The sequence below is a fragment of the Myodes glareolus genome, chromosome 6 (genome assembly GCF_982192425.1).
Source record: "Myodes glareolus chromosome 6, mMyoGla1.1, whole genome shotgun sequence".
NCBI classification, from domain to species: domain Eukaryota; kingdom Metazoa; phylum Chordata; class Mammalia; order Rodentia; family Cricetidae; genus Myodes; species Myodes glareolus.
The window spans coordinates 21,835,733-21,907,821 of NC_142031.1; the positions used below are offsets into that span (position 1 = coordinate 21,835,733).

Below are 72,089 nucleotides of genomic sequence, written 5' to 3' on the forward strand. Positions count from 1 at the left end.
CAGTCCTGAGGGCACAGGGGAATTGAAAAGAAACAGTCCTTGATGTCCAAGGACATTACTGGCCAATTCTTTGGTATAGCCGAAAGCAATGGGAGGCCCTGTTGGGCTGGGGCCATGACTTGCATCTGTGCATTGACCACCCTAAGGTCATGCAGCAACCTCCAACCTCCAGAAGTCTTTTTGATTACAAAAATAGGCATATTCCAACGTGATACAGAATGTTCTAAATGTCCTAGTTTTAACTGTTCTTGTACTAATTGTTTTGCAGCTTCCAGCTTCTTTAAGGAAAGGGGCCACTGAGGGACCCACACCAGCTTATCTATTAGCCAAGGGATGGGCATTATCTTTTGTCTGGAAGCTACGACTTCAGTGGCCCCTATGAAAAACCAAAGCCTTTTCTATCTAGTTTGGAGACAGTCTCAACAGGATTCTGTCTACCTTGGAGACATTTACCAAGTCCCTTATTGGGAACATAGCCCTGACGTGCCATCATTTGTTTACTGGCATCAGAGTAATCATTTGTAAGTCTCAGTCTCATTTGAGACTGCACATCCCGGCCCCACAGGTTGATGGGCAAATCAACTACAAAAGGCTGAAAAGTCCCTTTCTGATCCTCTGTTCTCCAGACTAACTCCTTAGCACTTATATGCGGAGTTTGTGCATATCCCAGACCTTGAAGGGACTGGAAGGCTTGTTGCAAAGGCCAGCGTTTTGGCCATGCCTGGGATCTGATAATACTGCGATCAGCTCCAGTATCCACCAGGCCTGAAAAAACCTTTCCTTCTATTTCCAAATTTAAAATTGGCCGCTGATCAAGCTCCAAGGATAAACAAGCCAAATCCATTCCTGCGGAACCAAGGCTTTTATCCTTTAGGACAAGCCCTTCCGCTGGAAGTTTATTATGCCCTGAAGGCAGAACCAAGAGTTGAGCCACTCTGTCTCCAAGGGCGATGGAAATTACCCCATACAGAGAATGGCAAAGAATCTTAATGCAGCCTTCATAAGCAGGGTCTATGACTCCAGGATGGACTATCAGGCCCTTCATAAGTGAGGATGAATGTCCCAGGACTATGCCAACAGTGTCTTCTTCTAATGATCCGAATACGTCTGTTTCTATGACCTGAACTCCCATATCCTGAGTTAATACCAGTTCGGAGGTGGCACGGAGGTCCAGCCCTGCGGAGCCCTTGGTTGCCCTTCCTGTTGGGATGATGGAGTCATAGCGGGGACTGCCATTGAGCTCTGAATTGCCCCAAATATTTTTGGGCCCTGGGAGCATGGGCCCCTCAATCCGTTTTTTGACAATGACTGAACAGCCTGAGGAATAAGTTGTCCATTTATATCTTTAACTGATCTGCACTCATTAGCCCAGTGCTTCCCTTTCTTGCACCTGAGGCAAGTGCCTGGCTGCCTCTGTGATGTTACAGCTGAGGGCCCTGAAGAATCTGAGGCATTATTACTATTGGGACATTGTTTTTTAAAATGTCCCAACTGCCCGCATTTAAAGCATGCCTTTCCCTTGTCTCCCCTGGCATCTCTAGCGGCAGCAAGCACAGCAGCTGCCAGTCCTGCATTGGTCAAAGGCCCCCCAACTTCACGGCAGGCTTTGATCCAGGCTTCTAATCCTTTCCCCTTTACTGGAACTATTGCTCTTTGACATTCCTTGGTGCTTTGTTCGAAAATTATCTGCTGGACAAAAGGCATGGACGTGTCTAAATTCCCAAACATTCTTTCAGCTGCCTCTGTCATTCTAGCCACATAATCAGAGAATGGCTCTGCAGCACCTTGAATAATCTTGGTTAAGTTACCAGCTGTTTCACCTTTATTAGGGCGTGATTTCCATGCTCTATAATGAACATCATTAACCTGCTGATAAACCTCAAAAGGATAATTAACCTGATTTCCAGCAAACGGTTCTTGTCCAAGAAGCATGTCGGCTGTCCACTCTGGGTGGCCACTTTGCATGTTTATGCATGCTTGGACTTGAACTCTGTCCTGGATGATAGATTTAAAATCCAGGAACTGCCCCGATGGAAGGGCTGCCCTTGCAATCGCCTGCCAATCTGTGGGAGTCAGCACTACTGCAGCAATCCTTCTCAATAGGGTGATGGTGTAATTGGCAGTTACTCCATAACTTTTAGCAGCCTCAACCAAATCCTTAAGCTGTTTATAAGGTACTGGTTCATACCACATATTATGATTCTGTGGCTCTCCAAACACAGGGAAAGCAGTCGCCAGACGCGACCAAGTTTGCTTCCCTATGAAACTATAGCCCTCTGTAGCCACCGGCGAGTACATGGGTGGAGGGGCAAATGGGGAAGGAGCAGAAGCTATGGGCACCTCGAATCTTCCATCCTCCTTCATAAACACATTATCATTGGCCTGCCTCCGACTACCTCACTCTTTCTCAGACCTAGCAGCTGCATCTTCAAGCTCCTCCTCCTCTGATAAATCTAAATCTATAAACTCCTTCACCACTAAACTTATGGGGCTTCTCTTTCCCTTTTCTCTTGTTGCTATTTCTGGATCCTGTTCTTTTATTTTTTCCTTTTTCCTTTTAGGCCTATCTTTTTCTTCCTCCTTCTGATCTGATTCTGAAAAGCTGTCTTGATGTTTCTGTAATGCCTTGCGACCCTGCTTTAATATATCGGTATTATGTCCTTCCTTCAAGCAGTCCCGCACCATCCTCCAAAGAGGAAGTGTGCCTCTTCCAATCCTTCCTTCTCTTTCAGCTTGTTCCAAATCCCTGCCTAATTTGTTCCATAATGGCAAAGTTAAGTCACCTGAAGCTGCAAACCAGGGTGAGATCTTATCAATGTCTTTAACAATGGTAGAGACCATCCCGGAAGAGATCTTTAAACCACGCTGCCTCAAAAGCGCTTGGATTGAGCCATAGATCTCACTCGGGCTTGAGGTGGCTCCATAAGAATTGTCCATGGTACACACTTACCCCCTGGGCTAAAGAACCCCCCTTTTTACTTACAAGGGAGTTTACGTTCTTTTTAGAAAAATGCCGCTTGATCTACTGCGGACTTACTTTTACTTTTGACTAGACGCAGTCACAGCAGCAAAGACATTCACAACCTGGTTAATAGCAGCACAGCCCAAAACAGCAGAGAAGAACGAATACAAACATTACCACTCTGGACCAGCCTCAGCAATCAGCTCTTCACCTGGAGGATTTTCTTTCACCGCTCAGTGTGTCGGGTTCTGAATTCTCTGCTCTCTCGCTGAAGACCGATGTTGTCCTTGTCCGGCTTCCCGGGTTCCACAGCACCAGATGTGGCCCGCTGCTTGACCAGCAAGCAAGAATGACCATGAAATTGAGGATTCTTCCCAAATCACACTTTATTGGAGCCTCTCGGTTGAAGGGATAGCGTGAAGTGAGAGAGAGCGAAAAACCCAAAGGAGGCTGCTTTTCTAGGGTGGAGAGGCTCGGAAACTGTCCTGATTGGTGAATACCATTCCGCTGAAGTTTGGGGCTTTGGGCTAGGGAACAAGGCTCAGTTACGCAAATGAGACCAAGGGTGAGCGGCAACTTCAAAAGGATTTGTTTACCTCCATGCTGAAGTACTGCCAGCGCCATAATGGTGATGTCCTGACGGCTCCTTACAGAGAGAGACACAGAGCAGGGGAAAAAAGGAGTGTATTGTGATTGGCTGCCCCTTAGTGGCATGAGCAAAAATTCTAGAATTCCAGACTTGGAAGTGGCTGCCCTCTGATGAGGTAAAGAGGATTTCCAGGCCTGAGGGGAATTTCCAACTGCCAGTGACAAACTGAGGCTCTTATTGGTACATTTTCCATGTTCAGGGACTGGCTGATTTCAATTTAGGAAGAGAAATGGCATTGTTTCCTGGGGCAAAATGTGTTTCCTCTTCTGGTTCTTTATATCTTTTTAACCATAATCATGGGGCCCAGGACAATATCTAGAATGGAGAGCCTTTTTGATAGAGTTTGCAAACAAGGAAGTGGCTGCCAATCAAGCAACAGGAAACCATGCTTGGGACAGGGACATGCTACTTGGCCAGGGTCGCTTTGCCAATCAGCAGACCGGTTACCCAGCTCAAGTCTTTAAACAGATTAATAAAATTTGCATTAAAGCCTGGAAGGCCCTGTCCAAACAGGGAGAAGTGAATGACAATCTTACTAAGATCCTGCAGGGCTCCACTGAGCCATTCTCAAACTTTGCCGCTCGCATCGTTGAGGCAGCAGGCAGGCTTTTCGGGGATTCAGATCAGGCTATGTCACTGATAAAACAGCTGGTGTATAAACAATGCACAAAAATATGCAAAAATGCTATAACCCCTTACAAAAGTCGAGGCCTTGAGGCATGGCTAAAGGTTTGTAGAGAATTGGGGGGCCGCTTACAAATGCAGGCTTAGTGACAACAATGGTTCAGCTGACACAAGGCTGCTAAAGGCAAACAGATGCTGGACCAGGCCTATATGGAGTTAATTAAATTGCTTAAAAAGAAGGGACTATCTATAGTCCCTAAAAAGGTACAAAAAGATAAGATTGTCAATTATCTAGGAGCACAAATTTGTAAAAAGCAAATTATTCCACAAAAGGTAGAATTGAGAAAAGATAATTTAAGGACCTTAAATGATTTCCAAAAATTGTTAGGTGATATAAATTGGCTTAGATTTTATTTGAAGTTGCCAAATTATGAGTTAAAACCCTTATATAATGTTTTAAATGGAGATTCCACTTTGGATTCTCCAAGGCAACTGACTAATGAGGCACAAGAGGCATTGAAAAAGGTGGAGAGTAGATTACAAAATGCCTTTTTACAAAGGGTTCAAGAGGGTCAAGATATCGTTTTGTGCATTCTTCCTTCATATCACCAACCTACAGGGTTGTTATGGCAAAACGGGCCATTGCTTTGGATTTATCCCAAAATATCTCCAGCCAGAGAATCCGGCCACATTCAGAGAATCTGGTTAGATCACGTGCTCATTCAGTTCCAGTCCAGCTGGCCTTGGTGAACTCTCATTAGATCAGTCTCCTTGTATCAGTGGGTGATGGCGCCCGTCGCAGTCCTGATTTCTTTTTTCATTTTCTTCATCCTTCTGCTCCTCATTTGGACCGTGGAGGGTTCCGTCCGGTGCTCCAATATGGGTCTCCGTCTGTATCGCCATCCAAAGTCGGATGAAGGTTGGCCCGGAGTCTTTCTGAAAAGCCATTGACAATGACACTGGGACTTGTTTCCTCTACATATACTGGATTCTTGGGATCCAGTCTGTTTGGATACTCACCTTCCTGGACCTGGAGGGAGGGGGGAGGAACTTGAACTTCCCACAGGGCAGGAAACCCTGACTGCTCTTAGGGATGGAGAGGGAGGAGGAGAGGGAGTGGGGGAAGTGGGAGGGTGTTGGGAGGAGGGGCGGAAATGGAAACATTTATAATTTAATAAACTTAAAAAGAAAAAAAATCTCCAGCCAAATCTCTTGAGCATTAGCCTACTGCTATGGCAACTTTAGCCCTGACTGGGATTCAACAATGTTTACAATATTTTGGAACTGCCCCCACCACCATTATAGTGCCTTATTCCAGCCATCAAGTTAAGATCTTGTGTGCTACGATAGATGATTGGGCTATTTTGCAATATAGTTTTGATGACAACATAGATAATTATTATCGCAAACATCTGTTGTTGGGATTTTTTAAGGAACATCCTATGATATTTCCTAAAATAACATCATCACAGCCTATTTCAATGGCCCCAAATGTATTTACAATCGGATCTAAGACAGACTATGGGATATATATGATAGATAAACAAAAACCTGTAATACATCAGTTTCAACCTGGCTCCCCTCAGATTGTAGAGTTACAAATTATGGTTAAAGTCTTTAAAGTTTGCCCTTATGCATTTAATCTAATATCAGATTCCATGTATGGTGTTAACGCCCATAAAATTTTAAAAAATAGTTGGACCTATTAAAAGTTCCAGTCCAATGTGCCTTTTTTTTATTAAATTATAAAAGTTTCCATTTCAGCCCCTCCTCCCAACACCCTCCCACTCCCCCCACTCCCTCTCCTCCTCCCTCTCCATCCCCTAGAGCAGTCAGGGTTTCCCGCCCTGTGGGAAGTTCAAGTTCCTCCCCCCTCCCTCCAGGTCCAGGGAAGGTGAGAGTCCAAACAGACTGGATCGCCAAAATCCAGTATACGCAGAGGAAGCAAGTCCCAGTGTCATTGTCAATGGCTTTTCAGAAAGGCTACGGGCCAGCCACATTCAGAGAATCTGGTTGGATCACGTCCTCGTTCAGTCCCAGTCCAACAGGCCTTGGTGAACTCTCATTATATCAGTCCCCTGGTATCAATGGGTGCTCGCATCCCTCGCAGTCCTGATGACTTTTTTTATTTTCTTCATCCTTCTGCTCCTCATTTGGACCGTGGAGTGCTCAGTCCGGTGCTCCAATATGGGTCTCCGTCTGTATCGCCATCCAACGTCGGATGAAGGTTTCCTCTGCCCTTGCCTTCTTTGCTCACGTTCTCTTTCCTTCTGCCTCTCATTTGGATCTAGGGAGCTAGGTCCAGTGTTCCAACGTGGGTCTCCGCCTCCATCTCCATCCATCGCCAGATGAGGGTTCTATGGTGATATGCAAAATATTCATCAGTATGGTTGTAGGCCAAGGCCGGTTCAGGCACCCTCTCCTCTGTCCAGAGAAACATCTGGGGATCTCTCCTTGGACCTGGGATCCCCTTTATAATCAAGTCTCTTGTAAACCCTAAAATGATTCCCTTAGTTGAGGTATATACTTGCCTGATCCCATATCTATTCTTCTCCCTCCCCCCATCCCAGTCCCACGATCTTTCCCCATTTCTCCCCTACTCCCTTCTCTCTAACCCTCTCCCCTTCCAACAACCCTCCCACCCACCCCAATGCACCCGAGGTTACCTGGGACTCTTGTCTATTTCCTACCTCCTGGTGGATAGCTAAATAATCTTCATCAGGTTCATCTTCTTATTTAGCTTCTCTAGGATCATGAATAATAGGCTCAAAGACCTTTAATTATGGTTAGAATCCACTTATGAGTGAATACATACCATGTTCCTCTTTTTGGGTCTGGCTTACCTCACTCAGTAAAGCGTTTTCTATTTCCATCCATTTGCATGCAAAATTCAAGACGTCATTGTTTTTTACCGCTGAGTAAAACTCTAATGTGTATATGTTCCACACCTTTTTTAACCATTCTTCTATTGAGGGGCACCTAGGCTGTTTCCAGGTTCTGGCTATTACAAATAGTGCTGCTATGAACATAGTAGAACAAATGCTTTTGTAGTATGTTAGGGAATCTCTAGGGTATATTCCCAAGAGTGGAATTGCTGGGTCCTGAGGGAGGTTGACTCCCAGTTTCCTGAGAAACCGCCACACTGATTTCCACAGTGGCTGCACAAGTTTGCATTCCCACCAACAATGGATGAGTGTTCCCCTCATTCCACATCCTCTCCAGCATAGGCTATCATTGGTGTTTTTGAGTTTAGCTATTCTGACAGGTGTAAGATGATATCTCAAAGTTGTTTTGATTTGCATTTCCCTGATCGCTAAGGAGATTGAGTATGACCTTAAGTGCTTTTTAGCCATTCGAAGTTCATCTGTTGTGAATTCTCTGTTCAGTTCAGTACCCCATTTTTTAATTGGGTTAATTAGAGTTTTAGTGTCTAGTTTCTTGAGTTCTTTATATATTTTTGAGATCAGACCTTTGTCTGTTGAAGGGTTTGTGAAGATCTTTTCCCAGTCAGAAGGTAGTCTTTTCGTCTTACTGACAGTGTCCTTTGCTTTACAGAAGCTTCTCAGTTTCAGTAGGTCCCATTTATTTATTGTTTCTCTTATTGTCTGCACTCCTGGGGTTCTGCTTAGGAAGTGGTCTCCTGTGCCTATATCTTGTAGACTACTTCCCACTTTCTCTTCTATCAGGTTCAAAGTGGTCGGATTAATGTTGATGTCTTTAATCCATTTGGACCTGAGTTTTGTGCATGGTGATAGATATGGATCTATTTTCATTCTTCTATGGGTTGACATCCAGTTATGCCAGCACCATTTGTTAAAGATGCTATCCTTCTTCCATTGTATAGCTTTAGCTCCCTTGTCAAAAATCAGGTGTTCCTAAGTTTGTGGATTAATACCCGGGTCTTCTATTCGATTCCATAGGTCGACTTCTCTGTTGTTATGCCAATACCAAGCTGTTTTCAATACTGTTGCTCTGTAATAGAGTTTGAAGTCAGGGATGGTAATGCCTCCAGAAGTTCATTTATTGTATACGATTGTTTTGCCTATCCTGGGTTTTTTGTTTTGCCGTATAAACTTGATTATTGTTCTCTCAAGGTCTGTGAAGAAGTTTGATGGGATTTTGATGGGAATTGCATTGAATCTATAGATTGCTTTTGGTTGAATTGCCATTTTTACTATGTTGATTCTCCCAATCCAAGAGCAGGGAAGGTCTTTACATTTTCTGGTATCCTCCTCAATTTTTTTCTTCAAAGACTTAAAGTTCTTGTCAAATAGGTCTTTCACTTCCTTGGTTAGAGTTACCCCAAGATATTTTATGCTATTTGTGGCTATCATGAAAGGTGATGTTTCTCTGATTTCCCTCTCTGCTTCTTTATCCTTTGTGTATAGGAGGGCAACCGATTTTTTGGAGTTGATCTTGTATCCTGCCACATTACTAAAGGTGTTTATCAGCTGTAGGAGTTCTTTGGTAGAGTTTTTAGGGTCGCTTATGTACACTATCATATCGTCTGCAAATAACGAGAGTTTAACTTCTTCTTTTCCAATTTGAATCCCCTTGATCCCCTTATGTTGTCTTATTGCTATTGCTAGAACTTCAAGCACTATATTGAAGAGGAATGGTGAGAGTGGACAGCCTTGTCGTGTTCCTGATTTTAGTGGAAAGGATTTGAGTTTCTCTCCATTCAATTTGATGTTAGCTGATGGCTTACTATATATTGCTTTTATTATATTTAGGTATGATCCTTGTATCCCCAGTCTCTCTAACACCTTTATCATAAAGGGGTATTGAATTTTGTCAAATGCTTTTTCCGCATCCAATGAAATGATCATATGATTTTTTTCTTTCAGTTTATTTATATGATGGATTATATTGATAGATTTGCGTATGTTGAACCAACCCTGCATCTCTGGGATGAAGCCCACTTGATCATAATGGATAATTTTTCTAATGTATTCTTGGATTCGGGTTGCCAGTATTTTATTGAGTATTTTTGCAGCAATGTTCATGAGTGATATTGGTCTCTAATTCTCTTTCCTGGTTGTGTCTTTCTGTGGTTTTGGTATCAGGGTAACTGTAGCTTCATAAAAAGAGTTTGGCAATGATTCTTCTGTTTCTATATTGTGAAATACATTAAGGAGTATAGGTATTAGCTTTTCCTGGAAGTTCCGGTAGAATTCTGCATTGAAACCATCTGGTCCTGGGCTTTTTTTGGTAGGGAGATTTTTAATAACAGCTTCTAATTCTTCACGAATGACCGGTCTATTTAGATTGTTCACCTGGTCTTGGTTCAACTTTGGTATATGGTACTTATCTAAAAAAATGTCCACTTCTTTTACATTTTCCAACTTTGTGGCATATAAATTTTCGTAGTAAGATCTAATGATTCTCTGAATTTCCTTGTGTCTGTGGTTATGCCCCCTTTTCATTTCTGATCTTATTAATTTGCATGTTCTCTCTCTTCCGTTTGATTAATTTGGATAGGGGCTTGTGGATCTTGTTGATTTTCTCCAAGAACCAGCTTTTTGATTCATTGATTCTTTGGATTGTTTTCTGTGTTTCTATTTTGTTGATTTCAGCCCTCAGTTTTATTATTTCCAGTCTTCTACTCCTCCTGGGTGAATCAGCTTCTTTTTTTTCGAGAGCTTTCAAGTGTGCTATTAAGTCTCCAATGTGTGCTTTCTCCGTTTTCTTTAATTGGGCACTTAGTGCTATGAACTTTCCTCTTAGCACTGCTTTCATAGTGTCCCATAGGTTTGAGTATGTTGTGTCTTTATTTTCATTAAATTCAAGGAAGACTTTAATTTCTTTCTTTATTTCTTCCTTGACCCAGGGGTGATATAACAGTTGATAGTTCAACTTCCATGAGTGTGTTCGCTTCCTGGGGGTAGCATTGTTGTTGAATTCTAACTTTAATCCATGGTGGTCTGACAAGACACAGGTGGTTACTAATATTTTTTTGTATCTGTGGAAGTTTGCTTTGTTACCAAGTATTTGGTCAATTTTCGAGAAGGTTCCATGAGCTGCAGAGAAGAAGGTATATTCTTTCCTATTTGGGTGGAATGTTCTATAGATGTCTGTTAAGTCCATTTGATTCAATACCTCCAATAATTCTCTTATTTCTCTGTTAAGTTTCTGTCTGATTGACCTGTCCATTGGTGAGAGAGGAGTGTTGAAGTCTCCTACTATTAGTGTGTGTGGTTTGATGACTGCCTTGAGTTCTAGAAGTGTTTCTTTTACATAAGTAGGAGGCTTTATATTAGGGGCGTAGATATTCAGGATTGAGACTTCCTCCTGATGAATTGTTCCTGTTATGAGCATAAAATATCCATCTCCATCTCTTCTGATTGATTTTAGTTTGAAGTCAATTTTGTTGGAGATTAGAATGGCCATACCTGCTTGTTTCTTAGGTCCGTTTGCTTGAAAAACCTTTTCCCAACCCTTCACTCTGAGTAGATGTCTGTCTTTGTGGTTGAGGTGTGTTTCTTGTAAACAGCAGAATGTTGGATCCTGTTTCCGTATCCAGTCTCTTAGTCTGTGCCTTTTCATAGGTGAATTGAGTCCATTAATATTAAGTGATATTAATAACCAGTGGTTGTTGACTCCGGTTATTATTATTTTTTGTTTGTTTGATTAATAGAGTTTGTATGTGTCCCTTCCTTGAGTTAAGCTTGTGAAGGGTCGCTAGATGTCTGAGTTATTGTAAGCAGTGCTGGCAATGTTGGATTCCTTGGGTTGCAATTTTCCCTCTATTACTTTCTGTAAGGCTGGGTTTGTGGCTGCGAATTGTTTAAATTTGTTTTTATCCTGGAATATTTTGTTTTCTCCATTGATAGTGAATGATAGCTTGGCTGGGTATAGTAGTCTGGGCTTGCATCCATGGTCTCTTAGTTTCTGCAGTACCTCTATCCAGGACCTTCTGGCTTTCATCATTTCCATAGAGAAGTCCAGTGTAAGTCTGATAGGTTTACCTTTATAAGTTACTTGACCTTTTTCCTTTGCAGCTCTTAATATTCTTTCTTTAATCTGTATGTTTTGTGTTTTGATTATTATATGGTGAGGGGATTTTTTTTGATCAAGCCTATTTGGTGTTCTGTATGCTTCTTGAACCTTCATAGGAATATCATTCTTTAGATTGGGAAAGTTTTCTTCTATAATTTTGTTGAATATATTTTCTGGTCCTTTGATCTGCAGTTCTTCTCCTTCTTCAATCCCTATTAATCTTAGATTTGGTTTTTTTTTATTGTGTCCCAGATTTCTTGAATGTTTTGTGATGAGAATTTGTTGAATTTGCTGTTTTCTTTTATCAGAGCATTTATTTTCTCTATGGTATCTTCAAACTCTGAGATTCATTCTTCCATCTCTTGTATCCTATTGGTTATGCTTGATTCTGTAGTCTCTGTTCGTTTACCTAGATTTTCCATATCCAGCCGGTTCTCGTTTTGTGTTTTCTTCATTGCCTCCATTTCAGTTTTCAATTCTTGAACTGTTTCCATTACCTGTTTGATTGTTTTTTCTTGGTTTCCCAGTGTATCATTCATGAATTTACTCATTTCTTTGATCTTTTTGTTATATTTTTCATCCATTTCTTTACTCATTTCTTCAATCTTTTTGTTATATTTCTCATCCAGTTCTTTAAGGGAGTTATTCATATCCTGTTTAAGGGACTCTATTGCTTTCATAATGGCATTTTTTCCTGCTTCTTCTGAATTAAGAGGTTCAAGTCCTTCTATTGTAGGGTCATTGGGTTCTGGTGTTTTCATGTTGTTTTTTAGATTGTTGGAGGAGTTTTTGCCTTGGCGTTTGCCCATCTCTTCCTTCAAATGCTCTCTACTGAATCTTCTAGTAGCAGGTCAGGTTCCCTTGTTTGGCAGGGACTTCACTGACAGAAGGCCTTCTTTTCCTCAGGCAGTCTATTGAAACACGGGCACTCCCAACTAGCGGGTTGCACTCACAACCCAGGTCCAGCGAGCAAGGGAGTTGCTCTGGGGAGATCTTGTGGCCCCAGAGGGAAGGGGGGAAGAGAGGAAGGTGTGCCTGAATAAAGGCTGGGACAGGAGAGCTCTGCAGGGAGGAGCTGCCACTGCAGGGTGACCAGAAAGTCAAGGGAGGCGGGGAAAGACTGAATTCCTCCTAGCCGAAGCCCTCGGGCCAGGAGAAAACTCACCCCTCCTCCAATGGAAGTCTGCTAGAAGTTCACTCTCTCTTGCTGGCCAGGAATGTGATTGAGCTGAGACAGGGCTTGCCTGTCCTCAGGCAGGCTCTCAAAGCACCGGAACTGCCCCTGCCAGACTGAGCCCACAGCCCAGGCCCAGCGTGCAAGGGAGCAGCTCTGGGGAGATCTTGTGGCTCCAGAGGGGAGGGGGGGAAGAGAAGAAGGTGTCCCAATGTGCCTTTTATTTCAACAATTACATTTAATTTGGCAAAAAAGAATTTGCTTTTACATCCAGCTTGTTAGAGCCCATACAGATCTGCCAGAACCCTTAAATAAAAAAAAAGATATAGTTGATCAATGGACTAGAATGGAATGTATATTCATGAGTTCTACCTTGGATAAGGCAAGAGCTTTGTATAAAGCGTTTCATGTTAATGCTAAAGCATTACAGCAAAAATTTCACCTCTCTCGAGCAGATGCTCAACAAATGAGTTTAGATTGCTCTCAATATATGACTCATCAACATCCACCCAGTATTGGAGTAAATCCACAGGGTCTACTTCCTCTAAAAATTTGACAAATGGATATGACACATATATCTAAGTTTAAAAATATAAAATATATACATATGTCTATGGACACCTGTTCAGGCATAATACACACCAGGCCTCTGACTGAAAAAAGGCACACAATGTCATTGCTCATTGCCTAAAAGCTTGGGCTGCTTGGGACAAGCCTCAACAATTAAAGACTGATAATGGACCAGCTTACACAGGTCAAATGTTTGCCTCCTTTTGTCTACAAATAGAGATATAGCTTATTCATGGATTGCCATACAATCCTCAAGGACAAGGAATTATGGAGTATGCACACCACACACTAAAAAAATATCTACAAAAACAAAAAGGGGGAATAGGCCACAGTCGGACCCCGAAAGAGAGACTTTCCCTTGCTTTATTTACTATAAATTTTTTAAATTTGGATGCTCAAGGTTGTTCTGCAGCTGATAGACATTAGGACCCCCATGGCCCTGCTAAAGGGATGGTCAAGTGAAAGGATATCCTGACAGGGCTCTGGCGCGACCCGATCCCATGCTGACATGGGCACGAGACTCTGTTTGTATTTTCCCACAGTACCAACAAGATCCGGTGTGGGTGCCAGAGTGTTTGACTACAAGAGTAAATATGCTGGACTCTGTGTGACTAGCATACAATATGAAAAAGTTACCCATGCTGCAAATTTGTCTAAACTGTTGTCTAGTTATCTCTTAGGTAATGGGACTGGAGAATCTGATACCATGATGGAGCAGCTGAGGATGGTCAGTGTTACCATGAATTCTACTCAAGTGGATGCTGGAATGGCCGAAGAACTCTCATCCTGGATCTCCACAGCCATGAATCATCTGAAGGAATGGACGGGCTTGGGAGCGTTAGCTGGCTTTCTGGTGTTGGTCTCTCTAGCCTGTCTATGGTGTATCTGTCGGATTAAAGACTCCCAGACTCACAATGCAGCCATGATAATACAAGCCTTTACAGCCATAGAGGCTGGCCAATACCTCCAAGCATGGTTAGCCACCATGAAAAGGTAATTTGACACATTCAGGGTGCAAGGCAAGACAATGCACTCAAGAACGGCTTTTTGCTGACTTTGAGAACAGCACACCTGACTGCATATGGGTTGATGCCCAAGATCCCACCTCTGAAAAATGGCATCGAGCCAGTCTGGCACTCTTTGCATGGAAGACACCTAACGAGGATCAATACAGGGCTCTTGTTTCACGGAGAGCAGGCCTCTACTCTTACCTGTGGCGTCTAAAACAAAAAGGGGGAACTGTAGAGAGCTGCTTTGTGCCGCACCTTAAAGATGGCGCTGGCTTCTGCCTTCCACCCCCCGAATGGTGTGTGCTCTCGGCTGTAAATAACACCATTTATGGCCAAAATTTATAATCAGGCTTACTTTTGTGTACCTGGGCCTATCCGCATTTCCCACATGTCTTGCTGGGGTTGGCTACCCAGAGGCTATTCTAGCTTCAACCGGGCTTCCCCCTGGGTCAGAAGATTGTTCAAGTTCCTGACTTAGTATGTAAGAACCTTCCTTCTCTCAGGACTCACTTAAAGACTCATTGTTATGTATATATACATTCATATATAGAGAAAGATAGATAGATAAAAAACAATGTTATATATCATGTATCTTACATGTATGATAAAAGATATAAGTCTTATCACATCTCCAAGAGCACATGGTTTAATTTCCTGTTACATATTTGCCATCACATAGCTTTAAGTAAATAATTCTAATAGAAAAATCACAATTTCATACTTTCGTGTACACCAAATCATGTAGACACTATGCCATGACTGACAGCTCTAATGTTATCACATTAGCTCTTCTTAAAGGAACTTGCAAACATTGAATATTCAGACATATGTCAGCCTCTCACACAGGGACATCAAAAAAGATATATGTGTTTTTCAGTGCTCATAAACACCAAAGGACTGACAGTGGCATAGCTATGGACTACAAAGGGTTGGATGCAGTAAAACGTTCGATCATCCAGGAACATAGTTTTTGACCACTAGTCAATGCTGTCCAGGATGGACATCAGCACAAAGATGCTCAAGAGCAGCAGGATGGTCTGGGTGTCCCTTATCTCTGGAGATGATTTTGGACATAGTCTGGTGCTGTGAAGATGCTGGGACAGCTTCTTGTGCCTGCACAGGAGAATTAGCATGCACCCACTGGAGAAGGCCATGAGACTAATAAGAAAGGTTTCTCTGAGTGCCAGCACTGTGGAAAATGTACTTCGCATGACATAACTCACGGGTAAAAGATACTAGGATTGGGTATCATACATATAGTTACCCAAGGTCAAAATGTGTGTGGTCATAAATGACCCGAAGGAGTGATGGCCAATGGACCTATAGGAGAAACTCATGGGTAGAAGAGCAATGAGAGTTGATAGGGAAATTTGTGCTTGACTTTGCTTAACAGGAGCTTCTGGAACCAAGGATGATAGCCTGGAGGACTCTAAGCAGGCTGGTGGTACACAGGGAGAGGCCCCATAAATTCCGTACAAGTAGAGAAGGAATTTACATATAATGTTCCTGTCCCCACCAGTAAATAAAAATGTCTGTAGCTATGACTGCAGGGATCAGAAGCTATAATATGTGGATTAGGGCCAAGAGATCAATGGGCAGCTCATCAATTACTTGTATGACATATAAGTTGATTCAAGTATAAATACTTTGCGAAGAATTTTGAATATGCTTGACTCTGTCATAAACTCTGTGGTTTGGTGAAGACAGAGGCAGTCTGGAGATGCAGTCTGAGGGAAGGATCACCCTTTCAGTTTCAGTATTGCTAAAGGGAAAAGATCTCCCTAATGACTGGCACCCTGCTTCTCTGGTCTTCAGCATTAACCCCTATATATGCCTCTGGGTTTTTATTATTAATAACAATTAGATTCATACTGCAGGTGTTCTTCTCTTTTCCTGTATTCCTTTCCATCTAGACAAAGACTCTCACTAACACCACATCCTGTCTATTGAGTACCAGAACCCGAAGATCCTCCTATCTCTATATCCTGTTATTATAGGTGCTTATGCATGGCGAAAACCCACTTCTTTGTGTAAGCTGTGATATTACAGTCTGCTCACTTTCTTCTCACACATGGACCTTAAAATGCCAATTATATCCTTTTCAGTGCTGATGAACACAAATGGACTGACGGAGGCATAGCTATGGCCCACAAGAATCAGGATAAGGTAGAATATTGGATCATCTTTGAACATATGCCTTGAGAATGTCATAAAGCTATCCAAGATACACATGACCACAAAGAAGCACAAGAGCAGCAGGATGGTCCGGGAGGCCCTTTGCTCTAGTGATGCTTTTGGAGAAAAGCTGGTGCTGTGAAGATGCTGGACCTGTTTCTTGTGCCTGCACAGGAGAATCAGCATATACCCGCTGGAGAGGATCATGATACCCATAACAAAAACGTCCCTGAAGATAAACAATGTGGACATTACGTATTTCATTGGGAAACTGAAATGTACGAGAGCGCAGGATTCAGTCATATACAGTAGGTGGTCTGAGGTCACATTAGGGGACTTAACCATGGAAATGAAAAGGTAAGTGGCAATGGATGAATAGACAGAACAAAGGGCAAACAAGGACCACAAGTTGTGACATGGGGATAATTTTCTTTTGCACTTTACTAAGCAGGAGTTTCTGGGGCTGAGAGTGATGGCCTGGAGCACACTCAGCCAGCAGGTGGCACAAACAGAGAGACCCCTCAAAAATCTGTATAAGAAGAAAAGGGATTTACATGTGATGTCGTCCCATCCTTGATGAAACATGAAAATATCAGTAGCTATGATGCTTGCAACCAGCAGCATCAGTAGGTGGATTACAGCCAAGAAGTCAATGGGCAAGTCAGTGAGTCTGGGCTTGTGCTCACTACTGAGTGTGAGGACATGGAAGAGGAGAAGGACACTGTTGCCTGAGATCCCAATGCTTATCTCAGAGAAGAAGATGTTTCTAATGTTAGTGTAAGTGTACAGCTTCCTCTTCCGATTCATCTTATGCGGTCAAGAAGCACAGAGTAAACCTTGTGGGAAAAAGCAAGAGATCCCTCATTCCATACAGCCTTTACTGTGAATCTTAAACAATGCTATCACCTTGGGAATGCATAACCAGTTGAGCTCAGTTTATGTTTCTCCATTGGAATCCTCTACGTCAGCTCACCCCAACCTCAGAAGACACCCTTTGTCCCCATTGTCCTAGTGCTTTCCCAGTGTCATGGTTCTCTGTCCTTTGTGAGCTCCCTTGCCCATGGGCATTCATGTAAACCAACAACTGTGCATCACAGAGCTCACTGCCGTCCCCACTGCTGTGTGAGAGCTTCCCTATGAACTGTCCTGTTCTCCTGTGCAGAGTTCTCATCCTCAGGGACGCAAGCAGCTCTTCTGTGTTGAACTTGAATTATGAAGACTGCATAAAGTAGAAATGCCACCTTAACAGGACAGAGCACCCAATGTGCTTGACAACGACAAGGTCATTAATTTCGGTGCCCTCTTGGTTCTTTTCCTTTACTACCAAATATTCTTAATAAAGATTTATTGTAAATGTTGAGAATTGTGATCCCAAATAGACTACTTCAAATTCTCCCAGTGACTTGGTATTGTCTCAGAGCATAGCTTTGTGGACTCTGAGGCTGAGTACCCGTCACCTCCTGTTGATCATGTGGACAGCCATTTTCCTGTATCTGGAATACATCATGAGTGACATGCAAGGAAGTCTACCACACCAGTCATGAAGTGTGTCCAGCACATGATGGTCTCTGTGAAGTGTTGGCTGATGCCCTTCTCATGTATGCCTTATGTGTTTAGTAATCTAGAGTCAATACTGCTCTGTTAATGACTGTTCAGCTCCGTCTCTGCCTGAAATGAAAAATACAGAAGTAAGGGAAGAAAGTGAGGGCAATGTAACATCTTTACAAACCTCTACAGAGCTTCATTGTGCTTTTTTTGACTCCTGCTGTTTCTCTGTTCAACTTGACCATGTTTCAGTACAAGCAAACTATTGGTCACTATCAATTATTAGCCAAACACAGGTTCTAATGTTTTTCTCATTTAGTATGAGAATTCAGATTGACTCTATGTGAATTCAAACAGAAGTACCATTGTAGTAGCTTCAGGGATATTCTATCATGTGGTTCCAGAGAAAGGAAAAGCACCCAAGACAACATGAAAGCTGAACTCCTTAGGATCCTGATGCCATTTCTTCTGCAAGCAAGTGCTGTTATTTCTCCAGACTCAAAGGTCATGAGTCTAAAATTTCTACCAGGAAGTTTGTAAAATGGTCTGTTGGCGGAATGTTTCTAATAGAATACATGTGTTTAAATTCATGTAGCATCATCCATACAAAGCAGGTGATGCAACCAACAAAGACATGTGTGGTGGTGCATGCAGGTGGGCTAGTCCTAAGAGGTGGAGACAGGAGGATCACAACTTTAGACAGTGGATATGAAAGCTTGATCCTGAGTCAGTCCTCAGCACCCATGGGAAGGTAGGAGAGAACCAACTCTACAATGTTTTTCTAGCACACAAAAGAGTACTAACATATTATAGTTTGTCCAGTGAGATGGCATTAAAAGAAATATTATTTTAAAAGTTAAGGTTATAAAATGAAGCTATTGTATAATAATTTAGACCATGTGACTGGAGCTTCTGGTATTAAGGAGAAGAAAACATATTAAAATCCATAAACATACATGTTCATTTAAAAATTCAGAATTGTGATTGGCAAAAATATTTTGTAAAGACAATATCCAAATCCAAAAATTCTATAGTATCACAAGAAGAGTTAATTAATTTGCCAGATAAATATACTGGGTATTTTGTATAGCAATAGCATCTTGGCTGAATAGTTTTATTAAATTATTTCCATTTAATTGTGATTGTTCCAATAACATATAAAGGTATTTCTCAGGTCCCATTCAATGGAGGAGAAGGGAAGGAATGAAATGATCAATTTTCCCAAGTAAAGAGGAGGAAAATAATTTTCTGCATACATGTATGAACACACACACCCATTCTCAATTAAAATAAGCTAAAATTCTGGGCAGTAGAGATTGCTCAGCTATTTAGAGAACTGGCTGCTCTACCAGAGGTCGCAAGTTCAATTTCCAGTAGCCACATAGTGGCTCACAACTGTCTTTATCTTTAGCCCGATGGGATCTGACACCTGGTTTTGATGTGCAGATGTACATGGAGACTAAACATTCATTTATTTACAATACATATATAAACAAAAACAACTAAACAAATAAAATAAAAATCTAAAGCCAAGCTAATCTGAAACATACATTTTAGCCTTGGTATGTAGCATGGTATTACTGAAGAATACCCAGTTCTTACTGAGCTCTTTTTAGTTCATAAAAGAATAAAGAACAAAGAGAAGAGCGAGAAAGAGAAGAAGGGAGAGAGAAAACCTTTATTCTTATACAGACAACTCATTGTCAAACTCCTGTGTGCTGTGTCTCATTACCTATAAAACCTCATGTTCATTGTCACTTCAGAAACCACTGTCCTGAAACCTTAAGTTCTTCAGAAAGCAAAGCAGGTGGAGAGGCCTTGATCCTTCTGTGATATTCTCAACATCTTGACTTCAGAGAACCCTGGTTTGAAACAACTGAAAGAGCTTTTCTGTAGGTGGAATTTCACAGCAGCAGGAGAAAGTTCTCTTCCTTTCTACAAAGCACAGGGGACATAATTTCCTATAATGATGGGTACCAGTTTGCCAGGAGACACACAACTCCCTCTAGTTACACACTACATCCACATTTTGCAGGACACCCTATTGCGTCCATTCAATTTCTACATCAAATCATGCATAGTGTCAAATTCTTTACATATTACAAAGTAAGCCCTGTAAAGAAAGATGCTGCCATCTTGGCTAATGTGTCACTGTCATAGAGAGAATTCTCTGAATTGTGCACCCTTGAGGAAACAAACTCTCATAGCCTGTTCTACCCTCCCAGATCATGCACTTCAGTTCACATCTGCCCAGCTCAGCATGGTCTTTGTGATCAGCAGACACAACAGATATTCTATGACCTCAGCAAGGTGATTTAAGAGGCACTTCTCAAACATGGAACTTGGGAGGGAATATTCTGGGATGGCGATGTAATGGCTATTGTATCATGCAAAGAGAGAAGGTTGGTATTCTGAATAGAAGGGCTTAAGAAAACCGATGATGGGCCTTTGTGAAATAGGTACCATGTGAAAGGCCCTATTAGGGAAGAGGACAGAGGCTTAAGAGAAGAAGAGAAGAAAAAGAAAACACACTGAGATGAAGAAATTTCCAGAAGGATCCTGGGCATTTTCTGCTAGAAATGGCTGTGAAAGCTTCACTGCCCAGGGCAACAGAGCTAGAACTCCCCCCCTCCCCCGTAGTGAACATAGCCAGGAAGCCATGACTGTAGATACTGCATCATTCTGTCTTTACCCAAATCATGTCAACCTGAGGTCAATGACATCATCAAAGAGGCCTCAAAACGGTGACCAGAGGTCAGGACAATGACCTGAACTTGTGTTCTGAAGGGACGTGGAGAGTGGAAGGAAAGGAAGAAACCTTTGCATTCCCTAGTCCCTAGTGCATGATGGGTGGCTACGCCCCAGTGGGTGCACTGCAAAGAAAGGCAGGAGTAAAGGCTGCTTTGTCCTCTGTAGTATGTGTTCACCCACCCATCATCTGGTGTTGAAAGCAAACAGAGCATGGTTTATGTCAGGGCTGAGGGATAAAGTCCACCCTTAATTTTATAAAACTGTACCCTTGTTTTTGCCTTCTGAATACAGCTCACCTTTCCTGCTTTTATCTAAATTTAAATCTTCTGATTTTACAAATGCCCTCTCTCTTTACCCTCTATGGTTAATCCCTGTCAATTAGCAACTGGTTCCACCTCCTGACTTCAGGTTTTTATTTAATTAACACAATCTCAAGTTTACACTATGTTCAAAATCCAGCAACACACCTTTAGAATGAATGTGGTTGTCATTCTCAGCCCTGCTGGGAGACAATAAACAATGCATTGGGTGGTCTGGAAAAGGAAACTGCTCCTGCCTCATGAATGTGGGCTTAGGAGGAGGGAAGAACAGTATCCTCTGTGTGTTGCACAGTTCGACCTGCAAAGCTGGAACTACACTAGAGAGAGGTTGGTGTATCAGGAAAGGCAAACCACCACCAAGCAGATGCCAGCTCTGTGTTCAGAGAGGCCATGAAGTAAATCAGCATCAGTAATAGGATGAGCAAAATCACAAGAAATATTTGGGCTAAGAAATGACAACTATTTCTGCAAAACTGCCGAAATTAGACCTCACATTTATTTTTGTAATTGAAATGCTTATAGGCCATTCCAGGGCTCAAACCTGCAGCCAGAATGCTCACTAAGTGTTTGAATACTCCTCCAGAAACTGAAGTAGAGCAGCTTTCCTTTAATATGAGAGAGAAATCTGCCAAGCTTGGCCACAGACGCCACTTTCAGCTCTGGGAAACTCACATGGGCTGCAAAGAACCTGTCCTGACCCTCCCCACAGTCACAGCTGAAACTGGCTTTCTCCCTAAGTGGCTTTGCCCTCCTTGTCTCATGCACTGTGAGTAACAATAAAAGTATGGAGTTATGGCTTTGTCTCTCTAGAGAAAGGTTCAGTTTGGAAAAATATGAAAGCTATGCACAGAGCAAAGGAAATGGATGAGACAGTCTGTCCCGTCGGCTTCTCTGAAGAGAGGAAGGGGCATGAATTTCCCCTGGCAGAGGAATTGCAAGTGATTTTTATTTCAGCTATTAGAACATAAAGATTGCTTTCCCAAAGCTCTGCACTTACCAATTCCTGGTTCCTCAAGGTCCAGAGAGATCATCATATTCTCTGTGTGCTCAGTGTTTCGTTGTCAGCAGCCTCATCTCCATGATCCCTCGCTGACATTTCTTAACTTCTAAAGTCTGGGCAGGCCCGAGCACCACCAGTTGGTAACTTCTGAAGATGAACTGAGAGACACAAATATAACAAGAAAACATGGATATAAGCTTTGTAGCAATAAGAGAGTATTCTCTAAGATATGAAAATTGGGTGGGACTCACTTCAAAGGATCCCCAAATTATTTTAATTACCCAATCTTCAAATGTCACTTATAATACTCGTATTTGGGATATGACAATCACAGAGGCTAAGAGGATTTATAATTAAAATGTGAAAAAGAAATGTCAATTCTCTGATGATATGCTTGTAAAAGCACACACAAATAATATGAATGCTGACACAGTCAACATGAATCTTCACATTAAAAATACAGGCTTAAAGTTAATGCAATATAAGCAACAGGAGATTCTAAATTACAGGAACACATATCCTACAGTGTGAACCCTCACTCATGCAGTACACTGTCCCCTGTGCAGAGGGGCTGTCAGAGCTCAGTGTCTCCTCTGAAGATGCTGAAAACCTCCCTGAGCCCCACTTCTACTCCTCCCACAGCCTGCCTGGACCCGACCACCTTCTGAGTCTGCACCTGTGTGCAGAGCACTTACCCAGATGGATGTGGCAGGGAAGGATTCTGCCTGAGGAGATTCTGAACAAACTTAGATAGTGGGGGTTTTAATGTATCTCATCCATTTGTAATCTTAGTGTGTGTCGATGTTGACAAGGTCCCAGTGTGGAGCACGGAAATGTGGCATCTCAGTGGAGCACCATGCCTGCCTGTCACAGTACTTACGCTGTGCTGGATAATAGGCATCTGGGGAGGGCTGTGCACAAGCTATTGAGCTGCTTTGCCACACTTTAAGGATGGATCAGAAAATAGGCACCAAATCAACAACCCTAAGTTTTCTCACTTATTCCTTAGACTAAATTTGGACCAATTGCATCACCATGATGTGTTTTGGGATGTTGCCCTACTGGGCCTCCTATAAGTTGATGGTCATAGGAGAATTCTGTCTTTAAATAAATGACAGGCAGCCTCCCCATGGGTCAATTTTCCCATGGAGTAGAAAGTTTTCACCGACATGATGCGGCGCACGGCCTGCCAATATGGCGGTGTGCATCGCGGTGATCGCCAAGGAGAATTACCCTCTGTACATCCGCAGCACTCCCACAGAGGATGAGCTCAAGTTCCACTACATGGTGCACACGTCCCTGGATGTGGTAGATGAGAAGATCTCAGCCATGGGGAAGGCACTGGTGGACCAGAGGGAGCTGTACCTGGGCCTGCTCTATCCAACTGAGGACTACAAGGTATATGATTACGTGACCAATTCCAAGGTGAAATTTGTCATGGTGGTGGATTCCTCCAATACAGCCCTCCGAGACAATGAGATCCGCAGTATGTTCCGGAAGCTGCATAACTCTTACACAGATGTGATGTGCAACCCCTTCTACAACCCCGGAGACCGCATCCAGTCAAGGGCCTTTGATAACATGGTAACTTCGATGATGATCCAGGTCTGCTGAGCTGGACCTCCGCCCCAGTCGTCAGGAAAAGAAGCCTGTGTTCACCCCGTCTGATGATTATTTATTCCCCTCCCCCTCCCTGACTGTAACCCACGGGCAGGACTGTGTGCCTTGTACCTTCCCACTAAATGCCTCCCATGAAAAAAAAAAGAAAGTTTTCACCAAAAAGACAACCCTAACTTTGCTCATTTTACTCCTTAGATTTAATTCATACCAATTTGATTCCCTGTGTTGCGTCTCTGGCTTGTGGAGATATGGGTGTCACATGACATCCCCTGGCTTTGAGGGTCCTCTTCCATCATGTAGACTAAGAGCCTGTTCCTGTGCCAGTCCTCCCATGGAGTACCTGGTTTCCAAGTATTGTTGACTTCTCTGTTCTCTGATTTCTGAAATCTATTTCAGAATTCAAGAAGTGAGTAAAGTTTGGAAATCAGTCCTCTGCCAGATGATGGTTTGCGGAAGTCTTTCCCCATTCTTTGGCTGCCGTTTTGCCCTATTGAAGGTGTCCTTTACATTTCAGAAACTTTTCAAGTTCATGAGGTTCCATTTACTAATTTTCCATCTTAGTGCCTGTGGCATCGGTATTCTCATGAGGAAGTTGCTTCCTGTGCAAATGAGTTTGAGATTAATTCTATGATGTTCATTGGGCTGATTTCCAAAATGTATAAAGAACTCAAGAAACTAGATATCAACAATCCAAGTAACCATATAAACAAATGGAGTATACATCTAAACAGAGAATCTAAACAGAAGAATCTCAAATGGCCAAGAAACACTTATGGAGACTTCAACATCCTTAGCCATCAGGGAAACACAAATCAAAATGACTCTAAGATTCCACCTTATACCTGTCAGAATGGCCAAGATCATAATCACAAGCAACAACTCAAACTAGAGAAGATGTGTGGTGTAGGAGGGTCTTCTTTCTATGTGGTGCTTTCTTTGATTGAATAAAGAAAACTGCCTTGGACTTTTGATAGGACAAAACTTAGATTGACGAAGTAAATAGAACAGAATGCTGAGGGAAAGAGGGCAGAGTAAAATAGAGTTTTCATGGAGCCAGCCGACAGGTCAGACATGGTAAATCTTTCCCGGTAAGCCATGACCCCGTGGTGATACACAAGTTACTAGATATGGGTAAAATGAATATGTAAGAGTTAGCTAATAAGAAGTTAGAACTAATGGACAGGCAGTGTTTAAATTAATACAATTTCCATGTGGTTATTTCAGGGGTTAAGATAGCTGGGTGGCTGGGAGCCAGGCAGGAAGCAGTTTGCTGCTCCTCAATACTATAGAGGTGGAGCAGGGGAACCCTCCTCCATTGCTGGTGGGAATACATAGTTGTACAGCCACTTGAAAAGTCATGGGTGGTTCCTCAGGAGAATGAGAATCACCTACCACAAAACCCAGCTCTACTGCCCTTGGGCATATAACCAAAGGATGCTCATTGTACCACAAGAACACTTGCTCAACTATATTCATGGCAGCTTTATATCTTATAGCCATTACTTGGAAACAACCTAGATGTCCCTTGTTTACTTAGTTGTTTAAAACGAGAACACCAGGAAATTTAAAGGCAAGTATATGGATCTAGATAAAATCATCCTGAATGAGGCAGCCCAGATGAAAAAAGAAAAACTTGGTTTGTACTCATTCTTAAGTGAACATTAGCTCTAAAACAAAGGATAACTGTGCTACAATTCACAGACCCAGAGAGAGACTAAGTAACAAAGAGGATTCATGGGATGACATCCAGATGTCCCTGGAAAGGGGAAATAGAAGAGATTTCATGAGTGAATTGGGGGCAAGTGGGGGAAGGGAACATGAGCAGTCAGGATGGGGTATGGTAAGAGAGAGTGCTGATGGAGATCACTGTGGGGCATTTTTGGGGTTGGGAGAATCCTGGTGCAGGGAATCTCCCAGGAGTTTATGAGAAAGACCCCAAGTTAGACCACTAGCAATAGTGGATAAGTAGCCTAAACTGGCTGAAGCCTGTGACCACAATGGTGCCTAGCCCATTTGTCATCCAAGAGACATCATCCCACAACTGAAGGAGGCAGATGAAGAGACCCACAGCCAAATATTAGGTATTGCTCAGAAGTCCTGCGGAGGAGGAAAAAAAAGTGCAGGACCCAAAGATGTCAAGGACACCAAGGAAAGGCTCACAGGATCAACTAAGCAGGGCTCATAGGGACTCATGGACTGAACTGATAACCAGGGAGCCTGCATAAGACTGACCTAGGCGTTCTGCATATATGTTATAGTTGTAACGCTTGGACCTCTCATGAGATCCTAACTAAAGAACAAGGGACTGTCTCTGAGTCTTGAATTAGTTTTCGGGACTCCACTCCTCATACTGGGTCACCTTGCTATTTTAATAAACAGTGTGGGGGTAGGTGCTTAGTCTTACTGCAACTTGATATGGCATAATATGTTGGTACTCCTAGGAGCCCTGCCCTTTCCTGGATGGGGACAGAAGAGGAGGGAATTGAGGGTGTGAAAGGGGAGTGGGAGAGACAGACCAGGGGGAAAGGATAGGGGAGGAAGGCTGCCACTAGGATGTAAAATAAACAGGTTTATAAAAAACTAAAGATGAGAGTAAATTTTAAATGTGCATCTAAACACAGTGAAATGAAAAACAGAGAAGCAGAGGCATAGCTCAGGGCTGAGGTGCTCACAGGAAGATGGAGCCTAGCTGAGGCTGAGGCCATACCTGAGCTGGACTCCAGTCCCTGAGGAGCAGGAACCGCCAGCCTCATTCACGCGAATGATGACAGGAAGAGGCTGAGCTTTGTCTGAGTGAAGCGATATGTGCTGTGCTTTCATTTCCTGTGCAGACCTGGTGCACCTTCCTGCACCGTGGACTCAAGAGAGGGAGGCAGGAGCTTACTTAGTTCAAGAACAGCCTGAGACACAGAGACCTTGTCAAGAAAAGCAGCCATTTGGGGAGACCCTCAAGTAGTCAGGTATTAGAATGAGAAAACAGCACATTATTGTCTGATAGCAAATGCACTTAGTGCTGTTTCCATTCCACGACACCAGAAGGATCGGCTGACCTTTTCTCTTGCCTGCATCAGACCAGCTGCTTTCATAACGTGTCTACCTGCATCGCCCCAGCCTCTCAAGCGGTACTGCATCCTGTCTCCTGGACAATAGAAGATGGTGCAGGTTCCACCCATCTGCAGTGCACTGTTTCCATGTGGGCTCATTCCTGTTCTGCCTCACAGCCTTTGGCTCCTTCATCTCAGTTTTAGTCTTTGTTGAAAGTACTTTAACTGGTTTATAGGATGATGCCATCTCAGCTTCAAGTTATAATCCTGACCAGAATTCAGTTTTATTAAAGGAGATAATGCCTCTTCTGAAAACTCCACATTTACATCAATCTTTTTTTTGTAATTTTATTAAATTATAAAAAGTTTCCATTTATGCCCCTCCTCCCAACGCCCTCCCACTCCCCCCTCCCTCTCCTCCTCCCTCTTTGTCCCCTAGGGAAGTCAGGGTCTCCTGCCCTGTGGGAAGTCCAAGTTCCTCCCCCCTCACTCCAGGTCCAGGAAGGTGAGCATCCAAACAGACTGGATCCCAAAAATCCAGTATATGCAGAGGAAACCAGTCCCAGTGTCATTGTCAATGGCTTCTCGGAAAGACTGCAGGTCAGCCACATTCAGAAAATCCGGCCACATTCAGAGAATCTGGTTGGATCACATGCTCGTTCAGTCACGGTCCATCTGGCCTTGGTAAACTCTCATTAGATCCGACCCCTTGTATCAGTGGGTGATAGTATCCCTCGCAGTCCTTCGTCATTTTCTTCCTCCTTTTGCTCCTCGTTTGGATCTTGGGGGGCTCAGTTCGGTGCTCCAACGCGGGCCTCCATCTGTATCGTCATCCAACGCCAGATGAGGGATCTATGGTGATAAGCAAAATATTCATCAGTATGGTCACGGGCCAAGGCCGGTTCAGGCACCCCCTCCTCTGTCCAGAGAACAATCTGGGGATCTCTCCTTGGACCTGGGATCCCATATATAATCAAGTTTCCTGTAAACTCTAATATGACTCCCTTAGTTGAAATATATTCTTCCCTGATCCCACATTCATCCTTCCTCCCTTCCCCCCATCTCGGTCAACCGAGCTTTCTCCATTCCTCCCCTACTCCCTTCTCTCTAACCCTCTCCCCTTCCATCAACCCTCCCACTCCCCCCATGCACCCAAGGTTACCTGGGACTCTTGACTATTTCCTACCTCCTGGCGGATAGGTAAATAATCTTCATCAGGTTCGTCTTCTTATTTAGCTTCTCTAGGATCACGAATAATAGGCTCAAAGACCTTTAATTATGGTTAGAATCCACTTATGAGTGAATACATACCGTGTTCCTCTTTTTGGGTCTGGCTTACCTCACTCAGTAAAGCATTTTCTATGTCCATCCATTTGCATGCAAAATTCAAGATGTCATTATTTTTTACCGCTGAGTAAAACTCTAATGTGTATATGTTCCACACCTTTTTTAACCATTCTTCTATTGAGGGGCACCTAGGCTGTTTCCAGGTTCTGGCTATTACAAATAGTGCTGCTATGAACATAGTTGAACAAACGCTTTTGTAGTATGTTTGGGCATCTCTAGGGTATATTCCCAAGAGTGGAATTGCTGGGTCCTGAGGGAGGTTGACTCCCAGTTTCCTGAGAAACCTCCACACTGATTTCCAAAGTGGCTGCACAAGTTTGCATTCCCACCAACAATGGATGATTGTTCCCCTCATTCCACATCCCCTCCAGCATAGGTTATCATTGGTGTTTTTAACTTTAGCTATTCTGACAGGTGTAAGATGGTATCTCAAAGTGGTTTTGATTTGCATTTCCCTGATCGCTAAGGAGATTGAGTATGACCTTAAGTGCTTTTTAGCCATTCGAAGTTCATCTGTTGTGAATTTTTAGCCATTCGAAGTTCATCTGTTGTGAATTCTCTGTTCAGTTCAGTACCCCATTTTTTAATTGGGTTAATTAGAGTTTTAGTGTCTAGTTTCTTGAGTTCTTTGGATAGCCAAAACAATCTTATACAATAAAGGAACTTCTGGAGGCATTACTATCCCTGACTTCAAACTCTATTACAGAGCTACAGTATTGAAAACAGCTTGGTATTGGCATAAGAATAGAGAAGTCGACCTATGGAATCGAATAGAAGACCCAGATACTAACCCTCAAACCTACGAACACCTAATTTTTGACAAGGGAGCTAAAGGTATACAATGGAAGAAGGAAAGCGTCTTTAACAAATGGTGCTGGCATAACTGGATGTCAACCTGTAGAAGAATGAAAATAGATCCATATCTATCACCTGGCACAAAACTCAAGTCCAAATGGATTAAAGACATCAACATCAATCTGTCCACTTTGAACGTGATAGAAGAGAAAGTGGGAAGTAGTCTACAAGATATAGGCACAGGAGGCCACTTCCTAAGTAGGACCCCAGCAGCACAGACAATAAGAGAAACAATGAATAAATGGGACCTGCTGAAACTGAGAAGCTTCTGTAAAGCAAAGGACACTGTCAGTAAGACAAAAAGGCTGCCTTCTGACTGGGAGAAGATCTTCACCAACCCCTCATCAGACAAAGGTCTGATCTCCAGAATATACAAAGAACTCAAGAAACTAGACACTAAAACTCTAATTAACCCAATTAAAAAATGGGTACTGATCTGAACAGAGAATTCACAACAGATGAACTTCGAATGGCCAGAAGACACTTAAGGTCATGCTCAACCTCCTTAGTGATCAGGGAAATGCAAATCTTTTTTGTTTTTATATAGAATTTTCAATATAGTCTCTTCTCATTTTACATAGGCATCTATATTTCAAATTTTGTAGAGGTCAGAGTTTAACCTGTTATGCTGGTCCAGATTTTCCACTTGGTTTAAGGTTGGGTCTCTTGTCATCTCCACGGTGTAAGCCAGGCTACTTACAGTGGAGAGTCTAGGAATGTCCCCCTCCCTTATGTCAGAGCCTGGTTTTCATCATGGAATGAATTACCATTGAGAAGCTAAAGGTCCTATAGTATCAGTACATTCCATCAGAGCCTCAGCACAGATCAATGCTTGGGTACCCTAGAGGGACTACCAGAAGGGGAACGAGAGGCCCAGGCCCCCACTGATTCAGTGATCCCATAGCCATAGCACACCCCCGAGCACCCTGGCTCTGTGTACAGAGCCAGGGAAAGAAACACAATCTGAAAATGGGGCTGGAGTCTGGGGAAAATCAATATTGGACCCAGCTGAGATTCCAGGCCAGGCTGTTCCTAAAAACTTCTTACAGGATCTTCTGGGTTGACCTGTTCAGAGACCTGCTTCTTCCAATCTATGACCCCCACATCTAGGCAGAGGTGGTTCAGATTAGAGCTCAAACGGCCTTTAGAGGCACCCAGAGTTCATGAGCGTCTGACTGTGACCAGCAGATTGACACCTGCCCATATGAGGCGATATATGACATCCAGTCCCAAGCTCTATCTGTAACAGAAAACAGTACCTTTGAGAAGGGAAACTGGCCACAGCCCACATCAGCACGGGCCCTGAGGAATGAGCATGATGGGTACCATGTGCCTAAGCTGCCTGTTCTGCCTGTACTAGCTCGTCAGACTCGGTCTGACATCTCTAATGCCAGCTCCTCCTTTGGCTGGTTGTCTCTGGATGGTGATCCTACACCAAACTTAAATGAGGGTTCCCAAGTTCCTGAGCATCCCTAAACCATTCCCTTGGAGCATCAACTCGGAATGAAAAGCAAGTAGCTATGTACAAGGTGGAGGTGCCCCTAACTCTGCTGCCACTGAACCCTCTCCACAGCTCTCCAGGGATTAGCTTCCTTACATTCTCTAACCATTATCCATAGAGATATCAAAGCAGCAAGTATCTTTCAGACAGAACCAGGCCATGTGAAGCTTGCTGACCATGAGTCGATTTCCATGGATTCCAACGCCAAATCGTCTATGGCAACACCATGATGGATGGCCCCAGAAATAATTTTAGCCATGGATGAAAGGCAGTATGATGGCCAGTGTAGTAGTAGGCCACGAGGATACTTGTACATTCATACTTTGGAAATCAAAGTTGATGTATGATCTCTGAAAACAGTATGTATTGCATTAACAGAGAGGAAGTCTCATTTATTTAATGAAATTAGTGCCTTATAGTTCAAGCATCTGGACCAAGCATCTGGGTCAGGACTCCTTTTACCACTTTCTTTAAGCAGAATAGCTTGATGGTATTGTGGAGGCTTCACACTAGAGCTGGCAATAGGTCTACTTTAATTCTGGAGACGCCCACTCCTATTTGCTTTCTATGGGAATTTGGCCATACCAGCAAGGCCTGAATCCAGAGGTGTCAGGAGTAAGTCAGTCCTGGAACTTCCTGTCCTGCTTCCTGGGGTTTGGGAAAGGGACAGTATCATCATTAGACTACTTCCTAAACCAGGGCCCTGAAGTTCTTTTGATAAACTTGATCTTTAATGTCAAGACTTAAGCTTTTATATTCTAATGCTGTCTTGGATTCCTCTTGTTACTGGAACTCTTTACAGCAGTGCAGGATTTTCCTGTCACATAGTGCCAATGTATAGTCAAAGGGCCAACTGGAGCAGGAAACCAACCACTCACTGAGCACCCGAACTCTGAACCCTGAACCAGTAAAAGAAACATATGCAGGATCTGAGACCCAAGCCAGGGAAATTAAAACACTTATCCCTGAACCCAGTAGCCAGAGAAATATACCCTGACTCTGAAACCAGTGCAAAAGAAACACACTTTGTCCCTAGAATCAGAGCCAGTGAAAGAAATATGCCCTGGTCTTAAGATTAGAGCGAAAAGGCTAAAAAAAAAAGAAAAAAAAGAAAAAAAGACCAGTGAAAGAAACACAGTTTCGTTCTGAGATCCAAGCCATCACTGTCTCAGACCAACTGATGAACTCACCAACTGAACTGGCCAATCCCTGGGCAGGAAACCAAGCAATCACTGAGAACCCTGACTCTGAAGTCAGAGCCAGTGAAAGAAACAGAACATGGATGTGAGACCTGAGTAAGGGAAAGACACAGCTTTATCCTTGAACCTAGAACCAAAGAAACATGCCTTATCTCTGAAACCAGCACCAAAGGAAAACACTTTGTCCCTAGAATCATATCCAGGCTAAAAAGCACCAGGGAGAGAAGTACTGTTTGGCCCTGAAATCAAAGCCATCTATGCCCCTGACCAACTCAACTCTCCAATCCCTGAGCAGAGAAAACTAACCAATCTCTCTTTTCCCTGGGAAAATTCAATACAAGTGATGATCTTCATTCACTGGTGCAGAATAGAAGAACCTTGTGGGACATTCATTAGGGTAATAAGCTGAAAAACCTTACTGAGACACTCCCTTAGGGGTGCTGAGCAAGGCTATGCAGAACAGAAGAACAGACAAACCTTTCTGGAATGTTCCCTAAAGTGGACTGCACATGGTTGATCAGAAAAAGTAACAGTTGTTCCCTGAAGTCAGAGGAGACTGCTACATTTCTACAGAGGCTTCTCCTTTAGCAGAGTGTTAGTACAAGAAGTAACTCCTATGCATAGGAAGAAGCTGAGAGATCTGTTAGGAAGTTCCCTTAGGGGGACAGAGCAAAGTTCAACTGTAGTGGCTCTCCAGGAGAGGAATCAAATTGCCACATCCTGTGGGAAGTCCAACCCCCATGACACCCCAGATTCAGAAAGTCTGGCTTCCTGATAAAGTCAGGACACCATTCTTTCAGGGATCATCTGTCCTACTGGGGCTCCAGCCTCCAGAGCTGTCCTATTGCAGCTCTATACTCCAGGGTTGAACTGCATTATTGTAACTCCAGTCTCCAGACCATCCGATTGTTGCTCTAGGTAGCATGGATTCCAGATATGTCTGGATCGTTTTCCTCCAGGTTTGAGCTGTCCTACTGTGGCTCCAGCCTCCAGAGCTGTCCTATTGTAGCTCCATACTCCAGGGTTGAACTGCCCTATTGTAACTCCAATCTCCAGTGCCATCCTATTGCTGCTCTAAGGAGCATGGATTCCAGATATGTCTAGATTGTTTTCTCCAGGGTTGAGCTGTCCTACTGTGACTCCAACCTCCAGAACAGTCCTATTATGGCTATACCCTTCCAGAGTTGTCCTACTGTCGCTCTAAGTAGAGCCTGGCTTCCTGATATCTTTGCAGCTCATAGCTATAACACTCACACATCCCTACCTTTTGGTGCTGAAACCCGCGATATACTCCCTTGGTGAATCAGCTCTCACCTTGGGGTTTGAGCCGCACTGGGACCCTCTCCCCTCTCACCAGTCCATCTACAATAGATTCACCTTCTGGCTCACGAATCATTCAGCATTTCATTAAACAGCAAGAATTCAGTGAGTTCCCTCTTTGGTTGGTACAAACATTTCCATGGCTCTGAGAAGAGACTGTTGAGTTTCTTGCATCCCTCTAGTACTCTTGAAAGTGGAGGTACCCCAGACACAGCCTTTGAAGCTACAGTTGGTCCTCTTCCCCTGCCCATACTCCCAAACCTTGAAGCTGCAATCTGGCAGTTTTCATAGGCCCAGATGGGTTACAGCATCACTTCCTGTCCTCTCCTCCTCTCTTCCCACAAAAAGAAGACACAGAAGTCTCCCTTTTCCCAGTCCTTTCCTGTGGATGAGACCCTCCCCCTAAAGCCCCGTTTTCTTTCACCGCTCATCTATACGGAAGCCCTGATACCAAGCACCTGAGTCTCTTACCTAATTAGTCAGGCTAAGTTTGCTACATTTGACTCCCATTGAGTTGTATGATGACAATCTGAATGGCTTTGTCTTTATTCAGTCCTCCCTGAGTTCAGAGAATGCCTGCACCTACAGGCAGCAATGACCTTTTCTCCAAATTCTCTCATCCATGGGAACTCAGCATTCCATACCCTACATTCCCCTTTGGGATGCCTCCTAGAAAATCTCAAGCCTTTACACATGGCACACAATTTGAAATCCCCTAAACCTGATCACTCTTTCAATAAAGTTGGACATCACTAGCCCTTAGATAACCAATCTAAATGGCCATTTAACGAATGGCAGACTAGATCCAAATATTCTTCAGGATCTTTATAACTATTGGGATCTAATGGGTAAATGAAAAGACACCCTCTATATTAATGCTTTTTCGTTCCTTGGCTCCAAGCCTTCTCTTTGTCTTCTGTTTTCCCACCAAGATCCTGTTAGCTATGAAATCAGAACAGAATGGAACTGTTACCATTGATCCAGCTAATAAGTCTCTCCCCTATAGACCAAAAGCCCATAGCTCCCTCTCTTCTGGAATCTTCAACTTCCCTTTACCCTCCTAAGTGACCAATTGGTCCACTTCAACTCTACCTGGCACACACTTTCAGCCCAGCGACATCCCTTAGTCTTCCTGCTACTCATTCTTGCTCTGCTGTAGGATCTCCTGTACCTCCCAGATCTAAACCAACCCCATTCCTAGCTGGTCTCCACATGGCTGCCTTTAAAGATGTAAAATATGAAAAGGTCCACAAGGTCATCCAGGAAAAATATCTCAGTTCAACTGCCATACAGGGGCCCTCTTACAATAGGAACCTGGATTCAGAGACTCCAGAAGGAAAGCAACTTCTTATGACCCACATCTACTCTCAGAGTTTCCCTGATATTAAGCCTAAACTTAAATATTTACAGAGAGGACCCCTGATTTCACAGTCAGAAGCTTTAGCTGTGGCCTTTAAGTTGTATCATGGAAGAGATGAAAAAGCCAATAAACAAAAGTACCTGATGATGGCTAAAGATTCTGAGCTGGCCCAAGCAGAAGCACAACAGACCAAGAACCTTCACATCCTTGTTAAAAATGTGGTCAGGAGGGTCACTGGGTCCAGGATCCCAGGAGGGTAGGTCATAAACTACCCAGTCTAAATCTAAGGTGCCATCAAGAAGGACATTGAGGCATTGACTGTCCGCATGCCATGAGGAACATGAGGATATCAATCCCAGAATGCCCTTAGGTCAAGCTCCTTAGTCTGTCCATGGATGAACAACAGGACCTATAGTCTTTTGTCCAAACTACTATTGTTTCTAACAGGAAGCCTCAGGGAACCATCACTGCATCTGGGTGGTACATCTCCTTACATCTCGATACAAGGCCACTTTTTCAATCTTGATGAAGTTCTTGGGAATACCTTAACTTCTTGTTTCTCTATTGTCACAGTAAGATAACCACCTAGCCAAGCTAACCAAACACCACTGCTTGTTTGATTCCTGGCTACCCAGACTCCCATAATTATCATCCAGAAATCTGTATTAATTGTAATACTTTTGACCAATAGCTTAAGAGTAATTCTGGCTAACACTTTTATCTTAAATTAACACATTTCTATTAATCTGTGTACTACACTTCACTGTGGCTTACCGGCAAATTTCTGATGCTTCTGTCTCCTGAGAGCAGACACGTGGCTTCTCATTGACTCTGATTTCATTCTCCCAGCATTCAGTTTAGTTTTCTTGCCTAGCTCTATTCTTCTAAGTCACTGGCCAAAACAGTTTCATCCATTAACCAATAAAATCAACAAATATACAGAAGTACTTCACACACCATTTTCCATGTTCTGTTTAAAGGAATATTTTGACTTTAACATAGTAAAATTACATCTAATGAAACAAATATCAAGCAAGAATCACAGTTAAAATGTATCTTTTATCATAACTAAGAAAAACTATAATTATAACTATCTATTCTTCAACTCCATCAAAGACCCCAGAAGGACATAATATTACTTAAGTTAATAGAAGTGCATTGTCAGCAACTTCCAAAACTCTAGAAATGACAGAAACATCTGACTGCCTGCACTATTGCCCAAAGTTCTTTTGTATCATTGGGGAATCCATCTTCAGACTACAGGTCCACAGACTTTGGCAGACATCTCGTGAAGCAGGAAATTTGGAGAGAGAGACAGACAGACAGGCAGAAAGAGAGAGAGAGAGAAAGAGAGAGAGAGAGAGAGAGAGAGAGAGAGAGAGAGAGTAGAGAGAGCCAGTGAGAAGCCATGTAGATGCACGTGGGAGACAGACGCCTCCATTAGAGCCCACTGGAACTACTCTGGTAGACCACGACATTATGGTGATGCACAGATTAATGAATATGGGTTAGTTTAGGATGTCAGAGCTGGCCAATAAGAAGCTAGAGCTATAATAGACCACACAGTGATTTAATAAATACAGTTTCTGTGCAGTTATTTCTAGACTAGACAGCCAGGAACAGCCTCCAACAACACCGACCACTTAGTTGCCTCTTTAGAGGTATTCTCCTCACCAACCCTGCCATTGTAGTACCAACCTGTCCCATCCACTTGGTGAACAGAGACCCCAAACCAAATAGGGGCCTTTAATTGTCTTGTGCCCTACTTCTGCTTATTCCCAGGATCACCAGTCATTCCCCTCAACTTCCAAACCCAACAATCTGACACTATTTTTCCTTTACCAGCCTCTCAAGAAGAAGCCCAGGTGTGGGATACCCAAACTCTCCTGAAATCATCCAACTAAAAGTCTGATCAAATGTATAACCAAGGCCCAAGGCCCCATCTTTCTCCAAACTTCAGGGGAGTTAAGCATGTCCAGTCAGAAAGCTGTTAATCTGTTAACCCAGTGACTCACATTCCCTTCTACAAAAGATGAAATTTCCTAGAAAAGTCCAGTTTCTTATCCTCTTCAAATCCCTCTTTCACTCTTCTTGCACATCACCTTTGTTTAGCTGCCCTTGACCCTCACACTAGCCTCTTCTGACCCCTGTTAGCAAGCCATTCTGTAAACTTCAACAGGCCCTCCTCCAGGTTCCAGCCCTACAACTTCCAGAGCTAACTCTCCCCTTCTCTCTCTATGTTACTGAAAAGGAGACAGCACTACTTCAGGCCACTTATACATGGCACACTGATGGCGGCTCCCCAATATGAAGGAGTATGTAAGCAGGAGGAGATGCTATTGTTTCAGTAACCATAGGGGTTGTAGTGCAGGCCCTTCTGATCCAACCACAAATCAGTAGGCTGCATTGGTAGCTCTAACCCATGTCTGTCAAGTAGCAGAGGTGAAATCCCTAAAATTATAGAGACTACCAGTCTGCCTCTCATCCCAGAAGAATGAGGCTTCACACACCCATAAAGACTCAAGACCCGCCCTATTCTGTCATGCCCTACCTCTTCCCCTTCTCCCTACTAAACCCCATCAAGAGCAGAGTCTATGTATGTGAATTTGAGGTCCAGGAAATACATACTCAGTAGTTAAATCAGACCACTCACATGGTAGGGTCGGGGAAGTGCTGGAAACATGATGCCACCTCCAGAAAACACTCTGCCTTTTTGAAAAACAGGATCTTTTCATCCTAACTAGGGACCCATGGCGCCCCAGATGGAAAATGGGTGTCAGTGGTAAGCTTTCCTATAACATTTCTCACAGTCACCCGTCCATCAAACATGCTCAATAACTGAGATTGCCCATCCCACACTCTAGACCCTGTAGTGTAGACACAGTACAAGTAACCCAAAGCTCCCCGAAGGTTTTTACAGCAGCGAAAAACAAGATCCACCAACTCCATATGATCTTCAAAACCAGAAACAGCTTGATACCTCTAGCCAATGGATCACTAATTGACAGATACAGAATTGGATTCTACCCTTCTTAAGCCCTTTCTTCCTAATTTTTCTTAGTCATACGAATTGCATCCTGTCTCATAAACAACTTGCCTAGCTGTCTTCAACAACAGATCCAAAAGATTTCTAACCAGACTTTTGACCAGTTGCTCTTACAGGGTTAAGAGCCCCTAACTACAGACACAGAGATTTGCAGCATCTGCTTATGTCCGGAGGATAAAGATTGGCTAGCAGGAGCAACCTGCTTAAGTAGCCTGGGCTAAAAGAAGAAAAAAGAGGAAGATACCTGTTTAATTCGTGCCTTGGGACTCAGTGGAGGGTGGTTGTAGTGGATGTTTGGGTTCCCACACAACACAGCAAAAGCTATGCCTGAATTCCAGAACCCAAATCACATGAGACCGACTCATATGCAAAAACAATGAGTCCTTATTCATGAGGTAGTTTGGCTCCCTCTGCCTGTCCAAAGTGGAAGCAGCAGCAGCAACAGCAGCAGCAGCAGCAGCAGCAGCAGCAACAGCCAGAGTGAAGCCAACAGCAGCAGCAGCAACTGGAACAGCACAGGAGAGAGACCCACAGCAGGAAAACCAGGAGTGTATTGTGATTGGCTGCCCCTTAGTGATATGAGGGAAAATTCTAGAATTCCAAGCTTGGGATTGGCTGCCCTCTGATGAGGTCAAGAGGCTTTCCAGGCCTGAGGGGAATTTCCAACTGCTGGTGACAACCTGAAGCTCTGATTGGTTCATTTTCCATGTTCAGATACTGGCTGATTTCAATTTAGGAAGAGAAATGGCATCGCTTCCTGGGGCAAAATGTGTTTCCTCTTCTGGTTCTTTATATCATCTTAACCCTAATCATAGGGCCAAGGCAAATATCTTTAGTATGCTCTTAATCTACGGACTTGGCGTGTTGTTTTGGTACTAGTTCCAGGGTTCTGGGGCTTTTCTCTGAATCTAGGTTCAGGGACAAAGTGTTTCTTCCCCTGGTTCTAGTCCCATTTTCAGGTTGTGTTTCTTTCCTTGGCTGTGAACCCAGAACCAGGCTGCTCAAGTTGTGATAGGACTATGGACTCAGTGAATCTGTGGGGACCTGGGCCTCTCACTGGAGAAGGCACTGAGAGTTGTATATCTTAATCCTCAGGAAGAAAGAAGAGACTGAAAGACTAGGCCTGGATGGAGCATCTGAGACCTCAAAGCCAGGCCCAGCGACTTACTTCCTTCAATAATACCATACCTCTGAACAGGGTTGTTCACTATGGGCCTATGGGAGACAATTTTATTCAAACCACCACATACCATTCCCTGCCCTCCATAGGCTTAAAGCCATATCATAATACAAAATGCCTTTAGTCTAACTTTAATAATTCTCATAGTCTATGAATGTCTCAGACTTGTTTAAAAGTCCAAAGTCCAAAATCTCTTCTGAGATGTATGAAACTTTCAACCCTAATCCCCTGTAAAATCAAAATCAAAAAGCTTTCATCACATGCTACCAACATATAATGGCACAGGATATACATCACCATTCCAGAACACTGAAGCGAGCATAGTAAGGAAACACTGAACCAAAGCAAGACCAAAATCCCTCTGAGCAAATTCCTTACTCTGCATCTCCATGCAAGTCAAATGTCAAAGTGCTCTCAAACCTTCAACTCCTTTCAGCCTTGTTGACTACAACAGCTTCTTTCCCTTGAGCTGGTTCCACTCCCTGTTAGCAGCTTCCCCATTAGGTATCCCATGACTCTGGCATCTCCAATATTTTGAGTCTCCGAGGCATTCCAGGTTTCACCTTTGCAACTTCACACAGTGGCCTCTCTAGGTCTCTATTCATGGACACCCCTGACATATACCTGAACTCACAGATTTCCTTAATTAGGGGTTAGGGAGATTCCATAACCCCTTTCTTCTGTCTTGACTCTGAAACCAGAACCACGTGAATGAGGCTGCCAAGTTCTGTTGCTTGCTGGAGCAGGAACATGACCAAGGACAGTGGCATTGTGATTTAATTCTACTGCATGGACTAACTCTGCAGGAGCATGGATTGTTTGGATGTTCACCTTTAAAGACCTGTATGGATGGGGTAGGACCTTGGACTTCCCAGGGGACAAGGAACCCTGAATGCTCTTAAGACTAGAGAGGGAGGGGGAGGTGAGGAGAGGGAGGGGGAGGAGGAGGTAGTGATGGGGATGGGGAGGGAAAAGGGAGGCGGGGAAGTGGTGGAAAGTTTAATAAATAATTAAATAAAATAGACTTATTGTTATGTATATATAAATTCATATATAGAGAAAGATAGAAAGATACCAAACAATGTTATATATCATGTATCTTACATGTATGATATAAGATATAAGTCTTACCACATCTCCAAGTGCATGTGGTTTAACTTTCTGTTGCGTATTTTTGCTAACACATAGCTTAAAGTTAATAATTGTAATAGAAAAAAATCAACTTAATATTTTCATGTACACAAAAGCACATGGACACTATGCCATGACTGAGAGCTCTAATGCTATCACATTGGCTCTTCTTAAAGGAACGTGCAAACATTGAATATTGAGACATTTATCAGCCACTCACACAGGGACATCAAAAGTAATCTATATGTTTTTCTGTGCTCATAAACATCAAAGGACTGACAGCTGCAAAGCTATGTACTACAAAGGGTTGGATGCAGTAAAATGTTTAATTATCCAGGAACATAGTTCTAGACCAGGAGACAATGCTGTCCACGAAGGACATCAGCACAAAGATGTTGAAGAACAGCAGGATGGTCAGGGTGTCCCTTATCCCTGGAGATGATTTTGGAGAAAGTCTGGTGCTGTGAAGATGCCGGGACAGCTTCTTGTGCCTGCACAGGAGAATTAGCATGTCCCCGATGGAGAAGGCCATGAGACTAATAAGAAAGGATTCTCTAAGTGCCAGCACTGTGGAAAACATACTTCACATGACATAGCTCATGGATAAAAGATCCTAGAATTGGGTACCATACATATAGTTACCCAAGGTCAAAATGTGTATGGTCGTAATAGACACTAAGAGGTGATGGTCAATGGACCCATAAAAGAAACTCATGGGTAGAAGAGCAATGAGATGTGACAGGGAGATTTGTGCTTGACTTTGCTTAACAGGAGCTTCTGGGACTGAGGATGACAGCCTGGAAGACTCTAAGCAGGCTAGTGGTACACAGGGAGAGGCCCCATAAATTCTGTACAAGTAGACAAGGAATTTACATATAATGTTCCTGTCCTTGCCAGGAAAAACAATGTCTGCAGCTATGACTGCGGTGATCAGAAGCAATAATATGTGAAATAGGGCCAAGAGATCAACGGGAAGCTCATCAATTACTTATACGACATATTAGAAGATTCAAGTATAAATATTTTACAAAAAAATTTGATTACGTTTGCCTCTGTACTAAAGTCTGTGGTTTGGTGAAGACAGAGGCAGTCTGGAGACGCAGTCTGAGGGAAGGATCACCCCTTCAGTTTGAGTGTTGGTATATGAAAAAAAGCTCTCTAATGACTGGCATCCTGTTTCTCTGGTCTTCAGCATTAATCCTTGTATATGTGTCTGGGTTTATTATTAATACCAATTAGAATTCATATTGCAGGTGTCCTTCTCTTTCCCTCACTTTCTTATCCATATACACTAAGTCTCTCACTAACACCACATCCTGCCTATTGAGTACCAGAACCTGAGGATCCTCCTAACTCTATATCCTTTTGTTACAGGTGTTTATGCATGACCAAAATCTACTTCTTTGTGTAAGCTGCGATATTACACTCTGGTCATTGATTTGCATAACAAGTCTTTTTACCCACACATCAAATAGTCACTGTCTTCGCACACATAGAAAAGAAAAGGCCAATTATATCCTTTTCAGTGCTGATGAACACAAATGGACTGACAGTGGCATAGCTATGGCCCACAAGAATCTGGGTCAAGTAGAATATTGGATCATCTTTGAACATATGCCTTGAGAATGTCATAAAACTATCCAAGATACTCATGAGCAGAAAGAAGCACAAGAGCAGCAGGATGGTCCGGGAGGCCCTCTGCTCTGGTGATGATTTTAGAGAAGAGTTGGTGCTGTGAAGATGCTGGACCTGCTTCTTGTGTCTGCACAGGAGAATCAGCATGTACCCGCTGGAGAGGATCATGAAACCCATAAAGGAAACGTCCCTGAAGATGGAAAATGTAGACATTATGTATTTCATTGGGAAACTGAAATGTACGAGAGAGCATGATTCAGTCATATACAGTAGGTGATCTGAGGTCACATTAGGGGTCTTAACCATGGAGATGAAAAGATAATTGGAAATAGATGAATAGACAGAACAAAGGGCAAACAAGGACCACAAGTTGTGACCTGGGGAAAATTTCCTTTTGAACTTTGCTAAGCAGGAGTTTCTGGGGCTGAGAGTGATGGCTTGGAGCACACTCAGCCAGCAGGTGGCACAAACAGAGAGACCCCTTAAAAATCTGTATAAGAAGATTAGAGATTTACATGTGATGTCGTCCCATCCTTGATAAAACATGAAAATATCAGTAGCTATGATGCTTGCAACAAGCAGCATCAGTAGGTGGATTACCGCCAAGAAGCCAATGGGCAAGTCAGTGAGTCTGGGCTTGTGCTCACTACTGAGTGTAAGGACATGGAAGAGGAGAAGGACACTGTTGCCTGAGATCCCAATGCTTGTCTCAAAGAAGAAGATGTTTCTAATGTTAGTGTAAGTGGACAGCTTGCTCTTCTGATTCATCTTATGTGGTAAAAAAGCACAGTGTAAACCTTTTCAGGAAAAAGCAATAGACCCCTCACCACAGACAGCCTGGAGCGTGAATCTTAACCAATGCTATCACCTTGGGAATACATAAACAGTTGAGCTCACTTTATGCTTCTCCATTGGAATCCTCTACGTCAGCTCACCCCAACCTCAGAAGACACCCTTTGTCCCCATTGTCCTAGAGCTTTCCCAGTGTCATGGTTCTCTGTCCTTTGTGAGCTCCCTTGCCCATGGGCATTCATGTAAACCAACAACTGTGCATCACAGAGCACACTGCTGTCCCCACTGCTGTGTGAGAGCATCCCTGGGAACTGTCCTTGTTAACACCTGCAGAGTTCTCATCATCTGGGACACAAACAGCACTTCTGTTGAACTTGAATTATGAAGATTGCATAAAGTAGAAATGCCACCTTAACAGGACAGAACACCCAATGTGCTTGACAAGGAGAGGGTCATTAATTTCAGTGCCCTCTTGTTTCTGTTCCTTTACTACCAAATATTCTTAATAAAGTTTTATTCCAAATGTTGAGAATTGTGATCCCAAATAGACTATTTCAAATTCTCCCAGTGACCTGCCATTGTCTCAGAGTGTAGCTTTGTGGACTCTGAGGCTGAGTTCCAGTCACCTCCTCTTGATCATGTGGCCATCCATGTTCCTGTGTCTGGAATACATCATGACTGACATGCAAGGAAGTCTACCACACCAGTCATGAAGTATGTCCAGCACATTATGGTCTCTTCGAAATGTTGTCTGTTGCCCTTCTCATGTATGCTTTATGTGTTTAGTAATGGAGAGTCAATACTGTTCTGTTAATGGCTGTTCAGCTCCGTCCTTGCCTGAAAGGAAAAAGACAGAAATGAGGGAAGAAAGTGAGGGCAATGTAAAATCTTTACAAACCTCTACAGGGCCCCATTGTGCTTGTTTTTGAATCCTGTTGTTACTCTGTTCAACTTGACCATGTTTCAGTACAAGCAAGCTTTTGGTCACTATCAAATATTAGCCAAAGACAGGTTCTAATTTTTTTCTCATTTAATATGAGAATTCTGAGTGACTCTATGAGAATTCAAACAGAAGTACCATTACAGTAGCTTCAGGGCCATTCTATCATGTGGTTCCAGAGAAAGGAAAGCACCCAAGCCAACATGAAAGGTGAACTCCTTAGGATCCTGATGTCATCTCTCCTGTAAGTGAGTGCTGTTATTTCTCCAGACTCAAAGGTCATGAGTCTAAAATTCCTAACAGGAAGTTTGTAAAATAGTCTGTTGGCAGAATGTCTCTAATAGAATACATGTGTTTAAATTCATGTAGCATCATCCATACAAAACAGGTGATGCAACCAACAAAGACATGTGTGGTGGTGCATGCTGGTAGGCTAGTCCTAAGGGGTGGAGACAGGAGGATCACAACTTTAGACGGTGGATATGAAAGCTTCATCATGAGACAATCCTCAGCACCCATGGGAAACTAGAGAGAGAACCAACTCTACAATGTTTTTCTAGCACACATGAGAGCACTAACATTTTATAGTTTGTCCAGTGAGATGGCATTAAAAGAAATATCATTTTAAAAGTTAAGGTTATAAGATGAAGCTATTGTATAATAATTTAGACCATGTGACTGGAACATGTGGTATTAAGGAGAAGAAAACATATTAAAATCCATAAACATACATGTTCATTTAAAAATTCTGAATTGTGATGAGTAATTGATGAAAATATTTTTTAAAGAGAATATCCAAATGTAAAAATTCTATAGTATCACAAGAAGAGTTAATTAATTTGCCAGATAAATAGACTGGGTATTCTATATAGCAATAGCATCTTGGCTTAATAGTTTTATTAAATTATTTCCATTTAATTGTGATTGTTCCTATAACATATAAAGGTATTTCTCAGGTCCCAGTCAATAGAGAAGAAGGAAAGGACAAAAAAGATCAATTTTCCCAAGTAAAGAGAAGAAAATAATTTTCTGCAGACATGTGTGAAGACACACACACACACACGGAACTAAAAATAAGCTAAAATTCTGGGCAGTAGAGATTGCTCAGCGATTTAGAGCACTGGCCACTCTACCAGAAGTCGTGAGTTCAATTTCCAGTAGCCACATAGTGGCTCACAACTGTCTTTAGCTTTAACCCCATGGGATCTGACACCTGATTTTGATGTACGGTGTACATGTAGAAAAAACAATCATTTATTTACAATACATATATAAAGAAAAACAAATAATCAAATAAAATAAAAATCTAAAGCCAAGGAAATCTGAAACATACATTTTATCCTTGGTATGTAGCATGGTATTACTGAAGAATACCCAGTTCTTACTGAGCTCTTTTTAGTTCATAAAAGAATAAAGAACAAAGAGAAGAGCAAGAAAGAGAAGATGGAGAGATAAAACCTTTATCTTATACAGACATCTCATTGTCAAACTCCTGTGTGCTGTGTCTCATTACCTATAAAACCTCATGTTCACTGTCACTTCAGAAACCACTGTCCTGAAACCTTAAGTTCTTCAGAAAGCAAGGCAGGTGCAGAGGCCTTGATCCCTCAGTGATATTCTCAACTCTTGGCTTCAGAGAACCCTGCTTTGAAACAACTGGAGGAGCTTTACTGGAGGTTGAATTCCACAGCACCAAGAGAAAGTTCTCTTCCATTCTACAAAGCACAGGGGACATGGTTTCCTGTAATGATGGGTACCAGTTTGCCAGGGGACACACAACTCCCTCTAGTTACACACTACATCCACATTTTGCAGGACACCCTATTGCATCCATTCAATTTCTACATCAAAGAATGCATGGTGTCAAATTCTTTATATATTACAAAGTAAGTCCTGCAAAGAAAGATGCTGCCATCTTGGCTAATGTGTCACTGACACAGAGAGCATTCTCTGAATTGTGCATCCTTCAGGAAACAAACTCTCATAGCCTGTCCTACGATTCCAGATCAGGCACTTCAGTCCGCATCTACCCAGCTCGGCATGGTCTTTGTGGTCAGCAGACACAACAGATATTCTATGACCTCAGCATGGTGATTTAAGAGGCAATTCTCAAACATGGAACTTGAAAGGGAATATTCTGGGATGGCGATGGGATGGCCTATTGTATCATGCAAAGAGAAAGGGTTGGTATTCTGAATAGAAGGGTTTAAGAAAACCAATGATGGGGCTTTGTGAAATAGGTACCATGTGAAAAGACCATATAAGGGAAGAAGGCGGAGAGGCTTAAGATAAAAAGAGAAAAATAAAACACACTGGGATGAAGAAATCTCCAGAAGATTCCTGGGTATTTTCTCCTAGAAATGGCTGTGAAGGCTTCAACTGCCCAGGGCAACACAGCTAGAATCCCCTCCCTGTACTGAACAGAGCCAAGAAGCCATGACTGCAGATACTGCATCATTCTGTCTTTACCCAAATCATAGACAACCTGAGATTGATGACATCATCAAATAGGCCTCCAACCCGTGACCAGAGGTCAGGACAATGACCTGAACTTGTGATCTGGAATGAAGTAGATAGTGGAAAGGAAAGAAGATACCTTTGTAGTCCATAGTTCATGCTGGGTGCATAGAGCCCTCTGTGTGCACTGCATCCAGGGGGAAGAGAGTCAGGAGTAATGGCTGCTTCCTTCTCTATAGCATATAAACAGCACACCCCTCATCTGGAGTTGAAAGCTAACAGAGCATGGTTTATGTCAGGGCTGAGGGATACCTGTCCACCCTTAATTTTATAAAACTGTGCCCTCAGTTTTGTCATCTGCATACAGCTCACCTTTCCTGTTTTTATCTAAATTTAAATCTTCTGATTTTACAAATGCCCTACCTCTTTACCCTCTATGGCTAATTCCTGTCAACTAGCCACTGGATCCACCTCCTGACGTAAGGTTTTCATTTAATTAACACAATCTCAGGTGTACACTATGATCAAAATGCAGCAACACACCTTTAGAATGTGGTCATCATTCTCACCCCTGCTGTAAGACAATACAAAATACATGGTGTGGTTTGGAAAGGGAAACTGCTCCTGCCTCCTACATGTGGGCTTAGGAGGAGGGGAGAGCAGTACCTTCTGTGTGGTGCACAGTTCGACCTGCAAAGCTGGAACTACACTAGAGAGAGGTTGATGTATCAGGAAAGGAAAACCATCACCAAGCAGATGCCAGCTCTGTGTTCAGAGAGGCCATGAAGTAATTCAGCATCAGTAATAGGATAAGCAAAATCACGAAAAATATTTGGGGTAAGAAATAACAGCTATTTCTGCAAAACTGCCGAAATTAGACCTCACACTTATTTTTGTAATTGAAATGTTTATTGGCTTTTCTAGGACTCAAACCTGTAGCCAAAATGCTCACTAATTGTTTGCATACCCCTCCAGAAATTGAAGTAGAGCAGCTTTCCTTTAAGATGAGAGAGAGAAATCTGCAGAGCTTGACCACAGACACCGCTTTCAGCTCTGGGAAACTCACATGAGCTGCAGAAGAACCTGCCTTCCTGACCCTCCTCACACAGTCATAGCTGAGACCGGATTTCTCCCTAAGTGGTTTTGTCCTCCTTTTCTCTTGTACTGTGAGTAACAATAAAAGTATGGAGGTATGGCTTTATCGCTCTAGAAAAAAGTGCAGTTTGGAAAAACATGGAAGCTATGCATTGAGCAAAGGAAATGGATGAGACAGTCTGTCCCATTGGCTTCTCTGAAAAGAGGAAGGGGCATGAATTTCCCCTAGCAGAGGAATTGGAAGTGATTTTTATTTCAACTAATAGAACATAAAGATTGCTTTCCACAAGCTCTGCACTTACCAATTCCTGGTTCCTCAGGGTCCAGAGAGATCATCATATTCTCTGTGTGCTGGGTGTTCCGTTGTCAGCAGTCTCATCTCCATGATCCCTCGCTGACATTTCTTAACTTCTAAAGTCTCGGCATGCACCAGCACCACAAGTTGGTAACTTCTGAAGGTGAATTGAGGGACACAAATATAACAAGAAAACATAGAGATGCCTTGTAGCAATAAGAGAATATTCTCTAAGATATGAAATTCGTCTGGGACTCACTTCAAAAGATCCCAAAATTACTTTTGATTACCCAATCTTCAAAAGTCACTTATAATACTCGTATTTGGGATATGACAGTCACAAATGCTAAAAGGATTTATAATTAAAATGTGAAAAAATGCCAATTCTCTGATGATATGCTTGTAAAAGCACACACATATAATATGAATGCTGACACGGTCAACATGAATATTTACATTAAAAATTCACTGCTCCTTCTCCCACAGCCTGCCTGGGACCCGACCACCTTCTGAGTCTGCACCTGTGTGCAGAGCACTGACCCAGATGTGCGTGGCAGGGAAGGATTCAGCCTGAGGAGATCCTTAACAGACTTAGATAGTGGGGGTTTTAATGCATCTCTGCCGTTTGTAATTTTAGTGTGTGTCGATGTTGACAAGTTCCCAGTGCGGAGCACGGAAATGTGGTATCCCAGTGGAGCACCATGCCTGACTGTCACAGTACTGACTCTGTGCTGGATAATAGGCATCTGGGGAGGGCTGTGCACAAGCTACTGAGCTGCTTTCCCACACTTTAAGGATGGATCAGAAAATAGGCACCAAATCAACAACCCTAAGTTTTCTCACTAACTCCTTAGACTAAATTTGGACCAATTGCATCACCATGAAGTGTTTTGGGATGTTGCCCTACTGGGCCTCCTATAATTTCTCTGTCATAAAAGGATTCTGTCTCTAAATAAATAACAAGCAGCCTCCCCATGGGTCAATTTTCCCATGGAGTAGAAAGTTTTCACCAAAAAGACAACCCTAACTTTGCTCATTTTACTCCTTAGATTTAGTTCATACCAATTTCATTCTCTGTGTTGCGTCTCTGGGTTGTGAAGATATGGGTGTCACATGACATCCCATGGCTTCGAGGGTCCTCTTCCATCATGTAGACTAAGATCCTGTTCCTGTGTCAGTCCTCCCATGGAGTACCTGGTTTCCAAGTATTGTTGATTCTTTGTTCTCTGATTTCTGAAATCTATTTCAGAATTCAAGATGGGAGTAAAGTTTGGAAATCAGTCCTCGGTCAAATGATGGTTTGCTGGAGACTTTTCCTGTTCTGTGGCAGCCGTTTAACCCTATTGAAGGTGTCTTTTGCATTACAGAAACTTTTCAAGTTCATGAGGTTCCATTTCCTAATTGTCCATCTTAGCACCTGTGCCACTTGTATCCTCATGAGGAAGTTGTCTCCTGTGCCAATGAGTTTGAGATTAGTTCTATCATGTTCATTGGGCTGATTTCCAAACTGTATAAAGAACTCAAGAAACTAGATATCAACAATCCAAGTAACCACATTAACAAGTGGGGTACAGATCTAAACAGAGAATCTCAACAGAAGAATCTCAAATGGCCAAGAAACACCTATGGAGACTTCAACATCCTTAGCCATCAGGGAAACACAAGTCAAAATGACTCTAAGATTCCACCTTATACCTGTCAGAATGGCCAAGATCATAATCACAAGCGACAGCTCATACTAGAGAAGATGTGTGGTGTAGGAGGGTCTTCTTCTATGTGGTGCTTTCTTTGATTGAATAAAGAAAACTGCCTCGGCCTTTTGATAGGGCAAAACTTAGATAGGCAGAGTAGACAGAACAGAATGGTGGGGGAAGGAAGGCAGAGCAAAATAGAGTTGCCATGGAGCCAGCCGCCAGGTCAGACATGCTAAATCTTTCCCGGTAAGCCACAACCCCATGTTGATACACAGATGACTAGATATGGGTTAAACAAATATGTAAGAGTTATCCAATAAGAGGTTAGAACTAATGGGCCAGGCATAGTTTAAATTAATACAATTTCCGTGTGATTATTTTGGGGGTTAAGCTAGCCGGGCAGCTGGGAGCCAGGCAGGAAGCTGTTCGCTGCTGCTCAATACTACAGAGGTGGAGCAGGGGAATCCTCCTCCATTGCTGGTGGGAGTACAAAGTTATACATCCACTTTGGAAGTCAGGGGTGGTTCCTCAGAAAACTGAGAAGCACCTACCACAAGACCCAGCTCTACTGCCCTTGGGAATACACCCAAAGGATGCTCATTGTACCACAAGAACATTTGCTCAACTATGTTCATAGCAGCTTTATATCTTATAGCCATTACTTGGAAACAACCTAGGTGTCCCTAGTTTACTTAGTTGTTAAAAATGAGAACACCGGCCCTTTTGTCTCCTGGGTCCTGGAAATACCAGCTATGCCTGCTGCAGTGCTGAAAAGATCTATCCAGAGAGAAGAGTGGGTGCTCGCCTGGGTGCTCTGTCCCGGAAGAGAGCACAGCCCCTCCCTCTGTAGCTTCTGCGGCAGGGTCTTCGGTGTTCCACGAGACCCCTTCCTGCCCCCACTGCTGCCGCCCTTTTGTCTCCTGTGTCCTGGAAATACCAACTATCCCTGCTGCAGTGCTAAGAAGATCTATCCAGAGAGGTGAGAGGATTCTCGCCTGGGTGCTCTGTCCCGGAAGAGAGCACTGCCCCTCCCCCCTTCAGCTTCTGCAGCAGGGTCTTTGGTGTTCCACAGGACCCTTACCCACCCCCACTGCTACTGCCCTTTAATCTCCTGGGTCCTGGAAATACCAGCTATCCCTGCTGCAGTGCTGAGGAGCTCTATCCAGAGAGTGCTGAGGAGTCCTATCCAGAGAGTGCTGAGGAGTCCTATCCAGAGAGTGTTGAGGAGTTCTATCCAGAGAGTGCTGAGGAGTTTCATCCAGAGAGGAGGAGATGGGCAGGCACCAATGCAAGAATTCCTCCAACAACCTGAAAGGCAACATGACATCTCCAGAATCCAGGGATCACGAAACTAGAAGAATTGAACACCCTACTCCAGAAGAAATAGAAGAAATCAACTCTAAGCAGATCTTTATGAAAATAATAGAGGAACTTAAACAGGAGGTGAAAATCTGCCGTAAAGAAATGGAAGATAAGTATAACAAAAAGATTGAGGAAATGAGTAAAGAAATGGAAGAGAAATATACCAAAAAGTTTGAAGAAATGAGTAAATCCATAAATGAAATTCTGGGAAACCAAGAAAAAACAATAAAACAGGTAATGGAAACAGTTCAAGATTTGAAAACTGAAATGGAATCAATGAAGAAATCACAAGCCGAAGGCCGGCTGGCTATGGAAAACCTAGGTAAACGAACAAAGACTTCAGAAACAAGCATAACCAACAGAATAAAAGAGATAGAAGAAAGAATATCAGACTCTGAGGACACCATAGAGAAATTAAATGCTCTGACCAAAGAAAACAGCAAATCCAACAAATTCTCATCACAAAACTTTCAGGAAATGTGGGACACAATAAAAAAACCAAATCTAAGAATACTAGGGGTAGAAGAAGGAGAAGAATTGCAGATCAAAGGCCCAGAAAATATATTCAACAAAATTATAGAAGAAAACTTCCCCAACCTAAAGAACGATATCCCTATGAAGGTTCAAGAAGCATACAGAACACCAAATAGGCTAGATCAAAAAAAAATCCCCTCGCCATATAATAATCAAAACACAAAACATTCAGATTAAAGAGAAAATGTTAAGAGCTGCAAAGGAAAAAAGATCAAGTAACTTATAAAGGTAAACCTATCAGATTTACACCAGACTTCTCTATGGAAACCATGAAACCCAGAAGGTCCTGGATAGAGGTACTGCAGAAACTAAGAGACCATGGATGCAAACCCAGACTACTATACCCAGCCAAGCTATCGTTCACTATCAACGGAGAAAACAAAATATTCCAGGATAAAAACAAATTTAAACATTACATAGCTACAAATCCAGCCTTACAGAAAGTATTAGAAGGCAAATCACAACCCAAGGAATCCAACATTCCCAACACCGCCTACAATAACTCAGACATCTAGTGACCCCTCACAAGCACAACTCAAAGAAGGGAAAAACATACACTCCACTACACCCCACCCCAAAAAAAATAACCGGAGTCAACAACCACTGATCATTAATATCACTTAATATCAATGGACTCAATTCACCTATAAAAAAGGTACACTTTTTATAAAAAAAGTTTTTTATAAAACTTTTATAAAAAAAAAGGTACAGACTTAGAGATTGGATATGAAAACAGGATCCAGGATTCAACATTCTTCTGTTTACAAGAAACACACCTCAACCACAAAGATAGACATCTACTCAGAATTAGAAGCTGTTATTAAAAATCTCCCTATCAAAAAAAGCCCAGGACCAGATGGTTTCAATGCAGAATTCTACCGGAACTTCCAGGAAAAGCTAATACCTATACTCCTTAATGTATTTCACAATATAGAAACAGAAGAATCATTGCCAAACTCTTTTTATGAAGCTACAGTTACACTGATATCAAAACCACACAAAGACACAACCAGGAAAGAGAATTACAGACCAATATCACTCATGAACATTGACGCAAAAAAACTCAATAAAATACTGGCAAACCGAATCCAAGAATACATTAGAAAAATTATCCATTATGATCAAGTGGGCTTCATCCCAGAGATGCAGGGCTGGTTAAACATACGCAAGTTTATCAATGTAATCCATCATATAAATAAAGTGAAAGAAAAAAATCATATGATCATTTCATTGGATGCTGAAAAAGCATTTGACAAAATTCAACACCCATTTATGATAAAGGTGTTGGAGAGACTGGGGATACAAGGATCATACCTAAATATAATAAAAGCAATATACAGCAAGCCGACAACTAACATCAAATTGAATGGAGAGAAACTCAAATCCTTTCCACTAAAATCAGGAACACGACAAGGCTGTCCACTCTCTCCATACCTCTTTAATATAGTGGTTGAAGTTCTAGCAATATCAATAAGACAACATAAGGAGATCAAGGGGATTCGAATTGAAAAGGATGAAGTTAAACTTTCATTATTTGCAGACGATATGATAGTGTACATAAGCAACCCTAAAAACTCTACCAAAGAACTCCTACAGCTTATAAACACCTTTAGTAATGTGGCAGGATACAAGATCAACTCCAAAAAATCGGTTGCCCTCCTATACACAAAGGATAAAGAAGCAGAGAGAGAAATCAGAGAAACATCATCTTTCACGATAGCCACAAATAGCATAAAATATCTTGGGGTTACTCTAACCAAGGAAGTGAAAGACCTATTTGACAATAACTTTAAGTCTTTGAAGAAAAAAATGAGGAGGATACCAGAAAATGGAAAGACCTCCCCAGCTCCTGTATTGGGAGAATCAACATAGTAAAAATGGCAATTCTACCAAAAGCAATCTATAGATTCAATGCAATCCCCATCAAAATCCCATCAAACTTCTTCACAGACCTTGAGAGAACAACAATCAAGTTTATATGGCAAAACAAAAAAGCCAGGATAGCCAAAACAATCTTATACAATAAAGGAACTTCTGGAGGCATTACCATCCCTGACTTCAAACTCTATTACAGAGCTACAGTATTGAAAACAGCTTGGTATTGGCATAAGAACAGAGAAGTCGACCTATGGAATCGAATAGAAGACCCAGATATTAACCCACAAACCTATGAACACCTAATTTTCGACAAAGGAGCTAAAGGCATACAATGGAAGAAAGAAAGCATCTTTAACAAATGGTGCTGGCATAACTCGATGTCAACCTGTAGAAGAATGAAAGTAGATCCATATTTATCGCCATGCACAAAACTCAAGTCCAAATGGATTAAAGACATCAACATCAATCTGTCCACTTTGAACGTGATAGAAGAGAAAGTGGGAAGTAGTCTACAAGATATAGGCACAGGAGGCCACTTCCTAAGTAGAACTCCAGTAGCACAGATAATAAGAGAAACAATGAATAAATGGGACCTCCTGGAACTGAGAAGCTTCTGTAAAGCAAAGGACACTGTCAGTAAGACAAAAAGACTACCTTCGGACTGGGAGAAGATCTTCACCAACCCCTCATCAAGCAAAGGTCTGATCTCCAAAATATACAAAGAACTCAAGAAACTAGACACTAAAACTCTAATTAACCCAATTAAAAAATGGGGCACTGAATTCTCAACAGAAGATCTTCGAATGGCCAAAAGACACTTAAGGTCATGCTCAACCTCCTTAGCGATCAGTGAAATGCAAATCAAAACAGCTTTGAGATACCATCTTACACCTGTCAGAATAGCTAAACTTAAAAACACCAATGGTAGCCTATGCTGGAGAGGATGTGGAGTGAGGGGAACACTCATCCATTGTTGGTGAGAATGCAAACTTGTGCAGCCACTGTGAAAATCAGTGTGGTGGTTTCTCAGGAAACTGGGAGTCAACCTCCCTCAGGACCCAGCAATTCCACTCTTGGGCATATTCCCAAGAGATGCCCAGTCATACTACAAAAGCATTTGTTCAACTATATTCATAGCTGCACTATTTGTAATAGCCAGAATATGGAAACAACCTAGGTGCCCCTCAATAGAAGAATGGTTAAAGAAGGTGTGGAACATATACACATTAGAGTTTTACTCATCAGTAAAAAACAATGACGTCTTGAATTTTGCATGAAAATGGATGGAAATAGAAAATGCTTTGCTGAGTCAGGTAACCCAGTCCCAAAAAGAGTAATATGTCATGTACTCACTCATAAGTGGATTCTAGCCATAATTAAAGGTCTTTGAGCCTATAATTTGTGATCCTAGAGAAGCTAAATAAGAAAGTGAACCTGTAGAAAATCATATAGTTATCCTCCTGGATATTGGAAGTAGACAAGATTGCCAGGCAAACTTGGGGGCACGGGGGGTGGGTTGGGGGTGGATGTAAGGGGAGTAGCATAGAGAGAAGGGATAAGGGGAGGATTCAGGAAAGTTTGGGGGAATGGGAATGGTGGGATGGAGGAAGGATTCATATGGGTGCAGGAAAGTAATTATCTCAACTAAGGGAGACATTTTAGGTTTTGCAAGAGACTTGATTCTAGAGGGGGACCCAGCTACAAGGAGAGATCCTCAGATTTTTCCCTGGGAAGCAGAGGAGAGGGTTCTTGGACTTGCCTCGTCCTGTAACCATACTGATGATTATTTTGCATATCACCATAGAACCTTCATCTGGCGATGGATGGAGATAGAGAAAAAGTCCCACTTTGGAGCACTGGACTTAACTCCCTAGGTCCAAATGAGGAGCAGAAGGAGGAAGAACGTGAGCAAGGAAGTCAGGATCACAAGGGGTGCATCCACCCACTGAGATGGTGGGACTGATCTAATGGGAGCTCACCAATGCCAGCTGGACTGGGAGCGATGGAGCATGTGATCAAAATGGACACTCTGAACGTGGCTGGCAACTAAGGCTGACTGAGAAGCCAAGGACAGTGGCATTGTGATTTAATTCTACTGCATGGACTAACTCTGCAGGACCATTGATTGTTTGGATGTTCACCTTTAAAGACCTGTATGGATGGGATAGGACCTTAGACTTCCCAGGGGGCAAGGAATCCTGAATGCTCTTAAGACTAGAGAGGGAGGGGGAGGTGAAGAGAGGGAGGGAGAAGGAGGAGGTAGTGGTGGGGTTGAGGAGGGAAAAGGGAGGCAGGGAAGTGGTGGAAAGTTTAATAAATAATTAAATTAAAAAAGACTTATTGTTATGCGTATATAAATTCATATATAGAGAAAGATAGATAGATACCATACAATGTTATATATCATGTATCTTACATGTATGATATAAGATATAAGTCTTACCACATCTCCAAGTGCATGTGGTTTAACTTTCTGTTGCATATTTTTGCTAACACGTAGCTTAAAGTTAATAATTGTAATAGAAAAAAATCAACTTAATATTTTCATGTACACAAAAGCACATGGACACTATGCCATGACTGAGAGCTCTAATGCTATCACATTGGCTCTTCTTAAAGGAACGTGCAAACATTTAATATTGAGACATTTATCAGCCACTCACACAGGGACATCAAAAATCTATATGTTTTTCTGTGCTCATAAACATCAATGGACTGACAGCTGCAAAGCTATGTACTACAAAGGGTTGGATGCATTAAAATGTTTAATTATCCAGGAACATAGTTCTTGACCAGGAGACAATGCTGTCCACGAAGGACATCAGCACAAAGATGCTGAAGAACAGCAGGGTGGTCAGGGTGTCCCTTATCTCTGGAGATGATTTTGGAGAAAGTCTGGTGCTGTGAAGATGCCGGGACAGCTTCTTGTGACTACACAGGAGAATTAGCATGTACCCACTGGAGAAGGCCATGAGACTAATAAGAAAGGCCTCTCTGAGTGCCAGCACTGTGGAAAACATACTTCACATGACATAGCTCATGGATAAAAGATCCTAGAATTGGGTACCATACATATAGTTACCCAAGATCAAAATGTGTATGGTCGTAATAGACACTAAGAGGTGATGGTCAATGGACCCATAAAAGAAACTCATGGGTAGAAGAGCAATGAGATGTGACAGGGAGATTTGTGCTTGACTTTGCTTAACAGGAGCTTCTGGGACTGAGGATGACAGCCTGAAAGACTCTAAGCAGGCTAGTGGTACACAGGGAGAGGCCCCATAAATTCTGTTCAAGTAGACAAGGAATTTACATATAATGTTCCTGTCCTTGCCAGGAAAAACAATGTCTGCAGCTATGACTGCGGTGATCAGAAGCAATAATATGTGAAATAGAGCCAATAGATCAATGGGAAGCTCATCAATTACTTATATGACATATTAGAAGATTCAAGTATAAATACTTTAAAAAAATTTTTGATTACGTTTGCCTCTGTACTAAAGTCTATGGTTTGGTGAAGACAGAGGCAGTCTGGAGATGCAGTCTGAGGGAAGGATCACCCACTCAGTTTGAGTATTGGTATACGAAAAAAAGCTCTCTAATGACTGGCACCCTGTTTCTCTGGTCTTCAGCATTAGTCTTTGTATATGCATCTGGGTTTAATTATTAATAACAATTAGAATTCATATTGCAGGCGTCCTTCTCTTTCTCTCACTTTCTTATCCATATAGACTAAGTCTCTCACTAACACCACATCCTGCCTATTGAGTACCAGAACCTGGGGATCCTCCTAACTCTATATCCTTTTGTTACAGGTGTTTATGCATGGCCAAAACCTACTTCTTTGTGTAAGTTGCGATATTACACTCTGGTCATTGCTTTTGCATAACAAGTCTTTTTACCCACACATCAAATAGTCACTGTCTTCGCACACATAGATAAAAAAAGGCCAATTATATCCTTTTCAGTGCTGATGAACACAAATGGACTGACAGTGGCATAGCTATGGCCCACAAGAATCTGGGTCAAGTAGAATTTTGGATCATCTTTGAACATATGCCTTGAGAATGTCATAAAACTATCCAAGATACTCATGAGCAGAAAGAAGCACAAGAGCAGCAGGATGGTCCGGGAGGCCCTCTGCTCTGGTGATGATTTTAGAGAAGAGTTGGTGCTGTGAAGATGCTGGACCTGCTTCTTGTGTCTGCACAGGAGAATCAGCATGTACCCGCTGGAGAGGATCATGAAACCCATAACAGAAACGTCCCTGAAGATGAACAATGTAGACATTATGTATTTCATTGGGAAACTGAAATGTACGAGAGAGCATGATTCAGTCATATACAGTAGGTGGTCTGAGGTCACATTAGGGGACTTAACCATGGAAATGAAAAGGTAAGTGGCAATGGATGAATAGACAGAACAAAGGGCAAACAAGGACCACAAGTTGTGACCTGGGGAAAATTTCCTTTTGAACTTTGCTAAGCAGGAGTTTCTGGGGCTGAGAGTGATGGCCTGGAGCACACTCAGCCAGCAGGTGGCACAAACAGAGAGACCCCTTAAAAATCTGTATAGGAAGATTAGAGATTTACATGTGATGTTGTCCCATCCTTGATGAAACATGAAAATATCAGTAGCTATGATGCTTGCAACCAGCAGCATCAGTAGGTGGATTACAGCCAAGAAGCCAATGGGCAAGTCAGTGAGTCTGGGCTTGTGCTCACTACTGAATGTGAGGACATGGAAGAGGAGAAGGACACTGTTGCCTGAGATCCCAATGCTTGTCTCAGAGAAGAAGATGTTTCTAATGTTAGTGTAAGTGTACAGCTTGCTCTTCTGATTCATCTTATGTGGTAAAAAAGCACAGTGTAAACCTTTTCAGGAAAAAGCAATAGACCCCTCACCACAGGCAGCCTGGACCATGAATCTTAACCAATGTTATCACCTTGGGAATACATAACCAGTTGAGCTCAATTTATGTTTCTCCATTGGAATCCTCTACGTCAGCTCACCCCAACCTCGGAAGACACCCTTTGTCCCCATTGTCCTATTGCTTTCTCAGTGTCATGGTTCTCTGTCCTTTGTGAGGCTCCCTTGCACATGGGCATTCATGTAAACCACGAACTGTGCATCACAGAGCTCACTGCCGTTCCCACTGCTGTGTGAGAGTGTCCCTGGGAACTGTCCTTGTTAACACCTGCAGAGTTCTCATCATCTGAGACACAAACAGCACTTCTGTGTTGAACTTGAATTATGAAGACTGCATAAAGTAGAAATGCCACCTTAACAGGACAGAGCACCCAATGTGCTTGACAAAGACAGGGTCATTAATTTCAGTGCCCTCTTGGTTCTGTTTCTTTACTACCAAATATTCTTAATAAAATTTTATTACAAATGTTGAGAATTGTGATCCCAAATAGACTATTTCAAATTCTCCCAGTGACCTGCCATTGACTCAGAGTGTAGCTTTGTGGACTCTGAGACTGAGTTCCAGTCACTTCCTCTTGATCATATGGCCAGCCATGTTTCTGTGTCTGGAATACATCATGAGTGACATGCAAGGAAGTCTACCACAGCAGTCATGAAGTATGTCCAGCACATGATGGTGTCTTGGAAGTGTTGACTGATGCCTTTCTCATGTATGGCTTATGTGTCTAGCATGGGAGAGTTAATGCAGCTCTGTTAATTACTGTTCAGCTCCGTCCCTGCCTGAAATGAAAAAAGACAGAAATGAGGGAAGAAAGTGAGGGCAATGTAAAATCTTTACAAACCTCTACAGGGCCCCATTGTGCTTGTTTTTGAATCCTGTTGTTACTCTGTTCAACTTGACCATGTTTCAGTACAAGCAAGCTTTTGGTCACTATCAAATATTAGCCAAAGACAGGTTCTAATTTTTTTCTCATTTAATATGAGAATTCTGAGTGACTCTATGAGAATTAAAACAGAAGTACCATTACAGTAGCTTCAGGGCCATTCCATCATGTGGTTCCAGAGAAAGGAAAAGCAACCAAGCCAACATGAAAGGTGAACTCCTTAGGATCCTGATGTCATCTCTCCTATAAGTGAGTGCTGTTATTTCTCCAGACTCAAAGGTCATGAGTCTAAAATTCCTAACAGGAAGTTTGTAAAATAGTCTGTTGGCAGAATGTCTCTAATAGAATACATGTGTTTAAATTTATGTAGCATCATCCATACAGAACAGGTGATGCAAGCAACAAAGACATGTGCGGTGGTGCATGCTTGTAGGCTAGTCCTAAGGGGTGGAGACAGGAGGATCACAACTTTAGATGGTGAATATGAAAGCTTGATCGTGAGACAATCCTCAGCACCCATGAGAAGGTAGAGAGAGAACCAACTCTACAATGTTTTTCTAGCACACATGAGAGCACTAACATTTTATAGTTTGTCCAGTGAGATGGCATTAAAAGAAATATCATTTTGAAAGTTAAGGTTATAAGCGGAACCTATTGTATAATAATTTAGACCATGTGACCGGAGCATGTGGTATTAAGGAGAAGAAAACATATTCAAATCCATAAACATACATGTTCATTTAAAAATTTTGAATTGTGATGAGTAATTGATGAAAATATTTTTTAAAGAGAATATCCAAATGTAAAAATTCTATAGTATCACAAGAAGAGTTAATTAATTTGCCAGATAAATAGACTGGGTATTCTATATAGCAATAGCATCTGGGCTTAATAGTTTTATTAAATTATTTTCATTTAATTGTGATTGTTCCTATAACATATAAAGGCATTTCTCAGGTTCCAGTCAATAGAGAAGAAGGAAAGGACAAAAAAGATCAATTTTCCCAAGTAAAGAGAAGAAAATAATTTTCTGGAGACATGTGTGAAGACACACACACACACACACACACACACACACACACACACGGAACTAAAAATAAGCTAAAATTCTGGGCAGTAGAGATTGCTCAGCGATTTAGAGCACTGGCCACTCTACCAGAGGTCGTGAGTTCAATTTCCAGTAGCCACATAGTGGCTCACAACTGTCTTTAGCTTTAACCACATGGGATCTGACACCTGATTTTGATGTACGGTGTACATGTAGACAAAACATTCATTTATTTACAATACATATATAAAGAAAAACGAATAATCAAATAAGATAAAAATCTAAAGCCAAGCTAATCTGAAACATACATTTTAGCCTTGGTATGTAGAATGTTATTACTGTGGAAGACCCAGTTCTTACTGAGCTCTTTTTAGTTCATAAATAAATAAAGAGCAAAGAGAAGACAGAGAAAGAGAAGATGGGGAAAGAAACCCTTTATTGTTACACAGACATCTCATTGTCAAACTCCTGTGTGCTGTGTCTCATTACCTATAAAACCTCATGTTCACTGTCACTTCAGAAACCACAGCCCTGAAACCTTAAGTTCTTCAAAAGCAAGGCAGGTACAGAGGCCTTGATCCCTCAGTGATATTCTCAACATCTTGACTTCAGAGAACCCTGCTTAGAAACAACTGGAAGAGCTTTACTGGAGGTTGAATTCCACAGCACCAAAAGAAAGTTCTCTTCCTTTTTACAAAGCACGGGGGACATGATTTCCTATAAAGATGGGTACCACTTTGCCAGGAGACACACAACTCCCTCTAGTTACATACTACGTCCACATTTTGCAGGACACCCTATTGCATCCATTCAATTTCTACATCAAAGAATGCATGGTGTCAAATTCTTTATATATTACAAAGTAAGTCCTGCAAAGAAAGATGCTGCTGTCTTGGCTAATGTGTCACTGTCATAGAGAGCATTCTCTGAATTGTGCACCCTTGAGGAAACAAACTCTCATAGCCTGTCCTACCCTCCCAGATCATGTACTTCAGTTCAGATCTGCCCAGCTCAGCATGGTCTTTGTAGTCAGCAGATGCAACAGATATTCTATGACCTCAGCAAGGTGATTTAAGAGGCACTTCTCAAACATGGAACTTGGGAGGGAATATTCTGGGATGGTAATGGGATGGCCTATTGTTTCATGCAAAGAGAAAGGGTTGGTATTCTGAATATAAGGGCTTAAGAAAACCGATGATGGGGCTTTGTGAAAGAGGTACCATGTGAAAGGCCATATTAGAGAAGAGGGCGGAGGCTTAAGAGAAGAAGAGAAGAAAAAGAAAACACACTGGGATGAAGAAATTTCCAGAAGGATCCTGGGCATTTTCTGCTAGAAATGGCTGTGAAAGCTTCACTGCTCAGGGCAACAGAGCTAGAAATCCCCCCCCCCCGTACTGAACAGAGCCAGGAAGCCATGACTGTAGATACTGCATCATTCTGACTTTACCCAAATCATGTCAACCTCAGGTCAATGACATCATCAAAGAGGCCTCAAACCGGTGACCAGAGGTCAGGACCATGACCTGAACTTGTTTTCTGAAGGGACATGGAGAGTGGAAAGGAAGGAAGAAAACTTTGCATTCCCTAGTCTCTAGTGCATGATGGGTGGCTACGGCCCAGTGGGTGCACTGCAAAGAAAGGCAGGAGTAATGGCTGCTTTGTCCTCTGTAGTATGTGGTCAGCCCACCCATCATCTGGTGTTGAAAGCAAACAGAGCATGGTTTATGTCAGGGCTGAGGGATAAAGTCCACCCTTAATTTTATAAAACTGTACCCTTGATTTTGCCTTCTGAATACAGCTCACCTTTACTGCTTTTATCTAAATTTAAATCTTCTGATTTTACAAATGCACTCCCTCTTTACCCTTTATGGTTAATTCCTGTCAAATAGCAACTGGTTCCACCTCTTGACTTCAGGTTTTTCTTTAATTAACACAATCTCAAGTTTACACTATGATCAAAATCCAGCAACACACCTTTAGAATGTGGTCGTCATTCTCAGCCCTGCTGTGAGACAATAAACAATGTATTGGGTGGTCTGGATAAGGAAACTGCTCCTGCCTCCTACATGTGGGCTTAGGAGGAGGGGAGACCAGTATCCTCTGTGTGTTGCACAGTTAGACCTGCAAAGCTGGAACTACACTAGAGAGAGGTTGGTGTATCAGGAAAGGAAAGCCATCATCAAGCAGATGCCAGCTCTGTGTTCAGAGAGGCCATGAAGTAAATCAGCATCAGTAATAGGATGAGCAAAATCACGAGAAATATTTGGGCTAAGAAATGACAGCTATTTCTGCAAAACTGCAAAAATTAGACCTCACATTTACTTTTGTAATTGAAATGCTTATAGGTCATTCCAGGGCTCAAACCTGCAGCCAGAATGTTCACTAAGTGTTTGCATACTCCTCCAGAAACTGAAGTAGAGCAGCTTTCCTCTAAGATGAGAGAGAAATCTGCCGAGCTTGGCCACAGACACCACTTTCAGCTCTGGGAAACTCACACGGGCTGCAAAGAACCTGTTTGACCCTCCCCACACACTCACAGCTGAGACTGGCTTTCTCCCTAAGTGGCTTTGCCTTCCTTGTCTCATGCACTGTGAATAACAATAAAAGTATGGAGTTATAGCTTTGTCTCTCTAGAGAAAGGTTCAGTTTGGAAAAATATGAAAGCTATGCATTGAGCAAAGGAAATGGATGAGACAGTCTGTCCCGTCGGCTTCTCTGAAGAGAGGAAGGGGCATGAATTTCCCCTGGCAGAGGAATAGCAAGTGATTTTTATTTCAGCTATTAGAACATAAAGATTGCTTTCCCAAAGCTCTGCACTTACCAATTTCTGGTTCCTCAGGGTCCAGAGAGATCATCATATTCTCTGTGTGCTGGGCGTTTCATTGTCAGCAGCCTCATCTCCATGATCCCTCGCTGACATTTCTTAACTTCTAAAGTCTGGGCAGGCCCAAGTACCACCAGTTGGTAACTTCTGAAGATGAACTGAGAGACACAAATATAACAAGAAAACATGGATAGAAGCTTTGTAGCAATAAGAGAGTATTCTCTAAGATATGAAAATCGGGTGGGACTCACTTCAAAGGATCCCCAAATTATTTTAATTACCCAATCTTCTAATGCCACTTATAATACTCGTATTTGGGATATGACAATCACAGAGGCTAAGAGGATTTATAATTAAAATGTGATAAAGAAATGTCAACTCTCTGATGATATGCTTGTAAAAGCACACGCAAATAATATGAATGCTGAACAGTCAACATGAATCTTTACATTAAAAATACAGGCTGAAAGTTAATGCAATATAAACGACAGGAGATTCTAAATTACAGGAACACATACCCTACAGTGCGAACCCTCACTTGTGCAGTACACTGTCCCCTGTGCAGAGGGGCTGTCAGAGCACAGTGTCTCCTCTGCACATGCTGAAAACCTCCCTGAGCCCCATTGCTCCTTCTCCCACAGCCTGCCAGGGACCCAACCACCTTCTCAGTCTGTACTTTGGTGCAGAGCACTTACCCAGATGGATGAAGAGGGGAGGATTCTGCCAGAGGAGATCCTTAACAGACTTTGATAGTGGAGGTTTTAATGCATCTCATCCATTTGTAATCTTAGTGTGTGTCGATATTGACAAGTTCCCAGTGTGGAGCCCCGAAATGTGGCATCCCAGTAGAGCACCATGCCTGCCTGTCACAGTACCTTACTTTGTGCTGGATAATAGGCATCTGGGGAGGGCTGTGCACAAGCTATTGACCTCCTTTGCCACACTTTAAGGATGGATCAGAAAATAGGCACCAAATCAACAGCCCTAAGTTTTCTCACTTATTCCTTAGACTAACTTTGGACCAATTGCATCACCATGCTGTGTTCTGGGATGTTGCCCTACTGGGCCTCCTATAAGTTCCCTGTCATAGAAGGATTATGTCTCTAAATAAATGACAGGCAGCCTCCCCATGGGTCAATTTTCCCATGGAGTAGAAAGTTTGCACCGAAAAGACAATCCTAACTTTGCCCATTTTAGTCGTTAGATTTAATTCAGATCAATATCATTAACTGTGTTGTGTCTCTGGGAAGCAGAGCTATGGGTGTCACATGACATCCCATGGCTTCGAGGGTCCTCTTCTATCATGTAGACTGAGAGCCTGTTCCTGTGTCAGTCCTCCCATGGAGTACCTGCTTTCCAAGTATTGTTGATACTTTGTTCTCTGATTTCTGAAATCTATTTCAGAATTCAAGATGTGAGTAAAGTTTGGAAATCAGTCCTCTGCCAGATGATGGTTTGCTGAAGTCTTTCCCCATTCTTTTGCTGCCGTTTTGACCTATTTAGGTGTCCTTTGTATTCCAGAAACTTTTCAAGTTCATGAGGTTCCATTTACTAATTTTCCATCTTAGTGCCTGTGGCATCGGTATCCTCATGAGGAAGTTGCCTCCTGTGCCAATGAGTTTGAGATTAATTCTATCATGTCCATTGGGCTGATTTCCAAACTGTATAAAGAACTCAAGAAACTAGATATCAACAATCCAAGTAACCACATAACAAATGGAGTACAGATCTAAACAGAGAATCTAAACAGAAGAATCTCAAATGGCCAAGAAACACTTATGGAGACTTCAACATCCTTAGCCATCAGGGAAACACAAATCAAAATGACTCTAAGATTCCACCTTATACCTGTCAGAATGGCCAAGATCATAATCACAAGCGACAGCTCAAACTAGAGAAGATGTGTGGTGTAGGAGGGTCTTCTTTCTATGTGGTGCTTTCTTTGATTGAATAAAGAAAACTACCTTGGACTTTTGATAGGGCAAAACTTAGATTGACGAAGTAAACAGAACAGAATGCTGAGGGAAAGAAGGCAGAATAAAATAGAGTTTTCGTGGAGCCACCCGACAGGTCAGACATGGTAAATCTTTCCCGGTAAGCCACGACCCTGTGGTGATACACAGGTTACTAGATATGGGTAAAATGAATATGTAAGAGTTAGCAAATAAGAGGTTAGAAGTAATGGGCAGGCAGTGTTTAAATTAATACAATTTCCATGTGGTTATTTCGGGGGTTAAGATAGCTAGCTGGGCGGCTGGGAGCCAGGCAGGAAGCAGTATGCTGCTCCTCAATACTATAGAGGTGGAGCAGGGGAACCCTCCTCCATTGCTGGTGGGAATACATAGTTGTACAGCCACTTAAAAAGTCATGGGTGGTTCCTCAGGAGAATGAGAATCACCTACCACAAGACCCAGCTCTACTTCCCTTGGGTATATAACCAAAGGATGCTCATTGTACCACAAGAACACTTGCTCAACTATGTTCATAGCAGCTTTATATCTTATAGTCATTTCTTGGAAACAACCTTGTTTACTTAGTTGTTAAAAATGAGAACACCAGGAAATTTAAAGGCAACTATATGGATCTAGATAAAATCATCCTGAATGAGACAGCTCAGATGAAGAAAGAAAAACTTGGTTTGTACTCACTCATAACTGAATATTCGCTGTAAATTAAAGGATAACTGTGCTACAATTCACAGACCCAGAGAGAGACTAAGTAACAAGGAGAATTCATGGGAGGACATCCTGGGAAGGGGAAATAGAAGAGATTTCATGAGTGAATTGGGGGCAAGTGGGGAAGGGAACATGAGCAATCAGGATGGGATATGGTGAGAGAGAGTGCTGATGGAGATCACTGGGGGGCATTTTTGGGGTTGGGAGAATCCTGGTGCAGGGAATCTCCCAGGAGTTTATGAGAAAGACCCCAAGTTAGACTACTAGCAATAGTGGATAAGTAACCTAAACAGGCTGAAGCCTGTGACCACAATGGGGCCTAGCCCATTTGTCATCCAAGAGACATCATCCCACAATTGAAGGAGGCAGCCAAATATTAAGTATTGCTCAGAAGTCATGCGGAGGAGGAAAAAAAGTGCAGCACCCAAAGATGTCAAGGACACCAGGAAAGGCTCACAGGATCAACTAAGCAGGGCTCATAGGGGCTCATGAACTGAACTGATAACCAGGGAGCCTGCGTGAGACTGACTTATGCGTTCTGCATATATGTTACAGTTGTATTGCTTGGACCTCTCATGAGGTCCTAACTACAGAACAAGGGACTGACTCTGAGTCTTGACTTAGTTTTTGGGACTCCACTCCTCATACTGGGTCACCTTGCTATTTTAATAAACAGTGTGGGGGTAGGTGCTTAGTCTTACTGCATCTTGACATGTCATGCTTTGCTGAAACTCCTAGGAGCCCTGCCCTTTCTTGGATGGGGACAGAAGAGGAGGGAATTGATGGTGTGAAGGGAAGTGGGAGAGACAGACCGGGGAAAAGGATAGTGGAGGAAGGCTGCCACTAGGATGCAAAATAAACAGGTTTATAAAAAGTAAAGATGAGAGTAATTTTTAAATGTGCATCTAAACGCAGTGAAATGAAAAATAGAAAAGCAGAGGCACAGCTCAGGGCTGAGGTGCTCACAGGAAGATGGAGCCTAGCTGAGGCTGAGGCCATACCTGAGCTGGACTCCAGTCCCTGAGGAGCAGGAACCACCAGCCTCATCCATGCGGATGATGACAGGAAGAGGCTGAGCTTCCTCTGAGTGAAGCAATATGCGCTGTGCTTCCATCTCCTGTGCAGACCTGGTGCACACTCCTGCACCGTGGACTCAGGAGAGAGAAGCAGGAGCTTACTTAGTTCAAGAGCAGCCTGAGACACAGAGACCTTGTCAAGAAAAGCAGCCATTTTGGGAGACCCTCAAGTAGTCAGGTATTAGAATGAGAAAACAGCACATTATTGTCTGATAGCAAATGCACTTAGTGCTGTTTCCATTCCACGACGTCAGAAGGAGCGACTGACCTCTTCTCTTGACTGCATTAGACCAGCTGCTTTCATAACTTGTCTAACTGCATCACCCCAGCCTCTCACCCGACACTGCATCCCATCTCCTGGACAATAGAGGATGGTGCAGGTTCCTCCCGTCTTCTGTGCACTGTTTCCATGTGGGCTCATTCCTGTTCTGCCTCACAGCCTTTGGCTCCTTCATCTCAGTTTTCATCTTTGTTGAAAGTACTTTAACTGGTTTATAGGATGATGCCATTTCAGCTTCAAGTTTTAATCCTGATCAGAATTCAGTTTTACTAAAGGAGATAATGCCTCTACTGAAAAATCCACATTTACATCAATCTTTTTGTTTTTATAAAGAATTTTCAATATAGCCTCTTCTCATTTTATATAGGCATCTATATTTCAAGTTTTGTAGAGGTCAGAGTTTAACCTGTTATGATGGTCCAGGTTTCCACTTGGTTTAAGGTTTGGTCTCTTGTAATCTCCACGGTGTAAGCCAGGCTACCTACAGTGGAAAGTCTGGGAATTTCCCCCTCCCTTTTGTCAGAGCCTGGTTTTCATCATGGAATGAATTACCACTGAGAAGCTAAAGGTCCTATGGTATCAGTACATTTCATAAGAGTCTCAGCACAGATCAATGATTGGGTCCCCTAGAGCGACTACTAGAGGGGGAACGAGAGGCCCAGACCCCCACTGATTCAGTGATCCCATAGCCATAGCACACCCCCGAGCATCCTGGCTCTGTGTACAGAGCCAGGGAAAGAAACACAACCTGAAAATGGGGCTGAAGTCTGGGGAAAATCAATATTGGACCCAGCTGAGATTCCAGGCCAGGCTGTCCCTAAAAACTTCTTTCAGGATCTTCTGGGTTGACCTGTTCAGAGACCTGCTTCTTCCAACCTATGACCCCCACATCTAGGCATGGATGAGGTTCAGATCAGAGCTCAAACGGCCTTTAGAGGCAACCCAGAGTTCATGAGCGTCTGACTGTGACCAGCAGATTGACACCTACCCATATGAAGCGATGTATGACATCCAGTCCCAACCTCTTTATGTAACGAAAAACAGTAACTTTGAGAAGGGAAACTGGCCAAGGCCCACACCAGCACTGGCCCTGAGGAATGAGCATGATGGGTACCATGTGCCTATGCTGCCTGTGCTGCCTGTACTAGCTCGCCAGACTCGGTCTGACATCTCTAATTCCAGCTCCTCCTTTTTCTGGTTGTCTCTGGATGGTGGTCCTACACCAAACTTAAATGAAAGTTCCCAAGTTCCTGAGCACCCCTAAACCATTCCCTTGGAGCATCAAATCGGAATGAAAAGCAAGTAGCTATGTACAAGGTGGAGGTGCCACCAGCTCTGCTCCCACTGAACCTTCACCACAGATCTCCAGGGATTAGCTTCCTTACATTCTCTAACCATTATCCATAGAGATATCAAAGCAGCAAGTATCTTTCAGACAGGACCAGGCTAGGTGAAGCTTGCTGACCATGAGTCGATTTCCATGGCTTCCACCACCAAATCGTCTATGGCAACACCATAATGGATGGCTCCAGAAATAATTTTAGCCATGGATGAAAGGCAGTATGATGGCCAGTGTAGTAGTAGGCCATGAGGATACTTGTACCTTCATACTTTGGAAATCAAAGTTGATGTATGGTCTCTGAAAACAGTATGTATTGCATTAACAGAGAGGAAGTCTCATTTATTTAATGAAATTAGTGCCTTATAGTTCAAGCATCTGGACCAAGCATCTGGGTCAGGACTCCTTTTACAACTTTCTTTAAGCAGAATGGCTTGATGGTATTGTGGAGACTTCACACTAGAGCTGGCAATAGGTCTACTTTAATCCTGGAAACGCCCACTCCAATTTGCTTTCTATGGGAATTTGGCCATACCAGCAAGGCCTGAATCCAGAGGTGTCAGGAGTAAGTCAGTCCCGGAACTTCCTGTCCTGCTTACTGGGGATTGGGAAAGGGACAGCATCATCATTAGACTACTTCCTAAACCAGGGCCCTGAAATTCTTGGGACAAACTTGATCTTTAATGTCAAGACTTAAGCTTTTATATTCTAATGCTGTCTTGGATTCCTCTTGTTACTGGGACTCTTTACAGATGGGCAGGATTTACCTGTCACATAGTGCCAATGTATAATCAAAGGGCCAACTGGAGCAGGAAACCAACCACTCACTGAGCACCCGGACTCTGAACCCTGAACCAGTAAAAGAAACATATGCAGGATCTGAGACCCAAGCCAGGGAAATTAAAACACTTATCCCTGAACCCAGAAGCCAGAGAAATATACCCTGACTCTGAAACCAGTGCAAAAGAAACACACTTTGTCCCTAGAATCAGAGCCAGTGAAAGAAATATGCCCTGGTCTTAAGATTAGAGCGAAAAGGAAGAAGAAAAAAAAACCAGTGACCAGTGAAAGAAACGCAGTTTCGTTCTGAGATCCAAGCCATCAATGTCTCTGACCATCTGATGAACTCACCAACTGAACTGGCCAATCCCTGGGCAGGAAACCAAGCAATCACTGAGCACCCTGACTCTGAAGTCAGAGCCAGTGAAAGAAACAGACCCTGGATGTGAGACCTGAGCCAGGGAAAGAAACAGCTTTATCCTTGAACCTAGAACCAAAGAAACATGCCTTATCTCTGGAACCAGCACCAAAGGAACACACTTTGTCCCTAGAACCAGATCCAGGCTAAAAAGCACCAGGGAAAGAAGTACAGTTTGGCCCTGAAATCAAAGCCATCTACGCCCCTGACCAACTCAACTCACCTATCCCTGAGCAGAGAAAACTAACCAATCTCTCCTTTCCCTGGGAAAATTCCATACCTAAGAAGCCCTACTTAAGCCTCTCTGCCTGTTCAGTAGGAGGCAGGTTGCCTTTTACTGTCCCCCATTCTAAGGAAGCCTCTCTTGGACTCCTCCCTCCCAAATAAATCGCTTTCTCAAAAGACTCTGGTGCAGAATAGAAGAACCTTCTGGGACATCCATTAGGGCAATAAGCTGAGAAACCTTACTGAGACACTCCCTTAGGGGTGCTGAGCAAGGCTAAGCAGAACAGAAGAACAGACAAACCTTTCTGGAATGTTCCCTAAAGTGGACTGCACATGGTTGATCAGAAAATGTAGCAGTTATTCCCTGAAGTCAGAGGAGATTGCTACATTTCTACAGAGGCTTCTCCTTTAGCAGAGTGTTAGTGCAAGAAGTAACTCCTATGCATAGGAAGAAGGTGAGAGATCTGCTAGGAAGTTCCCTTAGGGGGACAGAGCAAAGTTCAACTGTAGCGGCTCTCCAGGAGAGGATCAAAATTGCAACATCCTGTTGTAAGTTCATCCCCCATCAAACACCAGCTTCAGAAATACTGGCTTCCTGATAAAGTCAGGACACCTTTCCTCCAGGGCTCAGCTGTCCTACTGGGGCTCCAGCCTCCAGAGCTGTCCTATTGCAGCTCTATACTCCAGGGTTGAACTGCTCTATTGAAACTTCAATCTCCAGAGCCGTCCTATTGCTGCTCTAAGGAGCATGGATTCCAGATATGTCTAGATCCATTTTCTCCAGGGTTGAGCTGTCCTACTGTGACTCCAGCCTCCAGAACTGTCCCATTATGGCTATACCCTTCCAGAGTTGTCCTACTGTCACTCTAAGTAGAGCCTGACTTCCTGATATCTTTGCAGCTCATAGCTATAACACTCACACATCCCTACATTTTGATGCTGAAACCCGGGATATACTCCCTTGGTGAATCTGCTCTCACCTTGGGGTCTGAGCCACACTGGGACCCTGTTCCCTGTCACCAGTCCATCTACAATAGATTCACCTTCTGGTTCATGAATCATTCAGTATTTCATTAAACAGCAAGAATTCAGTGAGTTCCCTCTTTGGTTGGTACAAACATTTCCATGGGTCTGAGAAGAGACTGTTGAGTTTCTTGCATCCCTCTAGTACTCTTGAAAGTGGAAGTACCCCAGACACAGCCCATGAAGCTACAGTTGGTCCTCTTCCCCTGTCCATACTCCCCAACCTTGAAGCTGCAATCTGGCAGTTTCCATAGACCCAGATGTGTTATAGCATCACTTCCTGTCCTCTCCTCCTCTCTTCCCACAAAAAGAAGACACAGAAGTCTCTCTTTTCCCAGTCCTTTCCTGTGGATGAGACCCTCCCCCTAAAGCCCCGTTTTCTTTCACCGCTCATCTATACGGAAGCCCTGATACCAAGCACCTGAGTCTCTTACCTGATTAGCCAGGCTAAGTTTGCTACATTTGACTCCCATTGAGTTGTATGATGACAATCTGAATGGCTTTGTCTTTATTCAGTCCTCCCTGAGTTCAGAGAATGCCTGCACCTACAGGCAGCAATGACCTTTTCTCCAAATTCTCTCATCCATGGGAACTCAGCATTCCATACCCTACATTCCCCTTTGGGATGCCTCCTAGAAAATCTCAAGCCTTTACACATGGCACACAATTTGAAATCCCCTAAACCTGATCACCTTTTCAATAAAGTTGAACATCACTAGCCCTTAGATAACCAATCTAAATGGCCATTTAACGAATGGCAGACTAGATCCAAATATTCTTCAGGATCTTTATAACTATTGGGATCTAATGGGTAAATGAAAAGACACCCTCTATGTTAATGCTTTTTCGTTCCTTGGCTCCAAGCCTTCTCTTTGTCTTCTGTTTTCCCACCAAGATCCTGTTAGCTATGAAATCAGAACGGAATGGAACTGTTACCATTGATCCAGCTAATAAGTCTCTCCCCTATAGACAAAAAGCCCATAGCTCCCTCTCTTCTGGAATCTTCAACTTCCCTTTACCCTCCTAAGTGACAGATTGGTCCACTTCAACTCTACCTGGCACACACTTTCAGCCCAGAGACATCCCTTAGTCTTCCTGCTACTCATTCTTGCTCTGCTGTAGGATCTCCTGTACCTCCCAGATCTAAACCAACCCCATTCCTAGCTGGTCTCCACATGGCTGCCTTTAAAGATGTAAATTATAAAAAGGTCCACAAGGTCATCCAGGAAAAATATCTCAGTTCAACTGCCATACAGGGGCCCTCTTACAATAGGAACCTGGATTCAGAGACTCCAGAAGGAAAGCAACTTCTTATGACCCACATCTTCTCTCAGAGTTTCCCTGATATTAAAGCTAAACTTAAATATTTACAGAGAGGACCCCTGATTTCACAGTCAGAAGATTTAGCTGTGGCCTTTAAGTTGTATCATGGAAGAGATGAAAAAGCCCATAAACAAAAGTACCTGATGATAGCTAAAGAGTCTGAGCTGGCCCACGCAGAAGCACAAAAGACCAAGAACCTTCACATCCTTGTTAAAAATGTGGTCAGGAGGGTCACTGGGTCCAGGATCCCAGGAGGGTAGGTCATAGACTACCCAGTCTAAATCTAAGGTGCCATCAAGAAGGACATTGAGGCATTGACTGTCCGCATGCCATGAGGAACATGAGGATATCAATCCCAGAATGCCCTTAGGTCAACCTCCGTGGTCTGTCCATAGATGAACAACAGGACCTATAGTCCTTTGCCCAAACTACTATTGTTTCTAACAGGAAGCCTCAGGGAACCATCACTGCATCTGGGTGGTACATCTCCTTACCTCTCGATACAAGGCTACTTTTTCAATCTTGATGAAGTTCTTGGGAATACCTTAACTTCTTGTTTCTCTATTGTCACAGTAAGGCAACCACCTTGACAAGCTAACCAAACACCACTGCTTGTTTGATTCCTGGCTACCCAGACTCCCATAATTATCATCCAGAAATCTGTATTAATTGTAATACTTTTGACCAATAGCTTAAGAGTAATTCTGGCTAACACTTTTATCTTAAATTAACCAATTTCTATTAATCTGTGTATTACACTTCACTGTGGCTTACCGGCAAATTTCTGATGCTTCTGTCTCCTGAGAGCAGACACGTGGCTTCTCATTGACTCTGACTTCATTCTCCCAGCATTCAGTTTACTTTTCTTGCCTAGCTCTATTCTTCTAAGTCACTGGCCAAAACAGTTTCATCCATTAACCAATAAAATCAACAAATATACAGAAGTACTTCACACACCATTTTCCATGTTCTGTTTAAAGGAAGATTTTGACTTTAGCATAGTAAAATTACATATAATGAAACAAATATCAAGCAAGAATCACAGTTAAAATGTATCTTTTATCATAACTAAGAAAAACTATAATTATAACTATCTATTCTTCAACTCCATCAAAGACCCCAGAAGGACATAATATTACTTAAGTTAACAGAAGTGCATTGTCAACAACTTCTTAAACTCTAGAAATGACAGAAACATCTC

At 42.7% G+C, this 72,089-nt stretch overlaps 3 protein-coding genes and 4 pseudogenes across 3 annotated transcripts; 1 reads left to right on the forward strand and 6 right to left on the reverse strand.

Moving 5' to 3' along the window:
* Nucleotides 1-14,839: 14,839 nt before the first annotated feature.
* Nucleotides 14,840-15,670, reverse strand: LOC148121676 (vomeronasal type-1 receptor 45-like; annotated as a pseudogene).
* A 361-nt stretch (nt 15,671-16,031) lies between these two features.
* LOC125388419 (vomeronasal type-1 receptor 48-like) lies at nt 16,032-16,970 on the reverse strand. The gene has a single exon (XM_048416473.2). The coding sequence runs from the start codon at nt 16,968-16,970 to the stop codon at nt 16,032-16,034; it is 939 nt and encodes a 312-aa protein (XP_048272430.2).
* Nucleotides 16,971-22,953: 5,983 nt separating this feature from the next.
* On the forward strand, nt 22,954-23,437 carry LOC148121677 (trafficking protein particle complex subunit 2-like protein pseudogene; annotated as a pseudogene).
* A 16,115-nt stretch (nt 23,438-39,552) lies between these two features.
* LOC148121678 (vomeronasal type-1 receptor 94-like) lies at nt 39,553-40,697 on the reverse strand (annotated as a pseudogene).
* Nucleotides 40,698-40,849: 152 nt separating this feature from the next.
* Nucleotides 40,850-42,231, reverse strand: LOC148121679 (vomeronasal type-1 receptor 48-like). Its single transcript, XM_087906700.1, has one exon. The coding sequence runs from the start codon at nt 41,783-41,785 to the stop codon at nt 40,850-40,852; it is 936 nt and encodes a 311-aa protein (XP_087762826.1). The 5' UTR covers nt 41,786-42,231.
* Nucleotides 42,232-54,677: 12,446 nt separating this feature from the next.
* LOC146894152 (vomeronasal type-1 receptor 94-like) lies at nt 54,678-55,791 on the reverse strand (annotated as a pseudogene).
* Nucleotides 55,792-55,973: 182 nt separating this feature from the next.
* Nucleotides 55,974-56,909, reverse strand: LOC148121680 (vomeronasal type-1 receptor 48-like). Its single transcript, XM_087906701.1, has one exon. The coding sequence runs from the start codon at nt 56,907-56,909 to the stop codon at nt 55,974-55,976; it is 936 nt and encodes a 311-aa protein (XP_087762827.1).
* Nucleotides 56,910-72,089: the final 15,180 nt, after the last annotated feature.

Bases quoted from the DNA above. Each gene is read 5' to 3' on its own strand.
- LOC125388419 (XM_048416473.2), bottom strand. From the start codon at position 16,970: ATGAATCGGAAGAGGAAGCTGTACACTTACACTAACATTAGAAACATC.
- LOC148121679 (XM_087906700.1), bottom strand. From the start codon at position 41,785: ATGAATCAGAAGAGCAAGCTGTCCACTTACACTAACATTAGAAACATC.
- LOC148121680 (XM_087906701.1), bottom strand. From the start codon at position 56,909: ATGAATCAGAAGAGCAAGCTGTACACTTACACTAACATTAGAAACATC.